The sequence below is a fragment of the Pimephales promelas genome, chromosome 7 (genome assembly GCF_988280905.1).
Source record: "Pimephales promelas chromosome 7, fPimPro1.hap1.1, whole genome shotgun sequence".
NCBI classification, from domain to species: Eukaryota; Metazoa; Chordata; class Actinopteri; order Cypriniformes; family Leuciscidae; genus Pimephales; species Pimephales promelas.
This window is the reverse complement of record NC_142775.1, coordinates 23,221,031-23,293,119: the sequence shown is the minus strand read 5'-3', so window position 1 is coordinate 23,293,119 and position 72,089 is coordinate 23,221,031. Positions and strand designations below refer to the sequence as shown.

Sequence of the window (72,089 nt, the reverse complement as noted above, 5' to 3'; positions counted from 1 at the left end):
ATAAATGGGTGTTCTCAGTGAAAGTAATTTGTAATTTCACAATGTTACTGTTTTACTGTAGCCTATTTTAGGTCCAATAAATGCAGCCTTGGTCAGAATTACACTTTTTTTCCATTACAAAAAATCGTTTACAATCTTACAGACGCTTTTTCTGTCGAACTAATAATTCTGTCCATATTACATTTCCTTTAATCGCTTATTAATTAAACTGAAATCATATTAAGCCTTCAATTACACATTGTGTTATATATACTTGGACACAGAGATGAAGATTGTCGCTGTGTTGTCATGTCATGCATTTCCATGCAGATTTGCAGGTTTTGTTCAATTTTATGTGTGTGTCATTGTCTGTTCTGACTTCACTGTCAGTTCTCAGGTCCCTCCTTTTGTATAACTTCCTTTAAACCACAAAGGCCAGGCTATTTTAGCACACACCGACCTTCCTGAATCACATATAACACTGCTTGACCCTCCCAACACAGGCTGAGAAAAACACATTTGGGGATTCTGTCCAGTTTTCACTATCATAACACTTTCAAAACGCAATACACAGCACATACACACATTAGACCAACTATATCATAATTCAGAAATACAGAAATCTGCATAAATGAACTAATGTGAGACCTAGGCCATGCAGAAAACAAATGCTGCTATAAAATATATGCAAAACGTGAACTTCAGTTAGAGCTGACTGTGATATCCATCGGCTCTGTCTTTGTGGTTATCCAATGCACTTGCAGCCCATAGCTTTGGGATAAACTGTCTTTTGAAGACAGGACAGTGCCTCTGGAGTGATGGTTGGTGTTGTAATGGGTGGGGAGGATATACCGTGTGTGTGCTGGATGGACAGTGCATTTGTATTCTTTTTCCCACAGTGTTCTAAATCTGTGACTATTGTTCTGCGTGTGTTTGTGTGTAAGAGAGAGAGTTGCCATCGCATGTGATGTAATTGTGTGTTCGCTTGTGTCTGATACTTGTTTCTTGTGCATGCTGTTATCATCACATCACATCACACCTCTGTCTTTTTCCTAAACTGTGTTTCTCCATTTGTCTTGCTGGCTTGCGTCCAGTAATTAAATAAGCACATGGACCGTATTATGGTTACACAAAATGACAGAAGTCCCTTTCCCTTCCTGTATTTTTTTCCCCACTCTCAATTCTATGTACAAGAGATTCCCACCATGAGACACAAAGCAGCTGTAAACAATAGCAAAAAGAAAACAATAGATGACACTGTGTGTGTGTGTGTGCACGTGTGAATTTAGAGATCATAAATGTGTTTTGTTAATATGAAAGGTTCACATTTAGGTGTGTAGCGGTCATAAATGATCTTCGTATTGATTGCTGGAGGAACCTTTGAAGGTGTAGAATCTATTTTATGAAGTTTTAAGTAGAAGCATAACATTTCAATTATAAGTCACCCAGGTGTCTATTTGGTGTGTATGTTTTCATCTGAATAAAGTAACTGGTATGTAATGAAACAAAAAAACAACCTTTTTAAGATGTTCATCAGACCTTTATAATAACTACCTAAGGTATAAAAATCTTCCTGCAAAGAAATAAAAATTAAAGTGTGTTATACAATTGTATCTCAGTATTTAAAAATGTTTATTAATGAAAATAAACAAATCTATAGAAATAAAAGAAACATGTGAATTGCATTGAAATATTTTTTTTGTAATAAATAAAAATATAAATGAGAAGTGTCAGAGGAAAACTACTGATCTTCTATTACATCATACACTAGGCTAAATTAAACACGTGAATATACACATGGTCATTATGTATGTATTTTTCACAAATGTGTGCATTTTTATCTGTGTGTGTTAGCCACCTTTGTGCAGGGGCTTTCCTTGTGACGTTCAAGCAGAAAGCCCGGAATTGCCACAACGTTAAACACACACAACTGGCTCAGTCAGTGCTTACGAGAACCCATTATACGTATAGTACTGACACATCCATTTTACACTGGACAGTTTCCTCAGGTCAGTAAAGTTCAGCAAGACTGCAGCTTAACAGTCACATATCTTCTAACACAAATCAAATAAAAAAGATAAATAAGATCTCAAAAAATACATTGCTTGAGGTTCCTCAAATATTCAATTTTTAATAGTTTTTGTCAACATTTTCTGCAGTTAATTTAACTTGAACTGCCTGAATGTAATGTTGCAATTCAAAAACGCGTTATGTTTAAAAGACCCCTTAACGTTCAAAATGTAACTGGCAATGAAGTCAGTATGATATTTGCATGCCGAATTGCAGAAATAAATTCTTTCAATTATTTGTTATTGCATGTTTATTGCATGTTATAGCCAGGGGCACATTAAAGCATGGGCTTCCATGGGCTGAAGTCCAGGGACCTACACTGGAAAGGGGCTTACTGTCTGCACGAAAATTATATTTTTAAAATAATAATTTGCAAATATGGGAGTTTGCAGCATTGACAACAGCATTCTATAAATTAACTCATGCCCATGCAAATTTAAAATGCCCAACAGCATTTTCAGAAACCCCTTGCTGTGTGAAGGAAACCGGACTAGACAACATAGTTTTCTGTTATGTCATTCAAGAGTCCGGGATGAGTATGATTTAATTAGCACTGCATGTTTCAAAATAAAGACGCAGTGCTGTTGTGCATTCTACATGCTTTCCACATGAGTTTATAGAGCAGTTTGCAATCACCAAATTGCCCACATTTATGCCATGTGATTGTTTTGATCTACTGCTGATAGATAATAAATATTTTGTATAATTTATGGTATTTATATCATGAAGCAGTACCAGTGCGCGCATTTTGGCCAGGAAAGTTGTGATGGCATTTTCTTTACATTACTTCAATATAATGCCTATAATGTAGTTTTTTTTATATAACAAAACAAACAAAAAAAAAAAACGTTAATGCTTTGTTTGCATAACCGCTATTATTCTGCTGTTGGACATGCGCCACGTACAGGCAAAGAGTGAATTAGAATATTTTTGTCTTATTTTTTTTTTTTTTTTTTAAGCAGCGTGCATACAGCGTTGTAAATGTTAAATGTTATCGAAGATAAATTTTGCCAGGGAAGCTTTTTTATTTTATTATTTTTATCTGGGGTAGGGTGTCTACTGTAATGCTGTAGCCCAGGGTCCTTTAGATCTTGGTGCCCCTGGTTATAGCTGCCTCTATATAGTGCAAAATGTTGTGTTTAATTTTTTTTAATGGTTTTTGGGCTAAGCCAACAGCAATCAACTACACTGTAAAAAAAAAAAAAAAAATTGGTTTAAAAGTGAGTTAATACAATGAAGGAGATCAATTTAATCACCAGAAACTCAAAATATTATATTATCTGAACTACATAAATTATTAAATTAAGTTGATTTGACAAAAGAAAAAAATGTTGTGATTACTAATCATGAAAATATTTTTTTTACAGTGTAGACTATATTATTTTGAGTTATTTGAATAAACTAACATGCCACAATATAGATATTGTACAACTTAATAGCATACTACCCTTTCAGTTTGTTCTCAAAGACCATATGTTGAATATATGCATGTGTGAATGAGTGTCAGTGTGTTGCCATTTCTGTACTTTGCATATCTTAGCAACTTTGACTGGTGGCAACAGATGGCAGAGATCACCTGTGATTAGAGTATGAGAGTGTGTGACAGGCAGATGGGGAATGTGAGCAACTGATTGAGCTACACACAACACAGGAATGTCATCTATTGATGATAATCATAATTTTTATTAATTATTTTTTTAAGAAAATGCAGGGTTTGAGGATGTTAAGTTACTGAGGGCAACAACTCATCTGTAATTTGTGTTTGAATTTGTTAAATCTCTATTGTTGTTGTTATTGTCAAAGGGATCTAATTTTAGCATGGCACATTAGATTGAACAGGAGTAGATGTAGTGTGTGTTTGTTGCACTGGAAGAGATACAACTTATCTGCTGCAGATACGTGGGAACGAGAGGTGGGAGCATCCTACACAAATGAGCCCAGTTTAGGGAGGAGAGAGTGACTGAGGGTCACATTCGGGTCAACATCATGTCACTATTACCACCCACTTCTAGTTTAGATGGATGTGTTTGTCCATCCATGTGTGTGTATATATGTGGTAGGGTTGGAATGCTTAAGTTGTATATGTAGGTTCGCAAGAAAGAAATAAACACACACACCGGCGGCAGCTGTCTCACCCCATGAATTACCACCTACATACTGAAGGTCTGGAAGGTCAGAGGTGCTCACACACTCAAACTACCCAAAAATATCGGCCAAAGTATCTCACTTCTTATACACCAAACTCGAACCCCTAAACACAAGCTGTCTTCACCAAATGCCTCTGTTGCTTTCTATTTTGACCTGCTGCACTTGGCTAATAAGCACATCAAAATAAAGTTTCTGTGGCTGAATTCTTGAAGTGTGAGATAGTAAAGACTGTTTTTGCATTTTAAATTGTGTACTTTCAGAGTATGTACAAGGAAAAAAGTACTTATTGACTGATGAACTATGTTCTTAAGGTATGTAGTAAATTCATTGCTTCACTTTATTTGTTAAATCATGGTTATATACTAATTTATTCCATCATTTGAATTTAGTTCAATTGTAGCCAATTTAACTAAAATGAGGTCCTTAATTTGAGGTCAATATATCTTGTTTTTCCCCGTATGTCATGTGCAGGGCTTCGTAATGCATTATAGTAGGACAAATAAATTCCCAGACATTCTACATCCATCAAGTTGGCACTGTCCTTTGACCTGTATGTTCTTTAAGCTATGATGTATGATCGAAATCTGTGAAAATAATTCATTCGGTCGCTGTTAAATAAGTACACTTGAAAGAGACCCTCAGCTCACAGTTTTACACCATTTTTTTTTTTTTTCAAATCTGTCAGCTCTTCAGTTCATGTGGTCTTACGGGATAGGAATGTGTCTGCACTCTTCAAAATGATTGCTGTATTAAATAATGAATCTTTTAATAGATTTATTACTTAAAGGGATAGTTCACTTTTTTAATTAAAATTATTTTTTTAACTTTTTTAGAAATTAATTTTTGTTATGTTTTAGGTTACCTCGAGGGCATCCAAGATGTAGGTGTCTTTGTTTCCACAGTAGTTTCAATTTTTATAATTTTTAGGTCAAACCGTTCTCGTCTGTCACTGCCAGTCGTATAATGCATGTCTATGGACACCACCTCAAAGAGCATGCACAGAGAATTTCAAATTAAACAAATATTTAAATGACTCGAAACAAGCAGTTTGTGTGAGAAAACGAACAGTATTTATATCGTTTTACCTCTTGATACCACAGCCACTTCCAAGCGGTCCGAGGGCACAGGCGCTTCGGTCTGCGCAAGCGGCGGAAGTGATCACTCGCGCGGTTGCGAAAAAATTCAATGTTGTCTGTTTATATATATTGAAATCTCCTTCCATTGCGATTTCCTGTATATCTAAATAGGTTTAGATCTTCACAGTGAAGGGTAAAACTTCCAAAATCTCTGTTTAAACAATGAGTGACGTACACGCGCGAGAGATCACTTCCGTCGCTTGCACAGACCGAAGCGCCCGCGCCCTCAGATCACTTGGACGTGGCTGTGGTTACAAGAGGTAAAACGATATAAATACTGTTCGTTTTCTCACACAAACTGCTCTTTTCATGTCTTAGGCCATCAATGTTGTACATTTACGAGTCATTAAATAGTGTTTAATTTGGACTTCTCTGTGCATGCTCTTTGAGGTGGACCCCCATACCTGCATTATATGACTGACAGACAACAACGGTTTGACTGAAAAATATCAAAATTGACACTACTGCGGAAACAAAGAAACCTACATCTTGGATGCCCTCGAGGTACAGTAAGCTAAAACATACAAAAAAATCATTTTTAAAGTGCACTATCCCTTTTAAGGCTGCTCTGCTCTTTGTGAGTGTGTATAATACCGAGTTGGTGTCAGAGCAGTGGGTAAAAGGGTATTCTTTAAAGTGATCAAACGAGTGTCTCAGAGAGTGTCAGTGCTAAGCAGATCTGTGTCACTGTGAGGTGATAGAAGGTGAAACTTCTCACTCCTCCATTTAGAATGAAAGTGTCACATTGACTCTCAGCCTTAATAGAGCTGTCAATCACACCTGGCCCAAGCGGTCAATAACAAGACCACAGCATGAGCGGCTCACTCAGGGACCAGTTGAGTTTGCGTATATAAACACAAAGCCGAGTTAAGTTTTGACAATTATTTTATTTATTTATTTATTTTTTAGATCATGTAAAATATTAGAAAGCATCATTTGTTCCCCATCACACTCCCACCCCACCCCACAAACACATTTACTTTGCTAAATGGGTACATTCCAAAGACTTAATTTGGATTTTATATACTAGTTATATTCACACCCTAACCCTAACAGAAAACTTTCCTCATTTTTGCAATTAGTTAATCATTTATTTTATACAATTTTTACAAATGATGACATCCCCAAAAAGAGGATTTGTGAGGGTTGGTCAGATTTAGCTCTCCCAAAATATGGTATAGGCATTTAAACACACACGATTTTAAAGTCCCCGTGAAATCAAAATTGAACCTATTTACTTTGTTAGCGCATATTTCTAATCTTGTGGTGAACAATTAATCCGTGCAAGTGAATATACTGTATATTAAAAAAATGTTTTACCTTAGTAATCTTTAATCAAAATCTGAAAAGTTACTTCCGGTCTGGAACGGTTTCTTTTTCTGATGACGTAGGTTTCACAGTTTGGGTGGGGAAACGCTTAACCACTCCCCTCAAACCGTTTGTTTGCTATGAGCGAGAGATGGAGAGGAGGAGCGCTAGAGTAAAACCCTGCCCTCTGTTCAATATTCCGTTTCACTTGGAAATACGTCACAGCACTGGAGAAAAATCGTTTGCAACTTCCGGTTCACGGGGACTTTAACCTCTGTGGGTTTTAGTCACTAAGATATGTAAAACTACATTCTAGAACTTTTCAGTTTTTAAAGGCCATGTTGCAGGTTAACCACCACTGTTGATTAACGGGTACATAAATCACTCAAGATATGTATATCATTTTTAAAATGGCTCAAAAATGGTCTTAAAAGACCAGTTTTACACGTTTCTGGTATTAACGTTTTTTTTTTTTTGTTTTTTTTTACGCAATTCGCTGATGGCGTCATGTTGGGGAGAAGTGGAGGAAATGGCGCCTCAGCCTAGTATTAGAACTATGGCAACTGACTGGGATGAGGAAGAGTTGGCAAGAAGAGCCAACATGCATGATGGCCCGCAGCCGTATAATTTTGAACCTGCTAGACGTGAGAGGGCAAATGAAGAATTGCCAAGAACTGATGGCCGTCAAAGCCAATTAAATGCATGGCCCGAGGAGAATGAGTGGAGAGTTGGTGAAGTGTCCTGGTGAGTTGCTATCATTTAGCAATGCACCAATGAGCATTGGAGCTAGTCTATGAACTATGGCAAGCCGTTTTAACTTAGCCTCAAAAATAAAGCCAAAACGTCCAGATCGCCCCGCCTGTGACCGGTCCCAGTATAGGCCATAAACCCCGCCTCCCCATGTTATTCAACAGGACGTGAGACCAACTAAACAATTAAATTACACTTCACATATCGTTTATCCAAAGAAAGTTTCTATTGTAGTTTCTATCATGTTGATGTAATTTCAAGAATTTTTAAAATCAGTTTGTTTTAGTTATTTATGTGATGCTATAAAAACGGTGCTCTGACATTATGACTGACAGCTGTGATTGACAGGTTCTCTGTGCGAAGTAGTCACTGAAGTACCAACAGACTTTTTTCATAATGTTGACTATGTGGTTAGTAGTTGTATTTACCTTATTTTAACGAGGTACTGCAATCAGCAGACATCAATGGAGAAGAACGCCACAGAGGCCACTTAAGTGCGGGGCGTGTGCTTGCGTTTGATTCAGCAAGAATGAGGGCCTTGATTTCGCGGCTTTACTTCCTGCTCATGACTGCGCATTTCTGGTCCCGAAAACGCAAGTGCGCAGACTCGCGGCTTCAGTTCTCTCTGATGGAAAAAAGCGAAGAGGCGTCATCCATCTTTTTTTACAGTCTATGGTTTTTACACCCAGCACAAATACAGTAGATCACCATTGTCAATCTACAATCTACTATATATTTCTATGTAGCTGATAACGTTAGCTATATCTGCTAACGTTATGCTGTCTGCCTATCTCTCTCTACTTGTCTATCTATATATCTAGTCTGTCTATATATAGTCTATATATCTATCTATCTATCTCTCTACATCTACGTATTTATCTATTTATCTATAATCTGCGCTTTCTGAATACTCTCGTCTACTACTCGTCGCTCTCAACAAGGCGGGCTTTTGAAACTCTCTCCCCAAGTTGACTTAATGCAATGCATTGTGGGGGAAAAGAAAATTGTTGCAAACTGCTGTAAGATAGTAGCTACTTTTTCATATTATATTCCGTTTTGTGATACCCAACAATATAAAATACAATGGAAAACAGTTTAAATGTTTATTACCAACAAGCAAATTGCACAAATTTGTTGAAAAATTAACCCTGCAACACGGCCTTTAAGTTATTTTATTGATAAATCACAGAACAGTGTTGACAATGCATTTCTGTGCTACTGAATGTTTTTGTGTGCAAGCGATCTGCATGAGCTGTCTGCAGATGGTTTAATCAAACATATCTTTTTGAGCGGTATGGTCTAGGTATGCATTTATTCGTCATTTTAACTGTTGGAAACAGAGCATAAAAGTGGACTTCAATGATTTCTTATCCAGTTGCGCCATCTATAAGCCATGATCAACTAGTCAACGTCAAGCTTAGAGCGTCAATGCCAGAGCATTAAACTCGACTAGTCTGTGCAACCCCTAACACACACACACATAATTTTCCCTGAGAAGATCAAATATGCACATAGAGCCCAAAGGTAGCGTATTTTCATTGAGAGAATGATTCAAATAAATGTACATGTTTCAAGCGATCCAATAAAACCCAAATCTTTTACCATTTTCTTATCAGAATTATAGTTTAATCCTCCCTGAGCAAAACGTTCAAGCTTTGCAGAAGAAAAAAAATGACAATAAAAAGTTTCTGACACTACCTCAAGACAACAGCACACATACACCCACAGATAGACAGCTCCAAACTGCTACCCAGATCATAACGATGTGAGTGTTTGACATGAGCAGACATGCATGTGCAAATGCAAACCCCGGCCCACTTTAAAACCCTGATTCATTGAGCGTCAGCGAGATGGACGAGGTGAGAAACAAAAGGGTGTTTTAGTGACAGTCACACGCACACGCCGCATGAAAAAGGGAGTGGAGACTGAGAAGGCAATGGCAAACTGTGCACCAGACAGCCGAGGTGATGGATATAATGTATCAATCACATCTAACTGTGATGCAGGACATCAGTCAAACATGAGGAACTTTCATTGTGCGTATGTGTTTGTTGTACAAAGAGTGTGGCAGGGTCCTAGGGGGGTCTTTAAGGATGCAGGGAATGAGGCTAACAGGCATTTAAAAAGAGTTTGATATTGTGTCACAGTATTCATTGTCCAAACCCAGTTTTCCAGTGTTTCCGAGTCCTTTACAAACTATGTTGGCAATGGCTATCTTGTAGAAGTACATACATTCGAATCGTTTTATTGTGGAACACGACTAACGAAGAGTAAAAAGACTATTTCCGTTTGAAATGCTGCAACCAATGAACATATATGATCTTTGCACGCATTTGCCCTGACACTTCTATAATGCTTATATGAATATGTTTGCAAATGCAAGACAAACTTCTGTGGTCATTTGTTACCGTTATCTGGTTTATGTCTACTTTTCCCCAAGGGAACGCAAAAGTTTTCCCATGGATGTAAACATGTTTTTTGTGCACACTTCCCACACTTACTTCTCGCACTACTTCATTCCTAAAGATTTAGGAAAAGATGGGGTCTGTCTACGGTATCTCATCACCAATTCATACGAATTCGACGAATGATTAAAAAGTGTCTAATTCGTACGACCTTACTCGTACGAATTCGTACGATTTGTCTAAACCCCCGTGATGGGTAGGTTTAGGGGCGGGGTAAGGGGTAGGTCATTCGTACGAATTCATACGAATTGGTCAATTCGTAAAATATGTAAGATTTAGGAAAATTTTACTAAATCGTACGATTGAGGTCGTATGAATTGTTACAAATTAGCCACTTTTTAATCATTCATCGAATTCGTATGATTTGGTTGTGAGATCGGGTTGGGTCTGTACATTTGTGATAAATGGACAATGACTTTTAGAAACTGGCACTCAACAAAATCATTAAAAGAAATGTGTGAATCAGTTCAATTGATTCGTTTAAACAACTTTTCACACACAAACCAGGCACTTCACAAATTTACTCTATATAAAATCTAGCTGAAGAAATATGGTAGAGCAGATAATAACTAAACAAATGTGTTCACTAATGAAACTTCAACTACTTTTTTATTACTTTTCCAGGAGTGTAAAACACAATTTGAAAAGCCTTTCATGGACATGGAAAGTTTAGGTTATATCTAAAACACTCTACGAATGATTGTGTGGTCTGTCGTGAGGATGTTTGTACAGTTCTGTTAATAAATTATTCTGACCATATGCAAGTAATACGTGGAAGCACATGTGTCCGAGCTCACAAATACACAAAGGTGACGTCAGCTTTAGAGCCTCTTGTGTCTTTCCTTGCAGAACAGTCTCTCACGCTTGCTCTCTCTCTCTCTTATGATTATTCATTCTGTCATTCCAGCTTCCAGTCTCAAAACTCAGTAGCAGGAAATGGCCATTGTTTCTAGATCAGGTAAAGAGAGAATGGGACAGAGAGTGAGATGAGGAGAGGAGGTCTGGAGCCGTGATGGATGTGGCTCTTTTCCTGCAGGGACTTTCTCAGGCTCTTTTTCCTGTGTTGCCAAAAGTCTCACTGCCTCCCGTTTTCTTTTCTCAAGGATCTTTTCGTTGAGATTAAACGATTAAAGAAAAGGGAAAGGGAAAGGGAAAGAGAGAAGGGTTAAATATTTTTTTTTTTTTAATAAACAGATGAATCTATTCCTCATTCTCACCAAGAGAAACAAGAGAAGGAATAGAGATAGACCTGTACATTTCATCTGTGTCTGATCACCTTTAAGGTCAATCCAATACTGCAGAAATGACCTTTCACCTCTTTGCTTGGCCTGTCACAGCCTTCCATCCATATAGCCATTTATTTTGAAAGAGGGTCTTAGAGCTCAATGCTCTTTGAAAGAGAGCTCTCTAACTCTCTTCTTTCTACAATGACAGAGGCTTTGGGTCTACGTCTAATGGATTTATAATGGATTGGATCCACATTTAAACTTTTAACAATTATGTGCATCACTGTGAATCATTATGTGAAGTGTATCACTAGCTGCACCAAACAGAATTGCAGTCAGTTTGTTTGAAACATAACAACATTGGCTAAACCACTGACAGGGGTTGACGGGTTGACAGGACACTCTGTTTGGCCGAACAATAGAGGATGTGGGGATAATAATTGGGGATAGTAATTGGGGAAAAATGCGACATTTTTTATTAAAGTTTGTCGCCCTTGTACATGCAAAACCCATTGCCACAACTCTATGATTTTGTGGGAGGTTATTATGTGGATGCTAAAATGTTCTGAGTGGCTTTGCTGTGTTTCTACGTGGGTCTAAAAGGGCCCATCCACAAAAAGTCAAAACGCGAGACATAGGCGGTGAAATGGGGAAAAAAAGTCTCGAGACCTTTTTAAAAGTTTTTTTTTTTTTTTTTTTTTTTTTAAGTTGGAACGATTTTAACTTGAGCCCTGGGTTTTTAGAACGCACTGTCAATTACAAGACACTGTAATAGACGCAAGACGTGAGCGCAACAGTCATACACGTCCTTCTAGCACGTGTTTACATGAAAAAACAATGGAAAATAGCACATTTGGAATTGCTCTATATTTTTTTTTGTGGAAAACTACACTAGTTCAAATATAAGTTCATATAAAGTTCAAAAGAACAATATGTATATGAAGAGTTCAGATGCAAAAGCCTCTAAATGCCATTTGAAATTTTCTTCTTTAATGATGATTTTTATCAAACTTGTATATTTAAGTTCAGTAATTTCACTTAAATAACAATTAATAGGTAATTATCATTGCCATTTAAGTGAAATTACTGAACTTAAATATACAAGTTTGATAAAAATCATCATTAAAGAAGAAAATTTCTAATATCATTTAGAGGCTTTTGCATCTGAACTCTTCATATATATATATATATATATATATATATATATATATATATATATATATATTTGTACTGTACACAGTAAGCTGTTTATACACTCTAAAAAATGCTGGGTTGTTTTAACCCAATTTTGGGTCAAATATGGACAAACCCGAAATGTTGGGTTAAAAATGTAATGTAAAAATTTAACCCAACGGCTGGGTTAGTCCATATTTGACCCAAAGTTGGGTTAAAACAACCCAGCATTTTTTAGAGTGTACCTTTATATACAAGCAAAATAAAATACATTAAAAATGTAATTTGCTCAAATGAATCAGCACCTAATCAAAGAAAATCAAATTAGAATTGCCTCTCAAAAAAGATTTTTCAAATTAGAATTAAATCAGTAAATTGATATCTAGCCCTACCCGTAGCCACCATTCAATCTAAATTGTCAAATGGGACACAATAAGGTCAGATTCCACATTCAACAACTTCTGCAAGACCTCAAACATAAATCAGATCACACCATTTGGGACAGGTCCTAAAACAGGCAAACATAACAGCACACTGTGTATGGATGTGACAGATTTGAATTCTTAGGGTGAGAAGGTTTTTTTTCTTCTTTTTTTTTCAAATCACCACGTATGAGAAATAAAAAAAAAAAAGTTATGTACATTTTTATCCAATGTAGGTCAGGTATACAGTTTTAATGGTGCCTAAAGGAACGATACATCTAGAGTTAACAAACAACTGAAGCATGTCGGCCTGAAAAGCTTCTTGAATTTCCATGAAACCACACACACAGACTCACAGTAAGGTGACTCTTTGCAGAACCAACCCCAGGAGACTTTAAGAAGTCGGTGACCAAGATCAGTCCAGTGACCAACAACACTGGAGCTATAGCCGGTATATGACCCTCCCCCGCTCAACACACACACACACGCTGCATGACGGGTTAAAGAAATTCCTCCTGAGAGCCTTGTTCTCCCTCTCTCTCTCTGTCTCAGCTCTTTCTCTCCTTTCCTCTCCTCAATGGCCCTTTGTGTTGGGGCCCTTGGGACATCAACATGACAATGTGCCCCAGCGGTGGGATCCTGTGTTTGTTAAGTGCCCTCACCCTCAAGAGACAGAGGCTACAGCCAACTGAGAGGAGAGGTTAGCCAGAGAGGAGAGGCCATCTTTGATCAAACGAATAAAAAAGGGGGAAGAAAGAGCGCAGCGACTTTTCATTAACTCGAGTAGCATGAAGGCCATTCATGTTAGGAGAGCGGGAAAAAGCAGTGGTATTATACTGCTCAACTAATCATTTAAAGATGAGGTTAATATGTTTGAGAATTGTAAAATGGCTTGATTGAAAGAGAGTGGTCTGGCCTAAGGTAGCAGTGAAATCTGTCTTTTGTGTGACGTTATTCCACTGGAAGGAAATGCAGTGATTCTTAGAGTAGCAGCTGGGAAGTAAGTAATTTAGTTTGATGCTTATTGATCATGTCTGACACATATAATACTGATTGACTTCCTCTGGCAAACAACAGAGATCAGTTTGCTTGTGTTCATGAATTTAGAACAAAAGTTGGCTTCTTCCTCAAGTAAAACCAAATCCCTAACATCTATCACTATAACTATGTTGCATTTCAGGAAGTGAAAATACTCTCCTTCTATTTTTTTTTTCTGAACTACATGCCAAAACTTTCAATTCAACTCAACAACTTCCCAAAATCTGTAGTTGCATCTCAAATTCAGCCTAAACTGATAGCATTCTCACACTTTTCCTGGATTATTCATCTAAGCAACTTTGTGCCTTATTCTTTATGTCACACAATGATAACCATGAACACCGAACTCATGAAAACTTTGTCTCGTTCTCATTATTCTTCAACTACAACACACCTCACTGGTTTGTTCAATATAGCTGATACTATTGCCTTACTGATGGTATTTGGCAATATGTTACATGCACAAATGCTACAGTGCCCTCGACTAATATTGGCACCCTTGGTATATGAGCAAAGGAGGCTGTTAGGTATATAAAGAAGTATCTTATTCTCATTCATATTTACATTTTTTAACACACCAGGGAGGACAAGAAGCATGAAATTGTCTGGCTAATATGACTTCCTGTTCCATAGGAGTATAAATATGAGAAAACACAAAGGCCAAATTTCCTTAAAGGGGTCGTCGGATGCCCATTTTCCACAAGTTGGTATGATTTTTTAGGGTTTTGTAAAGTCTGTAACATACTTTGGTTAAAATTCCTCAATGGTTGTGTAAAACAACACCCTTTTTACCTCCTTAAAAAAAAGCTCTGTTCACAGCTCCCTCTCTCTATGTTCTCTCTCACGCCTATCTTGACTGGATCTTCAAACAGTCACCATGACTTTGTTCATGTGTGTTTTAAAATAGCCCTGGTTAAATATTTTTAGCTTGTAGTTTTTCAGAATAAGCAACTGCCTGTCACAGTGCTCCCCTGGAGTTCGAATGGGTTTGAACCTAATCTTAGAATGACCGTTCTGTCGGCAAATGGGCCTGACAAAATAAAGTTATGAATTGGTCTTCATGTAGAGCTAGGATAAGCGTATATCTCAAGGAAACCAACAAAAAAGTACAAGCAGAATGGAACAACAAAGATTTAGTCCAAAACAACTGGCCAAGAAAATGATTATTCTTTTTTGTAACGTATGGTAGACCTAACCAGGTTGTTACAACTAAGCTGTTGTTCTCATGTGTACAGATCATCAATCAAATCACCCATTAGAAAGCCCAAACAGAATCTGCTCCCAATGAACTCTACAAAAAGCTCTGCATTCTTGTCATTCACAAAGTTGCACACCTTGCACCAATTGCATGCTTGTCTTTTATTCTGGCAAATTATATTATGAATTCAGCTACCCATACAAGCGTCAAACTCTCAGCTCCATTTGACACATTTTATGTTTATAACCACTCAGCCTCCCCAAAAATCAGCGCAGTCTGTACAAACAATGCATAAAAGGCCTGTAGATTTCGTTCAGACCTGCCCATTAGAGAATAACTTTCTAACCAAACAAGAACGTTATAGGAACGTTCCATGTTGGTCATTTTTAGGTTACATTTTTAGAACGCAAGGAGAATGTTCCGGGAACGCTCCCTTAACCTTAAGGGAAAGTTCTAGGGACGTTCTGGGAACAAAAAACTAACTTAATTTGTTTGCTGGGAACCCAGAAGATAGCATTACCCAAGTTTCATCTGCAAAAACACAAACCAATGTTTATGAATTTATGAAGTTTAAATTCAATCACCAATAGTAAAAAGCATTGAGTAGTTCGTTTAAAAACACACAATTATTAACACAATGAGGGACTAAACCCAGAATAGTGAGTAGATAAGTGTTTTTAACCACATAATGTTTATTTTAGATTTCAGATATTTAAATACATATACCTGTTTGGCTTGATGATGTTTAATGTCCCCGACAACCTCTATAGTCCTATTGGCCACTTGTTGGCAACTACTTAAAAAAAAAAAAAAAAAAAAAAAAATCAGTAAAAGCTTAAATGACATGGGGTTTACTGATTTGTTTTTTTTTTTTTGTTTTATGCCATAGAATAAAATGTGAAGATACTTTGCCACAGACCATATTTCAGGCATTAAAACCAAAAATCCATTAAATAACTCTCTAGGTGTGATCAAATTTGTAGGCTAGCCTATATTGTATAAAAACTTAAGTCGTTTCACAAAGAAAATTACAAATATACGAAAAAGTGACCTTTAATTACCAAGACGATGCACTAAATCAACCGTCAAAATCAAGTGGAATGTTGGACACTCACTTCATGCACTCAACGGAGACATCATTCGAATGAAAAAAAAAAAAAAAAAAAAAAAAAAACTTTATACACTACACGGTTAAGAACATGGTGCACAGTGTAAATTGATTAGATTACACAGACTGTAAAAGGGGGAACGAATATTATCGCATATAATGTGCGTATAATAATTGCAGTATAAAATTGTGGAATACCATTTTTTTCTGTATTCGTACGTATATTCATTCACAACCTGTATGACCTTTGGATTTACTAAGATATGTAGACAACCTCAACTGTATTGTAGAATGTAATGTGTGCAGTGTTTAAAATTGCTACTTTGCAGTCGAGAGCGTTTAGTCTGATACCATGGAAGATACCTCAGAGTACCTTCCAATGCGCTTTTGGTGCTTCCGCAGAGGCCAGAGTCCTCATGTTCCTCCTCTTTCGGCCTCAGCGCGGAGATATCCGAAAAGACCCGAAGTAAGCTGATGCATTCTGGGAAAAGAAAGACTGGAGGCGGTCGCCATATTGTTTTTATTCCGCAGATTCACTGGAGTAGAAAGCAACGAACATCCTTATTAAATCAGCTTATAATAAACAATTATACAGGTAACCGTAATATAATATTAGAAGAGGTCGTTGTAGATCTCACTGCATTCATAAGACCATATTTAGTCGTGTCAGTCGGATTTATTCGTGCAGAACATGGGGCGCTCCCGGAGCCGCAGCTCGTCCCGGTCCAAACACTCTAAACACAGCCGCAGACGGAGCCGCTCCAAATCCAAATCCAATAAGAAAAGGAGCAGATCGAAGGAGTTGAAGAGAAGCAGACGGTCCCGCTCGAGATCTGGCAGCAGGAGGGACAGGGGTGGCTCACCACCCGACAGAACCGACATGTTCGGCCGGACACTGAGCAAGAGAAGCAACGACGAGAAACAGAGGAGAGAAGAGGACGAGAGAAGAGCAGAGATAGAAAGACAGAGGAAGATGTAAGACGACTATTAATGTTGTGTGTGTGTATATATATATATAGGGTAAATATATATATGGCATAGGCTATGTTTGTGTGTCTACTGTCTATGTGCCAGACGTGGCCTTACTCACTTAAGCATGCATGAAGTGCCACTTGGTTGGCCAACACTATCACTTCAGTTCAGGTGTTTCAAGTTGCAACTCTTTGTTGTTTAATATTTATAAGAACCTAATATACTTATCTAGTGTGCAAAAAAGTGACGTTTCATGTTACCTATCTGTATTCACTGGACTTTCATCACTCCATGGACTCTCATAGACAGCTGTCACACATCAGGTCATCTCATCACTGAAATCTGCTGCCTGTGTAAGCTGATATGCTTTTGTAACTATCACAGATTGTTGACATCTCTCTTTTGTGATTGGAGGCCACCAGTATAATGCTAAGAGGTTTGTGGAAGGGAAGGAAGGGGGAATGTAGTGAAAGAACGGGAAGAGAAGTGCTGCAGCCCCAGGCCTGATCTTCACCCGAAGTGCATTGTAACCACATTCAGGGTGTTTTAAAACTCAAAGAGAGGCCCTGGATCGAGTTTCATGACTGCAATCAAATCAAAAGGTGGCTGCTGTTGTTTAATTTTTATTTTGGCTTTGGGCAATGTAATGGTCACTTGGTTCACTATTGTGTCTGTGTTTTTGTGTTCCTTCTTAAGGCCAGGTGTGACAGCTTGCTCTTCTCTAATGGTTTAGTCATGCTTAAAGTGTAAATAAAGGTAAAACATGCTATTGTAATCATGGAGGCCTCCCTTTTGAGAGGCATACTTTCCTTTATGGGTTTATGATGTCAGCGTGCACATCATGCTTAATTTCAGAATTATGCAGATGACAAGTCAATAATATCATTTGCCTCTTCTGGGCTCAGCAATGCATTTTGTGAAATGCATTTCTTTGACATTTGGTTGTGAAATGTGGTTATCTTTTTAAACTTGTCTGCTAGCTAAAGGTTATTAAAGCGGCTAACATAAATTAAGTTTTTGTGAAATTGCAGTAATTATTTATAGTCATGGCAGCATCAGTAAGGTTTGATCGAAAATTAATTTGTTTTACTGTGTATAATTTTGCATGTTAAAAGTGATTGTTTTTATGACTGTCTTGGAGTTTATAATTCTATAATTGCTAATTTTCTTTAAAAAGAAATAATTTGTGAAAAAAATGTATGTGAGATATGTGTGTGAAACAAATATATATATATATATTTATTTAACAAAAAGCTAAATGCAATTGCATTTTGCAAAATTAAATGTTTTTTTCACATTAAAGGGACACTCCACCCATTTGCATTAAGCTTTCCATTGTTAGAAACCCAGTCATACTATTGAATGGTCGTGCAACACTCTCTCATTTTCCCCTGAGACGAGAGAAATCTGCTATTTACCCTTTTCACTTCATCCTACAATGACGCAAAAATCGTAATTTTACGTCATTGTAGGAGAAAGTGTGATTTCTGTAAAGACTACAAGCACTAGATCCCACCCTTTCAAATCTGCCCATAGGGGGTTGGACCTAATGCGCTAACAGACCTATCACAGATCAGTGCCAGTGCGTTTGATTTCACCTGCAGAAACTTTTTGAGAATAAGGACGGAGGTACTGAAGACGCAGACGGCTGCATTTTGGAGGATTGGGATTATACATAGTGTCTGCCATTTTTTTTTTTTTTTGGAAGCTAAGCTAGCAGGCTCTTGTTCTGTGGAGAAAGCAGAGTAGTAACTTTAGGGGTTACTGTCCTCTTTTTCCCGGACATGTCTGGCTGTCGATGTCCGGGATTCAGATTTTGCTTTCTGAAGTCGCCATGCATTGTTTATATGTACAGCTTGTTTAAATCTAACTGAAATTGGTGAATCTAAATGTAGTGTTTACATGAATGCTAAAAATGTGATCGGTTGATGTTGATCCCAGACATTTTGGGCGATCTCGAAACACATTTTCGAAGAGACTCATCACGGAGACTCAATAGCCTACACTGTTGTTTACCTACTGTGCTCTGTTAACGGTAGGCGTGGCCTCCTAGGGTAGCGAAGCAAGTGCATTCTGGTAGTTGTTGTCTTTCATCCACATTAGCCAAAAATACATTTTCTCCAAATTCATTTCACATTTCTTCTACATAAATTACCAATTTTAAATACACATCTTTCCAGAGTTGAAGTGATCCTTTAAAGGCCCTTGCACTCTGAGTCCGAAATTTTCGTATGCGTTTTTTTCGTAGTTATGTTTCGGTGGCTATGAATTGTCAAAACACCATTCAAACTGCTTGCTACAGATGCGAAAAAACAGAAAAGAGAACCTGATCCGATTTTTTTTTTTATTTTTTTTTTATGACGGACAAAGTTTCGGAGGCAGTGTGCAAGCATGATTGACATAATGTGAGGTTGTATTTATTTTTTAACCGGACCTTAACCCTTTTCTGCAAAAAATAATTACACACAAATATTACATTTAAAGTAAATATTAAGGAAAAAAATAATGTATTGAATATAAATATATAAATAATTTCTATTTTGCATTAAAGAAAAAAATAAATGGGGGGGCAGTCAAATGTTGTTAGGACAAGGGACTACGCGCCCGACTGCTAACAAATAAATTCTGACCTTTTCTTGTATGAGTTGCTCTTCACTCTAGATTTATCATTGTGTATAAATTAAAGGGATGCCATGATTGATCCTCTCTTTCTTGTTTCCTTCACAGCCGTCACCAGGAGATCGAGGAGCGCCTGATTGAGGAGGAGACGGCGAGACGTGTGGAGGAGCTTGTGGCGCGGCGTGTGGAGGAGGAGCTTGAGAAGCGACGTGACGAGATCGAGCATGAGGTCCTGCGGAGGGTGGAGGAGGCCAAACGCATCATGGAGGCACAGCTTTTGCAGGAGCTAGAGAAGCAGAGGCAGGCAGAACTGAACGCCCAGAAAACCAGAGAGGTAACGCTCGGTCGTTCGGAACACAGCGGAGAGCAGCCGCAAACCGCACACCCTCAGCCGTGGCACAACCTGACATTCGTTTTCCCCAGAGACAGAGCAGGAGATGCAGGGTAGCTGATGGAAGTATGCTCCATTGATTGGGTGGGGAATGATACACATTACAAGTAACATTTTCAAGTTGGAGAAGTTCAGTCGAGTTGCTAGTGAACGCTAATAGTTAAGGAGTCATTTACTCGGTTGATAGACAAGCTCTGTGCTTTTTCTGATTTTATTGAGTCTTGCACACCTCTAGTGCACTCTCAGGGGTTTCAAGTGAACGTTTTGCCACGGCTGTAAGGGACCAGTATCATGTTTCCCATGTTTTCTCTCCCCTTTTATTTTACTCTCTTTACTCCATATCTTATCTTATAATTTTACTGTCCCCAATGTATGAAACTGTACGTCTTCAATAAAACTATTTTCTTAAAAAGGTCATTCAGCATTCAAACCTGGCCTTTTTGTTTTTTTCCACCACTTTGATAGCTTTCCTTAATACACTTTACACCAAAGGGATGTTGCAAACACACAAGACCTTTTGCGGCCACTAGACCTCACTTAAACTAATTAAATTGCTAAATCTGTAGTTTGTAATTTCACCCATACTATAAAGGAGGGTTACTGTGCTCTAATTGTAAAGATGCAACGAGTTATGAACAAGAAACTAATTCCATTCCACAAGCACACACAAAATTCAGCGGCTCAGCACTAATAGGGTTAGATATGTGCCCTCCTTCTGTACGTTTTAGATTTGTCCCCATCATTTGTAGCCCTGGTACTGAACCATTAAATGAATCTGTATTGTCCTACATTTAGCGTTTGCACATGATTTAGTCTTCATTTGCACCATCAATCACAAAACGCTCAAAATCCACCCCTCTCTTTATTGCTCATTCATTTCTGTCGTCTGTGTTTTAAATGTATTAATTGCTTAATTTTTTTTATTTCTTTAATAACTTTATTTTTCATTTGACTCTTCCGTTTTGACGTCATTTAAAGTGCAGTGTTTTATATGTACTTCTGTGTCCTCACAATTTGCTTTTCCTTAGGAGTTCTGGCGTGCGGGTACACACACACAGACACACACACACTTCTACATCCACACTCCACTACAGCCATTGAGCTTAGACGCAAACACATCACTGTTTTTGTTTTCAAACAAACACATCTAACGAATGATCCCACCTTTGTGTTTTTGCAGTCTTTAACATCCTTTAACGTTAATAGCCTGACGTCCCCACACGGTAATGTTGTATGATTACCATAATTCATTTTCTTGGACTGTGCTATATACTGCATGTGGTGTTGCTGTGTAAGAGCACTAGCTCGTGCTAGTAGCTCAGAAATTTTTAAAGGGGAGGTGCTGCGCTGTCCAGGACGGGACACACGGGACCTGGCAGTAAATACTCACCCCTTTAATCAGCAGTTGTGTAGGTACAGTACACAGTCAAAGGAGAAAGGCGTAGGTATACGAGCATTGGTGAGCCACTACTATTCACTCTCTCCTTTATTTAAGTTAATCTTTCTTTGTCTCTCTCATTTTATTTTGAAACTTCTTGCTTATGGATGCTGATAAATAAAAAAAAAAATAGAGAGAGAACCAACTGATGTTTTTTTTTTTCATTCTGCAAACGAATGAGATTCTTCGTTAGTTGTCGATGTGTTATTTTTTACATACCTGTTCTGTATGGATCCTAATGAATGCGTAAATGGATGTTTGGATGTGTACGTATATTTAAACGTGGCGGGGATTAAAGGTGTGCCTGAATACATTCGTGGGTGGGTTTTTTTTTTTTTTTTTTTTGCTTATTGTTGCATACATAGAGGTTAGCTTCAGACATTTGATGCTGCAGTTCGGAATGTGAAATGTGGAGAGCGTGTGTAAGTACATGAAAGATTGTGCGAGTGGTGCTGGCTGGTACCTGTTTGTGCGAGTGTAGACATGTTTGAGTGTGCAACTGGGTTTATGGGGACCTATTTCAGTGGATTTGTCTGCCCGCCCTAATATGTCACCGTATCACCCCTTTAGGAGGAAGAGAAATCCAAACGAGCGGAGCTGGAGAGAATTTTGGAAGAAAACAACCGAAAGATTGCTGATGCTCAAGCTAAGCTGGTACTTATTTTTTTGCTTTATTTTGACAACAAAACATGAATTATTCTAGAAAATGAGAAACAAAAGCCAAACACAACAAAACAAAAATGAATGTAATCCTATCCTAAACATAAAAGAAAATATGTACATGAAACAAAAATATTTAAATGTAATATTTAATTAGTATAATTCTACTTGCCCTCTAAGAATTGGTTGTCGGCACAAAAAAGTATTTTCGTTATTTATGTAAGATAATTATTGAATTTTCTGTGTAAAATATTATTGAATTTTCTATGGATTTTTTAAATTTTTGTAAATTGTTGTTCCTTCAGTTTTATGAATAACGTTAAGATGCAATACCGCCACCTACTATGTTGAAGTGTCAAACAGTTTAAATATTTTCAATGTTATTTAATGTGATATTCATGATTTTAATTTTAATATCGAGATTACCGCCAATACCAGTGTGTGTGTATTTTATATATATATATATATATATATATATATATATATATATATATATATATATATATACCCACACACACGCACACACACTCTGAGTATATATTTCCTTAAATATCAGGAAATGTTGATATGCCGGCCTGAAAATCAAATATTTCTTGGAATAATAATATTCTCTTAAATATTCAATTGCTTTAAATAGATCTTTGTGAGCGCAGTTTCTATGAAATTGTTCAAAATCCTTAGCCAGTTATTGCTTTAATCTGGTATGGTTATGGAAATTTTTGGATCAAAATTGGTTCCACAAGTCATTGGATTCATATTGAAGATTATGTCTATTGATAATGAAAAGCACTCATAGTGGTACCTGCCCTCTCTGAAATGTTTCAAAATGGATGCCTGTCAGTGCCAACCATGCCCCTGTTTTTATGGTTGGATCAAATACAATGAACATTTTTTTTTTCATAATTGCTCATTAATTAAGGTACATTTTCATGTATTAGTGTATCAAATGAACTATAATGAGCCTATTTCTCCCTTGGCTGATTGAAAAAGTCATTTTTGCCCATGTGTTTGTTTCAGGCTGAGGATCAGCTACGTATAGTAGAAGAACAAAGAAAGATCCATGAGGAACGCATGAAGCTACAGCAGGAGAGGCAGAAACAACAGAAAGAGGAACAGAGGATGATATTGGGGAAGGGCAAGTCCCGACCTCGCCTCTCCTTCACTCTCAAAGCTACAGAGTGACTCTTGTCTTGTCTTCTCTTTTCTTCTGATGAGTGCTTCATGTTGAAGTGAATCGGAGTCTCAAAGAGAGGTCTGCTCTGTGCGCTCTGCCCACATAAATTGGTCTTCATAAACCCAGGAAAGAAAGAAAAAATCCCCCCAAAAATTGAATCCTCTCTTCATAACTGGACTTCCAGGCCCCACCACAGACTTACAGATCCTGCCATCTTTTGCTTCTTCTTTTTTTCAGTGTGTTGTATTGATATTTGACATTATTAGGCTGGAGTCACCTTTAGAAACATTGTTTTCCTTTTCAGTGGCAAACAAATAAGAATGAATAAGTGTAAATATTTGTGTATATGAGTGTGTGTGTTGTTGGATCGGTCGGTTGGTCATTATATGTCAGTGGTTTGGGAGCTTGAATGGTACAACCCCAGTTTACGACGGTACTTTTCAAAGCATCAGCATAGACAAAATTATTATTATTTTTTTTTTAAATGTAAATTGGCAGACTTTTCATTTTATGCTTATTAGTGAACGTATGTCTGGGTGTGTGAGAGCATTTTGTATTTTTTAGACTGCACACCGAACACCTCAAAGCATATATAGTTCCTAAAATGCTGCTTAATACATAATCCCATAATCACCTAATATGAGCCACGTTTATAGCATTGTAACCTAGATCATATTTGTCCTTTTTGATACACTTTACTCAAATCGCTCATTTTGAAATGTAGAACATATGTGTGACCAGAACTTTAGCTTTCACAATACAAACATTTCAGTGAAAAAAAAAAAAAAAGGTTACAGTGTTACAAAGTCTCGTAATATCTAGTGCTCTGTTGTTACCTTAAGGAAATCGGGAATCACAGGTAAGACTAGTTAGGGTGTGTATGCGAGCGAGTTTGTGTGTGTGTGTGTGTGTGTGTGTGTGTGTGTGTGTGAGAGTGTGTGCTAGAGGGTGTTCTTGTATTGTGGTAAATTACTCTTTTCCTTGTGAACTGGGACATTTAGTGTGTTGACCAATAAATCCCGTGAACACAACATTGCCTGAATCATGTCTTGTGCTCTCCGCAAACCACAAAGTAGTTTGGTTAGACCCTTAATTTTCTTTTCTGGGAATTTGTTGCACTCTTCTTTAATTTTTACCCATTATTTTAATTCTGTATATATTGTGCAACACACCAGACATTTTATTGAATGGACAATTGCAGTAAAATATAAACTGGGGGAAAAAAAACTTCTGCCATTTTGGATATTTAGTTACTATAAAATTCAAGGTTATGCAGATTGTCGAGATTCCATTTAAAAGTTAAATAATCCTATAAAACATTTGCAGCACCTCTTAACTTAAGATGACTTAATAACTTAATGTACGTGCCCTTATAACTTAATTAAGATGAAAAACTTAACATTCTTTCAGGTTGTGAATTGTTCAAGGACAAGTAAGTAAAATATTATTTATTTTAATTTAAATTTCAAAGTTAGTAATGAACAGTTTTAATTGTATGTTACAATGCTTTTGTGCAGTATGCCAATGATTACTGAAAATGTAGAGAAATATTGGCATGTATATCTTTATAACAAACACTTTGTAGTGTCTTGATCTTTTTTTAAGCCAGATACATCCCAACAATAATAATAATAAAAAGAAAATTAATTTCATGCTAGTTTTAGCACAATGCTATTTAATAACCCTTTTTTGTAGCAGAACGTGAAATCTCAAGGAGCTTTTCCAGGCTTTTATCCTGTAATGTTGTGAACTTTCCTTCGAGTTGAAGACAGAAGTGAGTACCAACGTCAATCTGCATTTCAGTTTATTTCTGATTCCTCTTATCATAGATTGACCTCGAGGTTAGTTCTGGTCGCTGCCGGTTCTCAGATGGCCTGTGTGAGACTAATGGAAATGTTGGCAAACTCTTCTGTCACAGATGTCTGATTTTTTGACGAGCCCGCATGATACAGTCTCGCATGTATTAGTCACTGTCAGCTTTAACAATGCAGCGCTGATGAACTACTGATGTAACGCCGAAACTGTGCTCGTATATCCTGCTCGGCCCTGTGCGCGCTAAACTCCACAATTCCCTTGTTGACATGAATAATGTGAACCGCAAAGCAAAAGTTATAACCGCTGTTATGATCTGCTCAGAAGCGATGCGTAAAGTTTGACCAAAAATGGAGCAATGCGCATACTTGACTGTTGATTGTGTGTATTACGAGGCCAGCAGGTGTGTTTTCTCGTCAGTGAAGCTGCTTTGTTTGATCACACACACCGAGGTCGGACCCACGGACCGTGAGATTATTCGCGTGCAACTGAATAAACATGGATCTGACCCTGTGATTTCAAAAAGCTGAGAAGTTGCTCAGGGTTTATCTTTAAGGTGTGAAGCGTTGTTTGTTTTTAATTTACGGAGTGTCATGACACTTTGGGGACGTTTAGGTTGAGATGTTTGAATTCATAGCCTAATGAATGAGTTTAAATATTTAAATGTAAGGAAAAACTGTTTCAAGTTATAAAACAAAACAAGTTAGTTACACAAATTGTATTTATTAGAAATGGTATATGTTTCCATCGAATTGTTATATTTATTATAGCTATGCACGTGAAATAAGATTAATATAGCCCACATTTAATTCTAAAATGTGTTCAAATTAACTAACGGTGTTTGTTCTGGTAGATAATTCAAGAAAAGAACATCTGCTTGAAAGTGCACGTTTACCCAACCTATTTACCAATACTTAACAGCTCTGCGTTGGTTATTTTTAAGATACATCTCAGGAAATCGTCGTTTCCGTGTTTTCCCGTCGGGAAACTGGAATTGTCTTAGCTCGTCTTATTGTTTGCTTTTGTTTGGTAGTGTGTGGGAGCGTTGAGCCTTCTCAGAAACAGACAATTGCACAAAGTAAATAATTTATTACCTTTGGAGGCTTGCGCTCTTTATAAGTGGTGCTTGAAACGCAGTTTTAAGATTGTCTATAATTTTGAACTTTCAAGTTAGTGCTCCTGCTCATATTGACAAAATATGTCTATGTAGCAAAATAAGTGGCTATCTGGCATGCACTGGATGCCTTGACAAATAGATGTCATAAACAGGCAATCTGCGTTGCTTTGATGTAGGCTAACACGTTAATTCAGCGCTTTATCGATACAGCAATCATTTAGTCGTTTAGCCAATTCAGCACATGTGTTACTAATTGTCGCTTCGATGTGGAATCTGCTCGCTTGAAGGTATCTTAAACTAGGGAAGAAATAAACACTGATAACAGTAAATGCTGATTCAATTACAGTCTTTGGTAAGTGTAAATGCTTTTCACACCGGCTTTCTTTACACTTGCGTCCTAATTAACTTTAGGCCTGCTTTCTAAATACATGGCTAGTTTATTAACCAGCTAACTGTCTGAATAATATAATATAATATAGGCCTAATATAATGATTAACGTAATATAATATATGGCAAGTTTATAATTCAGTTTGGAGGTTTATTACTTTATAACTAAAGTACTGTAATAGCCTACTTATCTTAAAATTACTTTTTAAACTTAGGCCTATAATATTTTATTATTTTTATTTAACTTATTTTCTTTAAATTGTTCCGTTTGCAAAAAAAAAAAAAAAAAAAAAAAAAAAACAAACAGTACAGCATTTGACAACTGCATCGGAAGTAAATCTAGCTAATTTGACTATTTAAGAGTAATGTAGGCTGTGCTATCAGGCTACCCTAAATTAAAATATAATGATTTGATATTTTGTCAGTTTAAAATACAAAAATATTGCGAAATTGTCGTAATGAACCTGTCATTGAATTGATACATAAACAAATGTAAGAAGACTAGTCAAATGTACTTACCTGAACGCTGAGTTAGTTGTTCATGACCGCTAGTGGGCGCTGTTGACCGCTGAATAATTTCCTCACGCATTCAGCAGGCAGCTTTCTCTCGACCTCAACCTAAATAAATGCCTTTACTTTAAAATGATTGGCCATGCGGGAGTGGGATTGCCGTGGAACACATAATAAAATCAAATATTTAATAGAAATATAATACCATTATGAAGTATAATAACGATAAATAATAGTGGTTAAACGTTATCCAAATACCAATTAGTAATCACGAATATAGTATATTATGAAGTTAGTTGCCTACTTGCCAGCTTTTTTTTTTTTTTTTTTTTTTTTTTGTAACAGTTGTGATTATACACATTCTATCACGAGTTCTCTTTAAAATGCAGACATGTCATTAATCCCTGAACTGAAATCTGGGTTGGCGACCTGAAGTCCGATATATTCTCTCATTGCTCGACCAGTCGCCGGGCGACCGCTTGATTGACAGGCTTCTCTCCTTGACCAATGGCAGAATAGGTGGGAGGAGTCAGCGAAAAACTCGCTCTGACAAATATTCCGTGTTGTAGACGCTAGCTGCTACTTGCAGTACAGAATCGCGCAGAGAACGGAGCAGTCCAGCAATTCACGCGCCCAGCATTTCAATCCGGACCTGCAGGGTTCGAGCCGCAGCTGTTCTCTGCTCCTGTGCGGGTTCCACGGCGACCCATGAGAACTTTCATTTGACTTCATCCTTTCATTTTATTTTATTTTTATTTTCAACCATTAGTCATTCTGCTTATTATTATTATTATTATTATTATTTGCTTCATCAAACAGGCTACAGTTATTCCATTCTTGCCTTAATCATTTTGGGAAGTCCGGTGTTTTTTTTTCTCCTCGTTTGCCTGAACGGAATACCTCGTATTTGGGATTGGTAGGGTACCTGCTTGGCTTGTTATCCACACTCCGGGGGGATTAACTTCCATGTCTCCAGGGACATCCAGCACTACGGCGGCGACGACACGGGTCGCCTTCCTGTGAGGAATGTACGTGCTCCCCACGGCCGGTTGATCGGAGAGTGCTCCACTCAGTCGTATTTTTCACCGAATGAGAAACTGTCCACTGTCCACGGTGCTGCTCTATCTCATCTGGGGCAGGACAAATAGAGGAGTAACGTTAGCACTTCCCAACGGGATGGTTCACTTCTAACTGGACTCAAATTCAGCATTTTTTTTTTTTTACTTTTCTCCTGGAGCGGGGATATTGAGTTTGGATTGTCTCAAGCAGCACTCCACAAGACGCTTTCTTTTTTTCGAATTAGAAATTCCCGCGGAAACGGAATTTGACCGTAACGGTCGTTTAACGGACCATGGGCGACTCTCTGTGGAGATATTACTTTGGAGTTTTATTCATCGCGTGCAAGGTGAACCTGTCCCGCGCGCTCATCCTGGACTCCATATACTGGAACACCACGAATACCAAGTAAGTGCGCGAGGCGGCAGAGCTCCGTCAGTCACATCTAAGTTAACCCTCTTCCACTGCCTTTTAGAGCAACACTCTGAAAGTGGGTGATGTCGGTAAAAGAAAAGAAATACACTTAATGAGGATACATGGCAGCGTACGGTGTTAATGCTTTCATCCATTAACGTTACTGTAAAATGAAAATTAATAGCAGGTGATGTGGATCATCGAGCAGAAGGGAGTGACGCGTTGTTTCCACTCACAGGGGTTTTGCACATTAATATGAGAAAAATGGTCTTGTTTCACAGTAATGAATAGTTCCTGGTGCTAACTTGTAAATTTGAGGGAGCAAGGAAGAAAAAAAGTATATATTTTTGAATGGCCCCACAGGACCTCAGGTCATCACTCTTTTTACCAACAGTGATGTGAGTTATTTCATGAATCATGACACGAAATAATTTCGACAAAAACAATTAAAGGAAATCGTAGGAGTAGTATTTCATGTTTATAAGGACAAATATGAAACGTCCATTGTACAAATGAACATTTTTAATTGTTGGTTACATTTCCAACTGAGACATATATATATTTTTTTGTACGGCGTAACGTCAGGCCTAAACCAACGTTAACGTTAACGTTACCTCGGAAAATATTGTGTCATTCTCCCCATCACAATCCTATGATAGAAAATCAGGCCTCCAAGCATTTTTTATTTATTTATTTATTTATTTATTTATTTAGCTAATGTTCTTTTTATCATTGTTTTAATGAAATGGAAATTAAATGATTATCTTAGTCCTGGGTTAGGCTAAGTAAGTTACTTAAAAATGCCTTATTTGTTCTGGTTTTTAGGCGTGATGAATAAGCCAAAGTAATTGTGTGTACAATTTTCTAAAAACCTCTGATTCATCTCTGAATTACCTATTTTTTCCCGAAATGTAAGAGTAGCCGCATTCAAAAGAGGCATGTTTTTCCCCTCATTGACTGTTAAGTCAGTCGTGGAAATGTCAAGACCATCACACGCATAGCACATCGGCGCTGAATCATGCATTGATTAAAACATCGAAACATCAAGTGACGCCGAAGGGGTCTCGAGCGCCGCGCGGGAGTCTCGAGCGCTTCTTGGAGAAACTCCACGCTCTTTCAATAATTCAACTTTCGCTCTCGGCCCATTTTTTAAATAGAAAAGGACTCCTCTCTTTTTACCCCTGCATGTAATGTTATATGGGACACGGGGCAGGGAGGATAAACCGCATAAACAGGTGCCCAGTGTTGATAATCACGGTCGTAATTACACGGTCGTTATTACACGGTCGTTATTAAACAGTAATAGAGCGGCTGTCTTTAGTCATCTGGCGGTGTCGCAAGTATCCTTAAGTAGCCTACGTTAATTAATAAGATTGTAATTGATCTAAAAGGCTTTGCTCTGCACAATGAGAGGATCTTCTTACAGATCTATCTATCTATCTATCTATCTATCTATCTATCTATCTATCTATCTATCTATCTATCTATCTATCTATCTATCTATCTATCTATCATAAAATAGCCAGTTCCAAATATTGTTTGGTTTAAATCATCTTGAGAGAGAAACACGTCGGTAAGGATGCATGATGAAGGAATAGGCGACTGTTTGTTGCTGTATTTGTAGGAAAATCTGCCGTGAGGGGATGAAGATGACGTGTTGTATTGAGATTCAATTTTGCTGAATGTGCTCATCATGATTGGCCCACTTTTACATTACTTTTATATACGATCTTCTTTTAGACTTTTTTATAAAATATTTTATATGGAACTTTAACAGTTAAATTACTAATGGATTACTGTGGATAAGTGATGTTTACAAATGTCGTAAACATTTCTATTGTGGATATATACATTTGGATAACTTACAGTGTTTTAATTCAAAGAAGAGTACAATATATATATATATATATATATATATATATATATATATATATATTTGGGATGAGAATGCGTTGTATATACACATTTATGACCGTCCATTTATGAACGGTCATGGCAATTCTGTGGTAAAAAGTGTACGAGTAGCTATTTTAGATTCCTGTTAGACAGAGCTAAGTAAGCTTGTTCGTTACATTTTACATTAGTGTTCAAACGTTTATGGGTGATGATTACATATCATAAGTACTAAGTAATCATTCTTAGTTGTATTATGGAATAGTTTGTAATTGCAATTACAACATTATTTCAATTAATTATATTTGTATATTAACTTGACACTGAATGTGAAGTGTCTGTTGTTATCTATTGTGACATCTTCATTGATGTAGGGTGACCATGAATTGACTACGGCAGGGGTTCTCAAACATTTAGGTGCCAGGGACCCCTTTCAGGGGAAAAAAATTTCCAAGGACCCCCATCATATTTATAACCGTTATTGAGCACAAAGTTAATGTGTGAGCGGCTAATGAAATATTTTTGCACAAAATTAATGGTCTCCACCCAGGGTACTATGCAGGAATTTCTAAATAGCCTACTGAGGTTCCAAAAGTCATCTTGCTAGGAATCACTTAGGATCTCTCACTTAGGAAATTTTGATGTTCTTGATCTACACATGTGCATTTTAAGGTGTTATAAGGCCCCACAATTGGATAACTATAGATTTAGAAGCATGTCAGTGGGCAGTGGCATACTTTTTTTTTTTTGTCAAGATGTCACGAAACATAATCACATATTCCAAACAGGAATGGCCTTAAAAGAGAATGTTTCAATAATTAGGCCTATTCTGCACACATAAAGCCCATAAGCCTATAAATACAATGATAATGGCATTATGTTTAATAGGTGCGTGCGTTGTTAATTTGAGCTTCTGTAATTAGCTAAAAAAAAACATACAAGCCTATATGTTAAATATATAAATCCATAATATTAATCTCATGGGCACAGTATGTTTCTCTTGACCTGCTTTTTCCTTTGTTAAAGTTGAGCTTGATTAATACTTTGCAAACTGATTGTTTCAGTCGTTTTTTAAAACTTTTATCTAAAACAGCTGTTTAGTTTATGTTAATTTAGGCCTACATCTTATCTCGCACTTTATGACCGTTGACTGAAACGTCGTGCGGGGATTCGCGTCGTGCGGGGAACTTTGAGTTCATTCAAACATTTTGACATTGAGCTGTCGTTGTTAGTCTGCTGAAGCACTTCAGACGAGAAGGTCCGTTATCATCGCGATGTGCATCCTTGCAACCTCAATTGTGGGTACGGCCCTGTCACTATGCACTTTTATTTTGATAATAATCAGACTTCTAATGTCAAATCTACAGTAGCAGTGCTAGAACTGACTATTGTGCGCGCACGCGAGACGCCGGCGCGCGATTACGTGGGAATTTTTTTCTCAGCAGTGGAAACAGAGTGAAACAAGGAAACAAGAGTGCATCATCCGAAACGGTAAAGTGTCCATTTTTTATTTGTGTATAGGCTACATTATAAATGACTACAAAATGTCATGCCTTTTAAAAATACAGAAAACAACCGGATGCGGGTTCATGCCGTCTCTCTGTCTCCTTTCTGGCGCACGTCCCGCAAAATCAACAGCAGCGAATAGTCTACTTGACGCACAGATATAGATTATCTATCTATAGAAAACTTTAAGTGTCTACTTTGTATTGTTTTGTGTTGTTAAATGCATTATATAAGTTACTTAGGGATAAATAGCATGTTTTCAGATGATAAAGAAAACATGACTCATAGCACGGAAAAAACGTTAGGTTGTTATAAATTATTTCGCGGACCCCCTGGCATTAGCTCACGGACCACCAGGGGTCCGCGGACCCCACTTTGAGAACCACTGGACTACGGCATGTCTCTCTATTGTATTTCACTGTAAACATGCAGGCCTCATTCTGCCGTTCCATGGAATTGCTCACTGCCCACATTCCTGACGTTCTGTTGGGATAGTTCAATGTATAGTTCTTCATAGCGCATGACTAAACTAAAGGGGGATGACACTAATAGCTTTGTTAGCGTTGGCGGCTGTGTTTTTACCACCAGACAAGATAAACAGCAAAACGGTTGGGCATGGCTGGAATCTTGTTACACTTTATTTCTTTCTTTCTTGCTATCTTTTGGCAATAAAGTATTTCATGATATGAATTCATTTTTAATAATAGATGAACTAAGAACCTGACTCCCGTCTGCTATCGACTCCGACTTCATTTTAGAAACACAATTGCTCAATAAACACTAAGTAAAACTTACTGTCTGATGATTAGTGAAATCCCATTGGTAGTTTGTGAGTACCGAACAATGCTATGGGACATGCCTTCATCTAAAGTATTAATGATGTATAATGGAAGAAGTGTGCTTAAAATCTGCTGTTTACCCATCCACTACTTTACCTTGGATTTATCAGGCATGTAAAGGACCCCCCCCCCCCCCCCACACACACACACACACACCACCCCCCTCCTCCTTGTTCCTTCTGGTAATCCATTTTGTCGGAGGTGAAGAAACAAAAGCAGTCTGCTCTACACGTTTTCAGTCAAAGGAGGTTCCCCCTTCTCTTCATTAGGAGATTACATCGCTTAGCAGGGTTCTGACGGGGGCACATCCATGGCTTCATACAGATGCAGATACAGCATGGATGAACGAGGGGCGAGTGGGCAATGGATAATAACTACCCCTCCCCCCTCTGCGTTTAGTGATACAAGAACTTAATGCTAGACTGCTGGCGAAAGACTGTTATGATTTAGATGCTGAGTTAAAGGAGAACTCCGGGCAATTTTTAAGTTAATCTTGATCGTTAGACCTTTGTGAGTAGTGACTATAGAAAAAAAACGAACCGGATCGGTGCTTGCTACGCGGAGCTGCGACCGCGAATGCCCTGAGCTCTCACCCAGCTCTCACGCCAGCTATGGGGGCATGGACATAAAGAGCGTTTTTGAGCCTCTTAACAGACACAAAATGCAATTAAAATGTCTGTCCAACATGAACAGGGACCCTACATGTGAACAAGATGCGTTTAGCAACTTAGCCATTGTTTCAACTCACCTAAATAGTCTTTTAGACGGCAAGCCGTAGTCTCGTGCTGCAGTACCGTGCTGTAGCCGGAAGGTAAACAATGTCCAGGTGGGAGGAGCGTTGATCATGACGTGTGTGCGACGACGCGACAAGTTATGATCAAAGTTGATTACAAGTGAAGAGAAAAGTAGTAGTAACGTAAATATGGAGAATTTAGAAGATTTTGAACAGATGGAAGAGGAGTTTGAGTTTGATGGTCGTCCTTATTTATTCGAACCAGAGTATACTGACGAAGAGCTAGCCTCACAAGAGTCGGAAAGAAGGAGACAGACCGCGGAGCAACCTGCAGATGAAGCAAATGCTTCAACGACACGAATTTCGTGCAACTGGTGGTGTTTGTGTGGGTGTTGTGACCCAATGCCTACCGAGGAAGAAAGCCTGTGCTGTAAAGAGTGGGATCTCTTACAGCCAGGTAACGAGAAATGTGTCACCTGTACCGAGGAATTTCCTGCTCTTATCCAAAAGACAGTGCTGGACACTTTCTTCTTCGTTCCTAAAATAAACTGGAAGAAACGTCCACAACCAGAGGGACCAAACGGGCAGCTATCCATAGAGTGAGTTTAATATGTGATTGATTACATATACATATTACATAGACATTTTATTTTTTATTGAATAATAATAATAATAATAATTCAGCATTTTCGCTAGTGAACTAACCATACGTTTGCACTCTTTGCCCCCAACCCCATTCCCTATAGCCAATACAGACTGGTGGCCTACCGCGTTGTGCTAGAATGGGCACTAAAAGGAGAGCGCCTTGGACGTGGCATTAGAAGACCATTACCTAGCTGTGTTGTATCAATGATCAGAAGAAAGTATCCCTCCCCCACTGGTACTTACATTGGATTTCAGGAGACAGAGGAGATATTCTAAATGCTTAGTCTGAATTTTACATTGTGCTTCTTTAAAAAGATTGTCATCATGATGTCATTCCTTATAATAAAGTAAGTAAATCAAAGTTCTTGTGCTCCTATGTTTTTACTAAAACAATAATAATGCAGTATTACTTACAGTTACAAACAAAACTTTATTTTACAACAATAAATGAAAGAACAGTGGATGCTTCATATTAAAAAAATGTCAAACATGGTCGTGTAACAATGGTTTTGCAAAGATCAAAAGCGTGATGTTTTATGAGCGACCAGATCACTCTTGTCCGGCCTTGGAATTGGAGCGATGTTCTGGAGCAATTTCCTTTGCCCTGGTTTACGAGGGGGTAAAGTGTCAGAGAAGATAACAGTATTGTCCTCTCTCCTCCTCAGCACACGCTCAACAAGATCATGGCGAAAGGCCTGTGTGGTATTTTCAAACATGGGTTTTGCAACCCATTGCTGACTCTGTCTTGAATATACCGCTTTGTACCGAGGTTGTCCTAAAATACATGAAATTACAAATTAAATACAGCTTATCCTTGGAAAACCTAAAGAGACTTGGTAATATACAATGAATGTGATGTCATGTAAAACATATTTATTTAAATGAGCATTTATTATATGATACCTTCTATTGTCTTCGCCTGTGGTCTCCCAACGTTGGTATTATGGTCAAGTACTGCAAGTTGGGTACGAGCCCTCATGCTGTCGTAACTGTAGTGAAGTCGCTTCTCAGCATATTTCAGCATGACCTGATGGTACACCTCCAAAGATCCTGTATAAATGTAATATCACACACTCAATGACCCTAATGTAACCGGTATTATTGCGTTGTAATATTTGAATCAATGTAAACAGATACCAGTATGCTTGAAGAGTGACATCTGCCTCAAGTCTCTAAGGAGATTTTTGTCCAACATCACTCCCTTCAGTGCCACAAAAGCTGCTGAATCTGGTCTCAGCCACTTTTTGCGCCTCTGTTCATCCCCTGTCAGAGTTGGGTGATTGCAGGTGTACTGAGCACCATCCTCCTCCCACCGGTGAATGCCACATATGTGGTGCAGAAGCGACTTCCATCTTCGTACACATTCCTTTAAAAATAAGATTGAAGTCATATTTTGAGAAATACTTTCCTGGTTCAAATATTATGTTATGTGCAAGGTAAATACTATTATAAATATTATCTATCACTGTTGTTACACTGACAAGAACATGTGTTGTTATCATTGATATAACAGTAACTATTATATACCAAAAATATTGTATCGATGTTATGTATTATTTAATAATCTTACCTCTTTGTCACCTTTGCTTGTGCTGCATGACCAGTACAGATGGTTAGTGATTGACTTTATCCATGGCTGCAAGTCTTTGTTGTTCTTCTTATTGGATACAAGTACAAGTTTCTTCTTCACACCTGTACAAAACAGTCAAAAATTACATATAAAAAGTTAGTGAAAAAAATGAAAGAGAAAAACAACTTTTCTTGAGAGATACAATCCGTTGATTGTCAATTTAATTTACTCACTTTTGCTCACATGCCAGGGATCAAATTCATGTTGGATGCTAGGGTAGTTGTCCTTCATAAGTTTGCGGACAGATGGCGATCTGTCAGTGGTCACAACATCAACAACCACTCCCCTGTCAAGCAAGTAATCCAGACCCCTCTGAAATCCTAACACCTCCATAGCAACAGAGCTGGTTGTTTCTGTAACCTAGAGAATAATATTGACCGATCAGACAAAGCATGTCTACATTTGTTTTTGAAAACAATTACATAATTTGGTTTTACAAATCATAATAGATAACTTACTTGAACCAATTCAAAATGAATGATCTCTTTTGTGGCATCATCTTGAAATGAATATGTACAGTATTTGCTACTGAAACCTGTTGTGAGAAAAAAGCAGAGATGAATTTGTAACTATGATGTAGGGTCATACAGTATAATCAGTTTGTGTCATACAGTATAATCAGAATCATATCTATTCTAACTCGTGGAGTTATGATTTACAATTCCAGCAAAATGCTTACCTGGACTGTCACTTCTAGCATCCCCACAGAGCTCAACTTTCTGTCCTGAGGCACAAAGTTGCACAAGACGTTCAATTAATTTCTCGTGTCTATCTATGTACGCTTGTTGGATGACTGGTATTAGGTAGACAGATTGCATTGAATAATATTGAGTTTTCTTCGGAATTGGGGTATGAAGAAGCTCAGCCCAGTCAGAAATGGTGGTATGGGTGGTTCCTGTGAAGAAAGTGCATGCGCTGATGAGCAGGTTATTTTCTGCCATCCCTCTAATGTCTGGACATGAAGACCAACTTCCAGGGTGATCATTCAAGCATGTCCAAAGAACTCTGATTTGGCTTCCATGGGTTATAATCCTTTTGTTCTCCACTGCTGAGCCACAGGTCTGGCATGTGTTGAACAGTTCTAATAGTCTGGATTCATTCACAATCCACTTTCTGTCTTGTTCCGGTTCTTTTCCAGAGCCAGAGCCAGAGCCTGAACCAGAGGTTGATGTTGGAGTGTCGCTAGAAGGCGAAAAGCTTACGTCGGATAAAAGCATTTCCCCAAAGCTTCTGCTCATATCCAACGTTGTTGAATGTTCTTTATCGTCCTGTTTTTGAAATGTAAAATATATTTGTTGTTTAAATAAATATATTTACATGTATTTTTTAAAAATGAATTGGGATTATCACATAAAAAATAACAGTAGTACAGCCTCAAAAGAACAGCCATTCAACTCACTTGTGCCAAATCTCCACTGGCTGTGTTGGGGACAGACAGATATGATGACATTGCATCCTGGCCCTTGATATTAGAAATGTATAATATTACACTCTAGCGATGGCAAATGTGTTAAAAAAAATTTGAAAAGCTTTGATCATTGAGAGGCTTACCATTGATTGTTCCCATGAAAGAGGTCGGGCGATATATGTCCCAGTTAGTGAAGGCTTTGTGCGAGGCCTTACAGTTGATGTCTCTGGACTAGAGAGAAGTAGGGTCAGGCAGGAGGACGGACCAGACTGACTTGATCTGGATTCACTTCCTCTTTGGAGAGCTTTCTTTGGAGTTGACTGTGGCACTCCAGCTAATTGTGATTCATTCAGATGCACACCAGCAGCATCAGTCTCCTGAATAAGTAGTAATTAATAATAAAGAAAATAATAGATTTATCCAACTGCACAACACAATAACATTTTCTACTTGTATGTATATCGAACATGTAAGATGTAAACAACACTGGTCCAGAAGCACTTCCTGTTTCAGTTTTCTAACACTACATAAAAGCTGGGATAAAATACAACCAACAGAACATTTAAAACTAAATCAAAAAGTTAAACAAACATCTTTAAGATGTTTCCTTTACATGTGAAATAAAGAAAACAGTTACAAACTGAAACAGTAAGTGCTTCTGGACCAGTGTTGTTTACATCTTGTGAAATGGTCTATATATGAAGAGTTCAGATGCAAAAGCCTCTAAATGCATTTTGAAATTTTCTTCTTTAATGATGATTTTTATCAAACTTGTATATTTAAGTTCAGTAATTTCACTTAAATAACAATTAATAGGTAATTATCATTGCCATTTAAGTGAAATCACTGAACTTAAATATACAAGCTTGATAAAAATGATCATTCTAGAAGAAAATTTCAAATGGCATTTAGAGGCTTTTGCATCTGAACTCTTCAAATAGTATTTCCCTAGTATATCATCACATATCTCCCCCTTCACCATACTGCACACACAATTTATTATCTCTAGCAAGTGCAATTTATTCTTATAGAAATTCGCAAAACACAAATATAATTCAAGTCAAAGAAGCTAGTGAAATAATTACAGCTTTGTAAATAAGATTACAAAAACATTCATGCACATCTCTACTCATGCCGCGTGTACCCAAATGGAAGAATATAGATGTTTCATTACCTGCACAGTGGTTACACCCGTCTTCGGAATGGCATTTTTCTTCAAACGGCCCCGCTGTGTTGAGAGTGTGTAGTCATCCTTGTCAAAATGTTCGCTGCAAATGCGGTAATCTTTAGCGCGTAGGACTTCTACGGGAGTTTGCACATCAAGTTTTAGTACAACTAGCCACAACTGCAGAATCTCCGGGTCATGAAAAGGAAGACGATGAAAACTTAAGCTCTTATATTTTCTCATTCTGTTGCCACAATTCGGAAATGCACAAACACGAACCATTTTTTCTTCACATGTAATCAACTCTGATCATAACTCGTCGCGTCGTCGCACACACGTCATGATCAACGCTCCTCCCACCTGGACATTGTTTACCTTCCGGCTACAGCACGGTACTGCAGCACGAGACTACGGCTTGCCGTCTAAAAGACTATTTAGGTGAGTTGAAACAATGGCTAAGTTGCTAAACGCATCTTGTTCACATGTAGGGTCCCTGTTCATGTTGGACAGACATTTTAATTGCATTTTGTGTCTGTTAAGAGGCTCAAAAACGCTCTTTATGTCCATGCCCCCATAGCTGGCGTGAGAGCTGGGTGAGAGCTCAGGGCATTCGCGGTCGCAGCTCCGCGTAGCAAGCACCGATCCGGTTCGTTTTTTTTCTATAGTCACTACTCACAAAGGTCTAACGATCAAGATTAACTTAAAAATTGCCCGGAGTTCTCCTTTAATCATTTTCCAAATTTGTCATCGTCATATTAGCGGATGGGTGGGATTGTTTCACTGCTGGGAGAGAGAGAAGAGAAAAGGGAATGAGGGAAAAGTGCGACGTCTAGTAATGCAACAAAGAGAATAAAAGTTGATTATTAAAATGCCATTCATGTTGCTCTGAAATGTGAGAGGAGAGCGGACTGGGTCTTTCTGGATTACGGATTGAATGGATGAGACCAGGAAAGAATGAAGGGATAGGGTGACAAAGGAATAAGGCGCCTGTCTGGTTGCTTTGCCTTCTCACCCGACCCAGGTCTCTGTTGCAAAGCATGATGGAGCGATTAAACCGCGAGATGTCTGTCCATTTCTTTTGTCCCCCGCTTTCCATCCACGTCTTTCTATGCCCAATGAACCTCAATATTGGTCCGATGATTGAAAGTCAAACAGCTTATGTTCCCTCCGCCCATATGCGTCCGTCGCCCTGTGTTGTTTCAGATCTTTGGGTTAAAGCGCTGTGTTCCTATTGGGGCAGGATTAGGCTACTGCTGTCACTGTGTCACGGCTCGGCCCACACAGCTAGAGATTAGCATTGGAAAAGAAGGAAAGAGAAAAGCTGATGGACAAAGATCCATATGTAAAAGCAGTATTTAAAGAAAGTAAGATTTATGAAAACATTGGTTTAAAAAATATTGAACATGTTTATCAGGAACATGTGTTGGTTTTTGCAAATCTGTATTTTGACCCCTAAGAAGTTCTTCAAAAAAAGGAAATAAAAAAAAACAGATGTCTTATCCTTTACTCTTTAACGCCTTTCAGCCGTCCATTCAGCCCACCTGTTTCTTAGCTTCAGTTTTATATTGTGTGTAAGTTGCCAGAAAGAGTCCTGAAAGTCTTATACTCATTAGCCGCAGTTAGTAAGTTATTTTCTTTTCCTTTAATGTCTATGGCCAACTTTATTTTAATGGCTTCATTTTGTAGTGCTTTTAGAAAATCTGCCAAAAATGAATATTTCAATCAGAGCTTGAGTAAATGAGTCAGTGGGAAGAAGAAAAAGAGAAAAGATAAAACAGATGCAAAAAAACAACAACAAAAAAAACAAAAACAAAACAGAGATATACAGGTGAAACTTGTGCAAAAGTTCATTTATTTCAGTAATTCAACTTAAAAGGTGAAACTAATATATTATATAAACTCATTACATGCAAAGTGAGCTATTTCAAGTCTGTATTTGTTATAATTGTGATGATATGGCTTACAGCTTATGAAAACCCCAATTTCAAAATTTGAATATTGTGAAAAGGTTTTCATATCTGTAAGCTATAATCATCAAAATGATAACAAATACAGGCTTGAAATATCTCACTTTGCATGTAATCAGTTTATATAATATATTAGTTTCATCTTTTAAGTTGAATTACTGAAATAAATGAACTTTTACACAATATTCTCATTTTTCAAGTGTATGAGGGACAAAATGTGGATCACAAATTAAATTACGTAGAAACATCCTCGAATGGCACGGCCATGTCTTCTTAGATGTAGTGCACATGTCTCGACCGTTCTCTCTTATACACACTCGCGCCTTTTCCGACTTAATGGCTTCTCTGTGTGCAGCTGTAGTCTTGTTAACAGAATGAGCGGTCTGTGTTAAACGTGTGCAAACCCTTATTCTGTCATCCTTTTCTTTTTCACATTCACATGTCCCAGAATATTTATGACCACTGGGAGAATCACCAAGGCTAATATTGGGGGGTTGAAGTGTGTCTTTTAGACAAGCATTAAAGCCATTTACAAACATGAGTGTGACCTCTGGCTTTATTTGTTCAACTACCCTCCACTTTTACAACCTGCTCCCCCCAAAAACCAAAACTAGAATGTTTTAGCAGCAGCTCCTGTAAAATACAGACAAGTAACCCTTTTTTAATAGCAGAATGTGTGTGTATGGGCTGCGGGGTGACCTTGTATACCCTGTGGTTTAGGATAATGAGTGTGGGTTGCAAAATGTCTGTCGCATCTAGCATGCTGCATTTGGCCTATACCTCTCCCTATTCACAGCTCAATGCTTGTTTGCCCATTAAATTAATAGAATTTACACTGTTTAAATGTTCTTTATTGACATTGATTTGTTCTGTGAAAGAACCATTAACATCCATTGACTGTTTCTTCAGATTATTAAAATGTTCTTCATACTAAAAAAAAAAAACTGTTCACTGAATGAACCCAGAATGGTTCTCCTATGGCATTCACTGTAAAAAGAGTGGAAAAAGATACTGTCGAAAACGTTTCTAGAAATTTCCTTTTGGGAAAACAGTGCAGATTTGTGTTTTTATAGGTGTGTGTGTGTAAACTTTTGAGGTGTGAACATGTTTTACTTGGGGAATTTATGAGTCTCGCCCTATTCTTTTGAACGATCCCAAGGCAAATATTCAAACAAACCACGAACATATGCGAGCAAACTGTTCTTGGCATTTTAAATAAGCTAGCGTAGAGATAAGACATGAGCGAGGTAGCAATCCAGTGTTCGGCTCGAGAGGATTTGCGTGGCTAGATCTGTCGTAGAGATAGTCCTGACAGCCACCCCGTTGCACGTCAAACATACACACACACACTCACAGTTTTCCCATCTACTCCTGCTTTTGTCCCTTGAGGCGGATGGCTGGGAGCGTCGCCTGATGCGAGCTGCTGCACTTTTTCCTCTTTATTTCTCATGACATCATTTTCTTTTCACCACACTGCTGTTTGAGCACTTGGCATCAGAGAGACTATTTACCTTTATTCTTAAGTATGAGCCATGAGTCAACACCTTTGTCTCTTTTTCTAGCTGCTCCATTTTCTTTTCCGGTTTCTCATAAAGGAACTTAAAAACACTCCAGCATGCAGTTTAAGATCGTCTCAGTCTCGTACGTTTTTATGATCAGGATTTGTTTTATCCTTTATAGTCACTGCTAAATAATTGATCACCCTTCTTTTAATTATTGATCAACACCATGCTTCATGATCCAGCGTATTTTTGATCCTGAGAACAGTGCGAATATGATTTATCATCTGTGGTGTGTCTCACTCTCTCTCTCTCACACTCTCTCTCTCTCTCTCTCTCTCTCTGTCTCTCTTTTTCTCAAAGGTTCACGCCAGGACAGGGTCTGGTGCTGTATCCACAGATTGGGGATAAGATGGACATAGTTTGCCCACGCGTGGAGGGTGGTTCAATGGAAGGAGTGGAGTATTATAAACTCTATATGGTTCCTCTGGAACAGCTAAAGTCCTGTCAGGTCACAAAGGCGGACACGCCTCTACTCAACTGCGTCAAACCGGACCAGGACGTCAAATTCACCCTCAAATTCCAAGAGTTCAGTCCAAACCTTTGGGGCCTGGAGTTCTTCAGGGGGAAAGACTACTACATTATCTGTGAGTATGATGGCGGTTTCATTTGTATTCTGTACGCTGCCGTTGCCGCACCGCTCTGGCCAATTAAATTTGCTTGGATTTGTTTATGTGGTTTTGAGTATCGGAAAATGTTGACATTGCGGCGGGAACTACATTTGTTATGTTTTAGTGAGTCGTGGTGCAAATAATGACACGCTTTTATCACATTTGCTAGTTTTTTTTTTTTTTTTTTTTTTTTTTTTTTACATCAGTTGGAATGATTGTTAGTTCCAGAGCTACAGAGGTGCCAAGTTTCTGTTTGTGAGTGGCATTTTTACCATGAATTTGTACATCCACAAATACAAATGACTTCTCCTATTTGCCTTGTATCGTTTTGCATGTGGGTTGAATTTTCACATTTGCGAGAACAATAACTGCTCACCTGGCCACAACACAAAAACTTCAGGCTCAAAGCAAGCTGTATAAACAAACAGCGGGTGAGGTGGAAGAGGAGCACAGGGATCTAGCAAATGGAATAAGGCACACACACACACACACACACACAAACAGAGACCGCTGTGATACACAGCGCGTCAAACACATTGCCCAGACCTGAGTGGCTCTCTTGCGCTCTTTCTCACAATGAGAGTTCACTTCCAGCATAAGGAGAAAATCCAATTTTGCAGTTGTGGGAAAATTTGCTCCTCCTTTATTTTGTTTTCACTCAGTTTCTCTTAAGCGACTCTAATTTGTGGAGAGAAAAGTGAGAAGGAGAAAAAGAAGGTGGAGAAAGAGAAATGAGTTCATTTTGCTGCATTGTAGATGATAATTGGCCTGGTGTACAGCTGGTGTGTGTGTGTAGTTGTGAAGCGCAGAGACGTATGGCTGCTGTGTGTGGTTGGGGGGTTTATTCGATAAGTCATTAATTAAAAAGTTTAATCCTAATAGCTCAGTTTAATCACTCTGTCTTTATCAATTGGATCTGCTCAGAAACCAATCAGATGATTTCAGCCCCTTATAAATGTGTTCAGCAAGCCAAACATCTCTCTCTCTCTCTCTCTGTATGTGTCACAGGTCTCAACAATGAGGATTTTTTTTTTTTTTTAAGTTTACAACAACATACTTTATTGTGTTAAGATGTTAAAGTTGTTAATCAAATACGGTATATTCATGTAAAAAGTTTGGGGTCAGTAGGTTTTAAAGATATATACATGTATTCAGAAAAAAACACATTAGATTGATAAAATGCCAGTAAATACTTTTACATTGGTATCAAAATATGAATCATTCATATTTAAAAATATATATTAAAAAAAATGTTGTAACAGTTTACAATAAGGTTTAATTTAACTATAAGGAACTAAGAATGACCAATACTTCTACAGCATTTATTGATCTTAGTTAATGTTGATTTAAACTAAAATCAAATTTGTATTTGTTAAAATTAGTTAGTTAGTTAGTTAACCCAAAAATGAAAAATATGTCATTAATGACTCGCCCTCATGTTGTTCCAATCTTCGCATCAGAGTTTAAGATATTTTAGATTTAGTCCGAGAGATTTATGTCCCTCCATTGGAAATGTGTGTACGGGATACAGTCCTTGTCCAGAAAGGAAATAAAGACATCATCAAAGTTGTCCAGTGGGTTACTTTGAATGTTTTGAAGCATTGAAAATACTGCGAATGAAGCATACGAAAAACTATGACTTTATTCAGAATTGTATTCTCTTCCGGTTCTGTTGTCAATCTGCGTTCAGTGATGCTGGTGACGTAAGACGCCGCTGACGTATTATCAGTGTGCCCGAGCTTCGTTTACAGTCTTGAGGGAGACGCACGCTGTAAATAAAATAAACTGTAACCTAACTAACTAACATTAACAAATATTAATAAATACCGTCACAAATGTATTGCTCATTGTTAGTTAATAAATGAACTAATGTTTATAAATGGGACCTGATTGTAAAGTGTAACAAACATTCTTCTACATCATGACTGACTAACAGTATATAAACACACATTTTCTGGTTCAAAATATGTACACGCTAAAAAACGTGCAGTCTGTCAGCTGGCACAAAACTCACTCGCATTGACCCCAGGTCATCTGTATTGCTTTATTGTTGAGCCCTGGTGTGTGTTGGTGTGTGCTGACCAAACTTTAAAATGGCTCTTCTATTGTTCATATGCAGCCTGATGCTGATGACTCTGATATGATTGTGTGTGAGTGTGTGAACATGAGCTTGATGTGATCTGACCTGACAGATTGCCCTCAAGCTGGGAGCAAAAAGAGAGATACATGATCTAAATATGGCGAGAGAGAGAGAGAGAGAGAGAGAGAGAGAGAGAGAGAGAGAGAGAGAGAGAGAGAGAGAGAGAGAGAGAGCAGGAATGTTTCATAAAAAAAGATCTGTAGAAAGATGTGATAACTGAATGCAGAGACAAACAACGCATTCTCACCCCAAGGCGTCACCTTTGACCATGCTTCAATATTTGACGTTTTAGGCGCCCTTTAGCATCACTTACATGACGCGATCCTACGGCGTCATCTAACTGACGCTAAAGGAAAGCGTCAGTTAGAGGACGCGGTTAGGTTTAGGTGTGGGGTGGGGGTAGGGTACACGCGATCCTAGGGCGTCATCTAACTGACGCTAAAGGGTGCCTAAAGCGTCAGATATTGAAGCATGTCCAAATGCTTCCCAAGGCGTCAGTTGGGTGATGCCTTGGGAGTGAGAATGGGCTGAGACAAACTACATCTATGTAAATCATAAAGGTGCACTCAGTAATTTTCTCCCTAAATAATAGAATAATAGTTCATTAGTAGTAACCAAAAATCTAGTTCATTAAAATTCTGATTTTATCCGTTTCAGTTATAGGACAGAGTCTGTGAGTGGTTGTTCTTGAAATCCATCTATTGTGCCAATCTAATACAACAGTAAAGGTTTAATGTGTCCTGCGATTGGCAGAAACACTCGGCACGGCAGGTATTTGAGTTGCAGATTAAGGAGAAAGAATCCAACCTTCTCTGAATGTGTTTTCAGTCTCTCTTCCCCATACTGAACGATGCCCCTTAGCAGCTAGTGATGTAACATTGCCTGAGGGAGAGCATGTCAGCAGACACCACCCACGATGAGCATTTATTACTGATGAGTGTTAAGTGATTTATAACATATTAAATAACTATTTTTAACCTACATTTTCCCCTTTTTGTTTCATGTTTTATACTTTTGTACTTCAGCGTTGTCATCTCTGTACTTTATACGCTTTGGCAATATTATAAACATTAACAATCATACCAATAAAGCAATGTTGACTTTGAGAGAGTGAGACACGAAGCGGGAGACATGTTGTTTGGCTCGGTTCAAAGGCAGTGGGGGCTTTTCGAGGTGCCGTGCCATATCTTATTAGAGTAGATGTGCGATGTTTGTGTGTGTGTATTGTTGTCTGTCAGCTCTCATTATTGGCCTGAGTGCTGTTCACCATTCTGTGACCCTGACGCCATGTTGATCAGGTCAAACTCCGTAACAACAGCTTCAGCTCGTCACAACTCACAATCAGATTTGCTAAAGCATTACACAAAATAAAATTAAAAATAATTGGATGTTTACAATAATCATATGTTTAATACTACTCAATTAGGCATTAAATGCCTATCGCACAGTGTCGGTTTCTGGTCCTGTCCCACTGGTTGCCCTTTTGTCATGGCAGGACTTTACATACCTCACAGCCTGTTTGAGCTTGATAAGGTTTCACCAAGCAGGTTTGAGTGTCAGTATCGGGTTTTTTGTGTATACCTTCAGCACTCAGACACATTTATCTAGTTGGAGTCGGAGACATAGCCTTGTCTCCACTAGTCGTTTTGATCGCACTTTAGTTTAGGGTCCAATTCCCAATATGAATTAATTATGAACTACGACTTTTGCCTTGATAAACTTCAAATTAACTGCTTATTAATAGTTAGTAAGGTAGTTCTTAATAGGGTAGGAGGATTAAGGGATGTAGAATATGGTCTTGCAGAATAAGGCAATAATAGACTTACAAACAGCCAATTTCCTAGTAATATGCATGAAATAAGCATCTAGTTAGTAGAGAGAATTGGACCTTAAAAAGTTTTACTGTTGTTTTTATACAAGACTACTGCAGACAAACCCAAACCCATATTCTACTGCTAAAATAAAACCATTTCAGCTTTAGAATACAGTTAACATATTTTATTTATTAATCTTTTTTTTTTTTTTCAAATGAGGATGGCCTCAAAGGGTTTTTTTGTCATCGAACACTTTTTTTTTTTTTGACCTCTGTTGTTTTTAGACTGCTCTAAGAATTTTTTTCAGTCTTTTTTTTTTTTAAATTAAATTATTAAGCTATTTATTAAACCTGTTTTCCTAGGTTAAGTTAAACTGATATTAAGTATGCTTTTACAAAAGCTTAATAGGACAATATGCGCCTGTGTGAGTGGCCTCTTTTGGTTACAACTCACCTATGAATAATTGCTTCAGGAGTATCTTAAGGAGTATCCTAATCAACTTTCAAACAGTCACTGAAAATGAATTAGACGTGACGGTGAATATACTGTTGACCTGGAATGCGATCATCATGTGATTTTTGTTTAGTGATGTGTTTGCGTGTGTGTGTGGGCTCATTTGCCAGATTTATGAAATGAACTCATTGAAAGGAACGCAAGCTTTTAAGGAGCTTTACATGTAATGAGCTTGTGTTCTTCTCAACACTAAAAAGCCAGAGGTCAAAGAACTAACAGAGAGAGAGAGAGATGGTGTCATTCTGCAGTCCTTACAAAAAAGTAGAAAAATCAGAGAACAGAAAGATCTGTCACATGGCGCACACATAAATTCACTTGCACTCCATATGCTTCATCAAAGTGGCAGCATTGGGGGTAAAAAGTGATGATGGGGGGACAGGCGCCTCATAGACTCCAACATCACCGCCCTCCCGTCTCACTCTTTCTCTCTCTGAATGCAGGCCACATTGTTCTGGACGCTGACCAGACATTAAGCCCTTGGCAGCTCGTTAGCTCTGTGTTACTGACCCAATAGACCGCAAGCCTGCTGGGCGCGGACACACACATAACACACACACACGCACATGGCATAGCTGCATTGTTCGGTTAAAAGCCCACGTGGGACCAGTGGCCAGAATACTGCTGTTAGTTTGTATAGTGGGAGATGATGACGTCAAACATGGCTTAATTCAGTTCAAATTTAAAATCAAATTGCATATAGAAAACTAGTTTTCATCACTTTGTTTTTTAAGGCCAGTCCAACATCTGCTTAAAAAATGGCGGACTGTTTTTTTATTATTATTATTTAATCTATTTTGTTCTCGCTCACTTGTTTCTTGACAAACATCTGCTGTGGCTGAAGCGTTACGCGCTCTTAAACACGCTCCAAACCTCACATTCATTAATAGCACTTTCCCTCCGTGCCTTATTCGCTAAATTATTAACAATCGCTCCTGGTGCTAGAGGCCTTTGCTTTGCTGGTGAACAAAATCAGCTTTTATTATTCCTTTAATCCTTCTTATTTCCTATTGAATTGTTAAAGAGCCATGCCACATTTTCAGTGGGGGCTCTGACCATTTCATCTTTCACCATCAAAACAAACACAATTTTGCCCTGTACTTAAACATCGAATTCAAAAATGGCACAGTTAGGGCTGCTAAAAGTTTAGATTCATGATTCATGAAGGAGTCTTGACTGTTTTATAAAGCTGCATGAATATTCATTAGTTATGTTAATGTTGCAGTTACATCATGTAGATAGCTTGTATCTTTGGATCTTTGATCAATCTCATTGTATTTGCAATTTTGCATATATAATAGCAACGCATGTTGATATTATGTTGCCAAAGCTCTTGTTTTTGTCGTCATCTTTCAGCTACATCTAATGGAACGATGGAAGGGCTGGATAATCAGGAAGGAGGGGTGTGTAAAACCAAGTCTATGAAAATCATCATGAAGGTTGGACAAAGTGAGTAATCTTTCCATTGCTGTGTGTCTATGTGGTAGTCTAATAACTGTTTTACTGTGGAACGAGGATGTAGAACAATAGCAAAGCCCTTCGAACCTGCTGCAGACCTTGCACTGTAATTAATGACAGCGTTAATGAATTCATAAATAACCTCACCAGTGACATCCGTATTAATTACAATAGGCCACACCCAACAACACAAGCAACTGAATTTCTCGCCTTCTCACGAACATACAGACACATGCTGAAGGTCACTAGATTAATCTTGGCTGCTTGTTTTTTAATGACACACACACACACACACACTCACTCTCAGGGCCGCTATCAGTCACACTTTTATATAGCTCTCCCCATGAAAATGCATACATATATTAGAGTGATGAATGTGTTTCTTATCTATGTTTTGCAGACCCCTCCGATCCCATTTCCCCCAAAGAATACCCCACCAGTTACCCTCCCAAACACCCCGACACAGGGGGCAAGGACACCAAATCGAATGAAGTACTTGACAAGCAAGGTACGTCACACACTTTATCATCTCACACACCTGTAAGGGGATGCACACCGATTCATCATTCTCTCTGCGTTTTCATCGCTTTTTTGCTGAGCAAGTGCCAGCCCTCTGTCACAACGGCATGCGCACTGATTCGTTCTCATAAAATCCTTCTGACAAGCAAATCGTTAATGTGACAGAGCAAGATGGACGTTCTGGAACACATTCATTTGTAGAGTTTTCCCCCCACTTAGAAGCATATGGACATCAAAGTAATTTGAGTGGAGTGTCTTAGGTACAATAATCCACTTGTAAAACAGCCTTAGTGTGAGTGTTAGCAGCTCATCTGTTCAGCCAGCCTCAGGCCGCCCCAGATAAAGTCACTGGAGACCAAAGCCGTGCGAGGTCACTCTGTCCACTGCTTTCCATGAACAACGAATGTTTCTGAAATGTTATATCTTGTATTTAATATGCATTTTAGAGAGTTCAAAAGCCATTTAAAGGCACTTCTTAATAAAAATAATATTTCTTTTCTATACGCTTCTACTGAAGCTTTGTACTCTAGTTTCTTCTTAAAATTTTTTTTCATGGCACCGCTAATACCGTCGGCTCTTTTATGATCAATCGCTTGTGTTTTCTCTCTTTTGGAAGTTGCTTTGGATTAAAGCATCTAAAAAATAAATACATGTTAATTTATTTCATTATACATATAAGACATTTTATTTTGTGTCAAGGCATCTTTTTAATTGGTTAGGAGTGTGCCACTTTCTCTCATCTAGTCCCATTCACACCAAGAACAATAATTTCTTCAAATAACTATAAAGATAACTATATTTTCATCCACACGAACCGACATAACGTTCTGTTTATTATACGTGTGTGCTGCAGTTATGTCGCCTGCCACTTTAAAGCTCAAGCTTTTTAAAGTCAGGTGGATTCTGAATGGCTGGAAAAAAATCGTTTCTTCTTTGATGTTATCGCTATAGGACTTCCCTTTTCTCAGAATTAGAATGATTATTAAGAACTTTATAGTTATAGTTATCATCCTAAGTGTAAACGACCCTTACTACTAGTTGCATTGCTTTTTTGCTAAGTTCACATTTTTATTTTCCCTCTTAGATGCATCTCATCATGAAGACAAAGGAGATGGAAATAAATCGTCATCAGTCATCGGCTCAGAGGTTGCCCTGTTCGCCTGCATTGCTTCAGCCAGCGTCATAGTCATCATCATAATTATCATGCTGGTTTTCCTCCTGCTGAAGTATCGACGACGCCATCGCAAACACTCACCTCAGCATGCCACCACGCTGTCACTCAGTACGCTAGCCACGCCCAAGAGGGCCGGTGGCGGCGGCAACAACAACGGCTCTGAGCCGAGCGACATCATCATCCCACTGCGGACTGCTGACAGCGTCTTCTGCCCACATTACGAGAAAGTCAGCGGCGATTACGGACACCCAGTTTACATCGTACAGGAAATGCCGCCGCAGAGCCCAGCGAACATCTATTATAAAGTGTGAACACGGACACGCTTCTTTTGGACGCTTTAACCCCTCACATACCCCTCGATGAACCCCCTGTAGGCAGCATCGATGTCCAAGCCCACCCTCGTCCTGCCCCCTCTTATTTTTGGTGTTTCTTGTTTATTTTACAATAATCCTGATTATTACTGTCAGTATAGATGTTGCTGATGGTGGAGTGACGCTCCTGATTTGCTGCTCTTGCACCTGCAAAAATGAAACAGACAAATTGGAAAATGGACACCCTTTTGGGGCATTGACGTGCACTATTTTGGATACTATAGTGTGTGTACGAGGGAGCGTGTGTGAATCAGACGAGCTGGGAGAGAGGGGTTGAGGGGGTGGGCGTGAAAAGAGAGGTCTGGGAAATGATTCTTCTCTTTCCTGCTATATCATCTCCCTTAAAGACACAACACATGGAGATTGAGCAGAGAAGTGACATGTCAGTATCACACAGCAAGAAATACGAACTTGAGCTGTTTACTAAGCTTGGCCGATCGGCTGATCCGTCGCAAACAGGAAGTGAATGCAGCCCATTGGTCACAGCTACAGAAAGTGGATTTAACAAGGAAGCAGGAAGCTCTCCGGAGCGTACTTTTGGACATTTGAATGGACACCATCTGTTTTTGCACGTTCACTCGTACTGTTTTCATTTACGTTAGCTCTCCTCATTTACTCACCTCTACAAAATGACTCACAATGTTTACTTGAAGTCTTTTGTATGGTCATGCATCGTACTTGCGTTTCTTTCTGTCATTCCCAGTGAAGTCCACTTACAGACTCATTTGGTAGAAGACTAATAGGTATCGTCATAGAGATCCTTTTGTGCTGGTTTATGTGCCGTTTAGTAGCGTGGAAGACATACACATTTCATTTTGTATACGTCCGCTGCCTGTGCTGGAAGACCGAGAGAGATAGAATGGGAAGGAATGAGCGAACGTCAATATTTGGTACAGTTGCTGACTGTCCTGTTGCCTGCTGGGAAGGTGGAGGACCCACATGAACACTTTAGCAGCACTTTGAAAGCTTCTTCACCTTGCCCACATGCAGTACAAACACATTAAAACAGAGATCGCAGGGAGCGAATCACTCAAGGCTTATTGGCAAAATCCGTCATTTTTTACACAAAATGGCTGCCTTCCCCAGGCATGTGGGTGCAAAAGTTCCTGTTTTTCTAGTATTTCTGCCATCACAAACACTCTCACTCACCAGTGGCCAGTGCAGGTCGTGGAAAAGTGGAACTGCTGCTCTACTTTTTTGCTCAAAAGCACAGGGACATCAAATTGCATCATCATTATTTCGTTTTAAACAAAACAAAAGATTTAATTAGCCTTTCTTTAAGTATTTGTTTAGTTGTAGATGAGAACGGTTGGAGAAAGTTCACATGGAACTTATTTCTGATAGCATACAGACAGGTTGGCGTGAAACAGCAAGAAAATGAATAATTTATGGCGAATCTGCACATTATGCAAGCTTCGAGTTATCCGTTTTACGTTATACAGATATTGTGTCGTTTTCCATCGATCCATACACGAATAGCTGCCTTTTCACCACAAACGCACACATACCCGCACAAAAAGCACACACGCTCATGGCCAGGGTAGGGGCGGCTTTGGAAAGAGCCCTCAGGGAAAACAGCATGTTGGGTTTTAAAATAGCCGAAAGGAATGAGAGGGAAGGGCCAGAAACGGACCAAAGGAAGGGCATGTCTGACAGAGTCCTGACTAAACCAACTTCTCCGGCCTGCCTGTCTCAGTTGATGAAGCTCAGATGTGCTCTGGCTTGAAATTAGGCCCCTTAATCTGGAAGGAAAGCAGTAGACGTGGGTTAGCTAGCATACCAGATGAGAACGAGCACAGGCTAAATGTAGTAAATTGCATGAAATGGGAGCTTTCAGGCTCAAATTGTGGGAGGTTTCTGGAGGGGAAAAGACACATTATAATCGATGGAGGTCACAAGTGGATTTAGTGTGCGTTTTAGAGAGGAAGTCACCGAGCAGAGGCCATCGTATCCCATAACCCGCAGCTCCCAGTGGAATTCAGAAGTCATTGCGTGTGTGTGTTGTCATTTGTGCGAACCGCTTCTTGAGCAATGCCAGCCTGCAGACAGTTATCTTCATTTGTTTCTTACATTGAAATTGAAGTAATTCACCAAAGGTGGACTTTGAGATTTGAAAATGTCCAGTCGCACATTAACTGTTCATCCATTTTGTTTTTTTACTTGTTCATGGAGGTTCTTGAATCTCTCCGAGAAGCCAAGCCTTGTGTGATCGGAGCTTTGTGCCTCTGTAAGAGGCCACGAAATCTGCAAATATGCAATTTTTATTTATTTTTATAACAATTGAGAAAAAGATGATATACGTTCACCTATGGAAAGTGTTCTTAACCACTGAAAATTAAATGAAACAATACAGCATCAGAAAACACTACAACCCCGGTGTGTTATTATTATTATTATTACTTTTTTTTTTTACTTTGTGCTGTAGGTTCGAGGTAAACTGTGAAACATGAACACTTACACATACACACACACACACACACACATACATATTGAAGACTGAGCAGTTGTTTTAAACTAAAGAAGACAAACATTCTACAAAAAACTACAAACATGTTGGTGTTCGGTTGCTGTCCCATATGGGCTAAATATGACAATCTCCTTAGTTTCTTTGAATCCGAAGACACTGTCCCGGCAAGCTGGTTGCAAACGTTCCTGTAACATTTTAGGAGTGGTAGGACTTAACTAGTAGCGTAAGATGTTGCACCGATGTCGACGGAAGGTTTGTGAAACGCTAGGAGAAGTGTCTTCGGCCCACTGTAAAATGCCTTGCTTGTATGGTCACCCTGAGTTCACAAGACTCTAGTTTTTGCACCGTACATCTGTAGGTAAGAGGCTGTAAATACGTTATTGTTTGTATTGTATATGGATCCCCGGTTGTTACAATAGCCTTATTCTCACATTTTTAGCAAATAAAAAAAAAGTTCAGAAAAAAAAAAAAAAACATGAATCACTTCAGTTAAAAGAGAGCATACTAATTTTTTTGGTAAATAACTTGTGTAAATATTGACGACGAACCCAATAAATCGTTTTTTTATAAACTCTTAATTAAGATGTTTTTGTATAGAATTGGAATTTTTTGCTATGTATTTTAGCTAGCACTCGTCAGACCCATCCCACTCAACCCTTTTGCACTGTTCCTATGGTGATCTGGTTTAAAAATGAAAATGAGATAGAGAATTGCCAAACTGACTGCTTGCTGCATATTTGTGCCATACGTGTGTACCATAGATATTTATTTAATTAGATTTTTTTTTTTTTTTTTTTTGCTTTTTTTCTGTTGGATTCTTCTACCCAGTTTGTAAACAAGCTCAGTATTATCATTTGACTTTTCCCCCCAACTTCTCAGTTCCCTGTTATCTTTCTCCTGCTGTCGTTTCCCGATGTCCCATCCTTCTCTCGCAGTAGGATCTGGTCAGGACGTGCAACCTTATAAAAGTCATAGAAATGAAATGGCACACATTCCACCAGTCTGTTACAAACTGAAAATGTTTTTCAATAAAATGTTTTTCCTATGGAATTTTCAGTTCTCTTTTATGTTTATTCAATGGGGTTTGATACATTGTGTCAGACTTCACCATCTCTTCGTGTGACGTTCATGAATGAAAACCTGCCCGGACGCATTTGAGGTTTGTTCATGAGCTGTTAACAATATTGTGGTGCAATGTTTGATCATTCTCCTCAACCATGAACATATTAATATACAAGTTCAGAGAGCTACATAATCTTCGCAAGAAATAATATCAGATTAGGACTGAGTATCGACTTGATTTCGATTCATTTGGGCATTATTTGGTTCACACACACACACAAAAAAAAGTTTTAAAGAATTTTTGAATCAGTCCACACCGAATAAGCTGTATACTTTTATTTAATGTGTTTATGAATCGGACTACACTTGTGCAAGGTGTTTTTAAATAAATAAAACTGGTTAATGGGGTTCATGAATGATCAAATCTTGAATCGGACTACATTGGCTCTCACTAAAAACCTGTTCAAAAGAGTCATTTGTTCAGGAATCGGAAGACACGGTTAAGCTGTCTATTTTTTATTCACTGCAAAGGATTCGGCTCACAAGTTGTGTGTTCATGACTCAAATGGGTTTTTACTGATTCACTAAACCAGTTCATAAATCAGACCATGCGAGTCACACAGCCAGTTATTGTGCGCAGTACATGCCATTTTTGTGTAATCACATTCAATTGGGACTTCCAACTTGGGTAAAATATAACTTTTGCCTGAGGAATTTAGATTCAGCATTGCGCCACCATTCAAAACAGTACAGGGAACACTTGCAAATAGTAAAATATCTTCAAATGAATATCATGATTAGTCAATATTTTTTACCAAGCCCTAATTACTGTAGTTTTTAGTGGCAGCTGTCAAATGTCAATGCCTAGAGGAATGGTGTTACGCACATGTCTTTTGTCTTGTCTTTTGTTGCTAATATTTAAGGCAAAGTTCATGTGTACCATCTGCGTGCTTTAGCACTTGAGGGGAAACAAAAGAGGAAGTGAGGAATTATACTGAGTGTGTTCCTTCTCTCTCCTCAAGTTTATCTGAAGATCATCGCTCAGGCTGTACAAACATTCGCTTCTTTGACTACACGCTGAGTTTTGTCATCCTGTGCTCTTTCTTGTTTTTCCATGGTGTGAAGCAGTAGAGTATCTACATGGTGGTCTCCCTAGAGCACTTCCTTCCAGCACTCTGGAGAGCTTCTTCATCTCTCTTCTGTCTCTTTACGCATTCTTCCATATCGTTTTCTCCTTTTGAAGTGAAACATGAATCAAAGAGGTCTTTATAAAGGGTTTTTTTACTTTTGCGAAGAATAAAGGAGCATTTTAAAGAGGTCATGCGTTTCAAGGTTCAGAAATAGTCCCTCAAATCTATGACAAATCTTCTGCAAATCATATTTGTGTGTCACATGATCCAGGGTGAACAACTGTATAGTTCCAACTGTTCCTGTTAAACCACATGTTACACATTTTGTTCATTTAGCATACCTCTGATTATATATGCCGAAATAAGTTTTGAGAGCTTGAGGTCCCTGAAGATCCACTCGAAAACAATCTGTGCCGATTACTTTTGGCGGAGCCTCATGTTGCAGTTGAACTCTTTGTTCCGGTGGGGAAAAATACTGAGCAGACATAAAACTGAGAGAAGGATAATAATGTTATTGTTTCAAAACGTTGATTCTTTCTTTGTATAGGTGTAACAGACCTTCTCTCTGGGATTTGCCATTCAAGGAGTGTCTAATTCTCTTATCACTAGATGTGTTGACAGTTCAGGACTATCAATGAAAGGCCCAGGATGGATGTGAATTTGGAAACAATTATCGTATTGTCATTGACATCACAGTCAGCATTACTGACACCAAAACACATTTTTTTGTAATATCATACGAATATGCTGTATGATTCAAGAAGAATGCCCGTCCATACACATATGGCTCATTACAAAACCATTTGTCAGTGTTTACACTAAACACATTTACACAATGTCAAAATTCCCCACTTGACAAGAGTCATCACTACATGACTAATCTGTTGTTTTTTGACGGCAAAAACTAAACCAAAAACACAGAGAGAGGAATCAATGAGGCAAATCGGGATTAAAAGAGTTTCATGTCCAGAATGTGGACGTCACAGTTGCTCATCTCTAAACATCTCCCCATCTGGGGAACGTGGCTTTCTTTATTTATAGCCATTGGTTGCGTTTCACCTCACTCTGAATCCTGAGCCTGTTTAACCGCTATTTTGCACCTATGACATGACAACACAATACGCCCTCCATAGTGAAGACAAATGTTGAATGTGTTTAAGCGTGCGGCCTTGTGAGAGGTGCATTGGGTGTGTTTGGGTGTGTGTGGATCAGTATTTGCTTTCAGCAAGTGCAGTTTCAGGTTGGTCAATGTGAAAATAATTATCTGTCACTGAAATATGCTGACACATGAATGTAAATATTACTAAATAAATACAAAACCCAAATCAATCCCACAGGATTGGAGGTACTGCCCACTATTTGTCAAATTTGTATCTTTGTGCAATTACACGATGACCTTGCTGGATTAGCACTGGTGAATGCTATTATTAATGGGCATGACAAGCTTGTTGTCTTGAATTGTATGATATGCCCAAGCAGAATTAAAGTGCCCCTATTATGCAGTTTCCTCATTTTGTTTTGGAGGTCTCCTACCACATGTTTACATGCAATCTATATCTCTAAATCCCTCCTTTCCACGAGCTAGCCTACTCTGCTCCGATTGGCCAGAAGAACCCAGTCTGTTAAAATTACGATTGACCGATTTCAGCGCAAGTCGGAAGCTAAACGTCCATTACCATAACTGAAATTCAGCTCTAGATGCTTCCTCAGTACTCGATTGTACACACTGTAAAGACCGTAACGACGACTTCCATTTTACCATATCGATCCAAGCGTGAGTCAGATGATGAAACATTGGAAGAACTAGTTTTTATATTTCTTAAAATGCCATGTATGGTAGGGTTGATCTTTGAGGCAACTGGATGGTCTGGACATCGTGGATGATTCTGCTTTATTAATATGAATGTTATGGTTCTGCACTGTGTCTGTGTTTGCTTGATCATTTTCCAGTGATCTCTTGTGGCTTGTTTCCAATTGATGACTCGGAGCTGCTTCGAGGCTGCGGATAGTCTTTTCAATTGGATCTGGGGGCTCGTCCGGGATTTTCCCAAGAAACACGGGACTAAAAATCATCCTCCATCACAGGTGAGTCGCAGATGATGTCCATCAACGAACCGATGTGTATATTTCTCATTTATTGGGGTGCACATGCAGGAACTGTATCAATAACAGTGCATACGTCAGCTTAGCACTAACATGAATGACTGATGTAAAAGTTTGCAAAACAAATCTTGTTCCATCCTTTATCTTTACTCAAACTATTAAGAACGACAGACAATCTGTATTAATAGACACAGTTTTAGTGGCCCACAGAGTTGCATAAGTAGTTCAGTAAGACAGTTATAATGTGAGTTAACCGGTTATCCGGAAACTTACACAATGTAAAACACAGAACTATTTATTGTATTAACACCTGGTAAAATATATACATCAATAGCAAGCTGGTGCTAGACTGACCCATTGTTCCAGATCAAGTGTGCGAATCCCGCGTTGAACAGTCATCAGTCGTCAGTAAAATTACGTGTTTGTGGGCTGATCAAGTTGCTTGTGCGGACAACGTACAACATAGGTGGGCATTATGAAATGTCTTGAGATGTACAACGTAGTGCTTTATGTATGTCTTTCTTTCTTTCTCTCTTTCTTTCTTCCTTTTGTTATACATGTTAAATAAAAAAAATATATATATTTTTACATATTCTTAACTATTTATTTATTTTTTCACGAAAAATTATAATGTTACAAATGATTTCTGTTAATATAAAAAGTAACAGTCTACACAAAATATTAAGCAGAACATCTGCTTTTTAGCAATAATAAAAATTAATTAATTAAAAAAAAAAAAAAAACATGTCTTGACCACAAATCGAAAATGTCAAGTCACACTAAAGACTGTAGTAATGGCTGATAAAAATCTGCTTTGCAAATGTCACAATCATCGTCTGAACCAGTCTGTCTTTGTCTCTGCACTACACTTCCCAGCATCCCTCATGTTTACACACCTGCTCATCCAGCTAGCTCATCATCATCGTTGTCACCTGTGTCTTGTTAATCATCTTCTGTGTCACCTGTCTTCACCTCGTTATTGTTCATTGTTGTTCATCAGTCTCTGTATTTAGTTTCCTTCCGTTGAGTTTGTCTTGGTCGGTCGTCCAATGTATACTTGTGTTAAATGAAGTCCTGGAGTGTTTCCCTTCAGTAAGATTAGTTCGTTAATACAGCATCTATTTTGAGTTCCTTTGTCCTCGTCTTCTGCATCCTGCACAACGCTTGACAGCAAGGAATAAATTACATTGTAAAATATTTTTAAAACAGTTATATAATAACATTTATATGATTTATAACAGTTAAAAAATATATATTTGAAACAGTGTAAATTTCCCCTGGGGATTAATAAAGTTGATCAAATAATAATAATAATAATAATAAATTATACAATTTTAAATTATAATAATATTTTATGATATTAGGCTACATTTTACTAGCCTGGGAAAACCCAGACAACTTCCATCAAATTTTGATTTGCTCTGAAAGTTAGTCTGGCAAAGAGCTCATTCAAGCCCATTTCCAATCAGCGGGGTAATCCATCGACCGGAAGTTGAAGCCTCACGGGAGCTGCCATCTTGTGGCAGAACTTCATTTGCGTTAGCATTTCCATTGAATCCCATTCATTTTGGCATCACTTTGACAGCGAATAACTTTACATCTGAGGCGTTTGAAGACCCCATTTGTCCTTTATTTATTTCTAAAGAAACACGACAATGTATAAAATGCTCCATTATCTTGTAGCTTATGTTATGGCCCCGTAGAAGCAGTTTTAGTGAAAGTAGGCTAACGATTATGCCATAACCACGCGACTCTCTGTCGCACAGTAGAAAGATTACCGTATGGACAGGATGCGAAGCCTGCAGGCAATCGGGGAATCGTGGAGGCAAAATGACAAAATAATTAATCAGAATACCTAGCAAAAGTTTCTCCTGCTCCTAGCTCATGGACAGCTCCTACTCACACTTTCCACCTCTGCAAGTTTCGGAAGGGAATGATTCATATTTCTCATGCCACAGCCACTAGAAGACAGACGGGTTGCTCACGTCGATCCTGTTCTCGTCCTTTAGCTTCATATGTGACGCTATATGCAAATAACGGGTGCCGTGTGTAGTATAGCACCGTTTTTGCATATGAGAGGATGAGAATGCGTTGTCACATCTACGTCGTCAAGCTATGTTTGAGTAAGTTTGAGTCTATGCGTCAGGAATTGGAAGTGCTAAAAAATTGCTAAAAACGGGCTTCACTTGTCTCAATTACCAATGAGTACCAATGAGATGGCTCTGTCCACTTCTTATACTGTCTATGTTTCCAATCCGTCAAAATCGCTTGGGGCGGGCTTTACACGATGACGACAGCGCTGGGATTTTGAAGCAGATTTTGTAGCCTACATTACAAAGATGGATGCCGCCGTTGAGCATCACTTGTTCAAATCAGCTATTGTGTCTGTTTTAAGTGATTTGAACGTTTCCTTTTTGTTAAAAACCGAACGCAAAGAACAACACTCGGAGATGTTTCTCCGCCGGCCGCCGCTCTGCATACGTCATCTCCTTCATCTTCTTCATCGCTCTGATTTGTTTTAGGTCTACCCGCGACATCTGTTGGTGACGCACCTCTGGAAATGATTCGGCTATGACGCTTTGCCAGACCATAACTCAGTTACAACTGAGAATGGTCTGGTTTTAGTCAGGCTAACATTTGACTGTTTTTTTTTTGTTATCAAAGAATTCTGCCTTGGTGAGCACTACATGTTTGAAAAAAACGACAACATGTATACAAAAATGTACAACATATATTAAAATATGAATACTAGATTATTACATTTAAATCAGTTCTACAGAATTTCACAGATTTCTCCTGAAACTCAACTAACAAAATGTAAATGACTATGCAGACTCTGTCAGGGCTTATTAGTAAACTTAACAACACTATTTACTGTCCTCGTTCCCACAGTGGCTCCTCTTCCACTGTCATGGACTGTCAAACGGCCAAACGTCTAGAGAGCTTCGGATTACTGAAGCCTACCAATCAATGTGATTGACAGCTCTCAGGAGGCGTGTCACAATAGATACCCCACCCTCTGCCACTTCCATCTGTCAGGGAAGAAGCTTTCAGCTGTCCATCAAAACATTGCCATCACACCATTTCAGTTTGATGTGAAAGAACTTTAGCTAATGCTTAAACACTCACACACACTCTCTCACACAACAATAATCATAAAACCTTATTCCAAAGCCCCCGTGAGACTACCCTACTGCTCGAATAGCACACAGGACACACTCTGTCGGTCCCCCTGTACGCGCACATTCAGGCAGAATTATGCATTTATTAAAATCATTTTTATTTCTAGAATTCCCTGATGTGTGACTAAAGCTGAGGTCGGGATTTAAGGCCACACTGGGGTTTGAGTGTAAAAGATCTGAATTAACACACTGATTCTCCGCTCATTTGCATTGTTGGAATAACGGCGGTGGATCTTTGCATACATAAATATAAATTGATGAATTAGCTCCTTGCCTCTGTGATTAGATAGTGTTAAAGCCTTTGATCATGTGAGCTCTATGCTAAAGTGACCTGTTGAATTCTCACACTTCGTTTGTGTATGTATGAACTCTTCACACAGCAGACTATTTATAAGGAAGAGCAATTGATTTTTAGATTTGTATGAGTTTCTTATAGTTTGTGTATTCATTAATAAAACTGTGAATTCATCCAAATACAGCTTCAGTAAACTGTCGTTGAGACATGTTTGACATGATTTTTTTCCTTATTTTTTGTGCTCCCCAGAGAGCTGTCAATCTGGAAGCTGTCATACCATATAATGTGCCTCATTATGTGTTTCTGTTTGTGTTTGATACCTGCGTCACATAGCAAGTCTGAACACGAGACTGTAATGATTTACTAATCAGCGATACAAAAAAGCACAACATGAACACTGTTCAAATGACATGTGACGTTTGAGTATGAACAGAGGACATCTGTGATTCATTTACTGATTCAGATGGGATAGGGTTCTCATTATTTTTTACTAAGATGGGAGTGTCTGTCTGGATGTGAGCGTTATGGAAGTTCAAGTGCATCACGAAACCTACCTAAATAAACACGACTTACTGTATATGTCTGTGATATATTTATATCATTATGCTATGTGTATAATAATGGAAGTGATTCATTAAGGTGAAGATCATGGGCTTTTTTTTAGCAGTTTCAGTGATTAGACTCTCCTTATTGATTTCATTTTCTTTTTATGTCGGATGGGATGCCAGCAGTACTTGAAACACCATCTGTTACTTTACCCTGAAACTTGGCAAAAATATTTAAATCCATAATGAAGGTGCACCAGGCGGCACAACGAGAACATTTAGATTCAACAAGGTCAAAACAAACGACGAGATGTGATAAAAATATATACAATCACAGACATTCCTATCTGGGACCCCATAGTGAGCCAAATATTTCCCAGTGGACCCTAGATTGAGCAGGACAACAGCAGGAAATTTGCTCCATAATTTTTATTGAAGATACAGACAAGTTCAATTCGGACAGGATTGTAAATGCATCTGTCAAACACAATTTTACCTTTGCTCTTCTGGGCCTAGTTACTTATTTTATTAAAAACACCTGCATGATGAAAATAAGAAATTTCAGTTAGTAATTAAAGACAAATCACAACATTTCACATTATGAAATTGAAAAACCTCTCATAAAGTATATGCATATACATTTAAAAAAGTGCAATATTTTATATAATAATGTGTGCTCTCAAATCGATTAATCACAATTAATTGCGTTTAACAAAAAAAATGTGTTCACATAATGTGCATATATATATATATATATATATATATATATATATATATATATATATATGAAGAGTTCAGATGCAAAAGCCTCTAAATGCCATTTGAAATTTTATTCTTTAATGATGATTTTTGTCAAGCTTGTATATTTAAGTTCAGTTATTTCAATTAAATGGCAATGATAATTACCTATTAATTGTTATTTAAGTGAAATTACTGAACTTGAATATACAAGTTTGACAAAAATCATCATTAAAGAAGAAAATTTCAAATGGCATTTAGAGGCTTTTGCATCTGAACTCTTCATATATATTATTATATTATATATACTGTACACACATGTATGTATACATATACTGTATATACTGTATGTGAATTCACAGGCATACACACAAATACAATATACATTATATAATAACTTAAAAGTTTTTGTTGACATTATATGAGTGTGTGTGTGTGTGTATCACAATTAATCGATTTGATAGCACTAAAATATATTGATATATTATCAGCTCATGCTGGTGAATGCACCAAAGTGTCTTTTTGGCTTTAAGCACTTGGAGTTTAAGCCAACGTGTTACATATTTCAGAACTTATTTCATAAAAAGTGACAGTCTGAACAATATCATGTATCATTGATATTAATGATGTTCTGCCATGCAGGTAGAATCAAACTTTTCTTGTCTGCATGACTTTGCATCTTCTGCATCTGGAGTCAACGTGAGAAACTTCTCTGTTGATTCATTTTGTATTTCTTACAGAGAGAATGACGCCTGGTTTGTTCATATATAAAATTGAGTTCTTTTGAAACCTTCTGTCTCTCCCTGCAATGTGTTTCCAGTTATATATTGTTCCTCCTGTTGAGTCATGTTCAAACTCCTTCAAAATGTGGCGTTGGTCATGACATAGCAAAAGTAAGGAGTAAACCGGTCGCTTATTTAAAAATGACACATGTAAATGGTGAATGTAGGAAAGTCAAATAGCTGTTGGTAAAGTTTCGTCTTTCCTTAATTTTGATTAATACTTTTAATGACAATTGTTATTGAAACTCAGTAGACTCTTTCCCTTAATGATTAGCATGATTACAACATTAGCATGCATTAGCATGATTAAGATTTTCACTTCTACACCATTCATTATATTTTAGTTTAAGTTAGTCTACTAACCAACTTTGTAGTCTGAAGCAGATACTTTTCTCACATTCGTGCTGTGACGGACATCACTATCATACTCCTGTCACACTTCTGTCAGTCTGTCATCTCATGGCAGGTCATCTGAAGACAATCAGGTACAGAGAGAGGAATGGAGCGAGGGAACGCAGTGAAAGATGAGTGTGAGAGGAGGAGAGGAGAACAATGCGAGGGCTGTTGGGTAAAGAATCACAGAGCAGGACATTAGCCAGGAAAAGACAGACTGAGAGAGAGAGAGAGAGAGAGAGAGAGAGAGAGAGAGAGAGAGAGAATACTGAAGATGATGGTAGATTACACACTAATGGAATGAAAGGACACCTGTGGAATATCGAATCTGGATGTGGGAATCGAAAGGTGTAGTATTAAAGTAAAATGCAATATTATAATAAATCTAATTGAATTATGCTAGTAGACAGAAAATCAATATTGTAGAAAGGTTTTTATATTTCTAAATGAATTAAGCTTGATTTGTTAAATTACCTCCCTCAGACATCAGTAAATTTAATTCACATTTGCATCAAAATGCTTTTGAACAGAAAAGTAAAGCTTTTATTTTAATTTTATTCAAAATTATAGTATATAACATTGTATAACACATTAAAATATATTGTTTTCATACATTTTGTGATTGTTCTGCAGGTTACATTGCTACACAAGTAGGGGTCTGTCAACCCAATCTTACGACCAAATCGTACGAATTCGACGAATGATTAAAAAGTGGCTAATTCGTAACAATTTGAATGACCTCACTCGTACGAATTAGCTAAATCGTACATATTTTACGAATTGGCCAATTTGTATGAATTCGTACGGATGACCTACCCCTTACCCCGCCCCTAAACCTACCCATGTTTAGACATAATTGGGTTTAGAGTGAGAGTGAGGTCGTACGAATTAGTATGAATTGGACACTTTTTAATCATTCGTTGAATTCGTACGAATTCGTACGAATAGGGTCTGTTCAGAAACAGAATGCCGCTGAATCATTCACTCAAGCGATTCGTTCAACAACTGATTCATACTGAAATGTCGCTGCTTCGTGTTTCTAGGAGATGCGAAGTTGAATCTGAGGTGGAACTATTTTCTGTGGTGTCTAAAATGTATATTCAGTATCGACTTCTTGTTAATTGAACTGTTGTATAAAAGCTATATCGCATTTGCAATAGTAGGCCCACAACAGTACTCTTGCTCATTGCTGAAGTTCTTATAAGTATACTATCGCTCCATTTTTAAAAACGTTACATTTTTATTGTAACTCACTTGGTTCATTGGGAATATGCTAATTTGTTTGTTTGTAATGTGGGCTATAAATGTCAGTCTCACAATGGGCAGCATTGTTTAGACACATACACACACACACGACAAATACTAATATATATGCAAACAGGAGTGAATGGAGACAGATGGAGGAAAAAATTATGAATAACTTACAGTAAAGAGCCGTAATGCCTTCCAGCTTTAGCTTACATTTCAGTGCTTAGATAGCATCTCAAAAGCGCTGAGTTTAATCTATAGGGTCATATACGTTTTCCTTTTTTTTTCCATCTCTCTGCATTATAAATTCGGCTGGAGAAACGCCACTTAATAGCTAAAACGGGTGTTAGCTACATCAAGAGACTTGAGCGGTAAAACCGAAGCAGCTGGTTTTAAATTGGCCTTGATAATGAGATGCTGTTACTGACGCATGGAGCTCTGACACGCAACCATACACAGACACACACACCTTTTCTGCCTGAAGATGTCTCATATTTTCTTGCATGGTCAGTGGGTTTCTTCAAAATTCAAATCCACATATCATATCATGTTCACAGTGCTCTCTTTCATTTTCAGAGTCAGACAAACACAAATGAGACCCTCGGCTATGTTTTATCTGTGGGTCTTACACCTCTCTTGTTGCCATGGGTACCCTTTGGAATCTACCCCAGGAGAGTGTGTGTGTGTGTGTGTGTGTGTGCCCAGAACCCAACAGAGATCAGAAGAGCATCACTCTCAAGTTAAGATCGATATCTTACCCCCCACTCTTCTGAACTTCTACACCTCATCACACACACACACACACACGCGCACACAGATGGGTATTGTGCATGCCGCTCATGAGCACAGTGTCTCAGGATTAGACAGAATACGTGGACAAAAATTGTTGTCATGAGAATGAAATAATAAGGAAAGGGAAGAAGAAATGGGATGGGTGTAATTGCAATTTATTTCCACTTCAGAGCCTGTGGGGAAAAAGAGAGAGACAGAGAGAAAGAGAGTGAGAAATAAAGAGGGGAATCCTTTAATATTCACAGCCTTGAGATGAGATGGGAGAGTACAGCCATACCTTCAGGTCCATGAACATAATGAGCTTTTTATTTCACCCTGTATGTGTGTGTGGGAGAGCTTAGTGGTCAGGAATTAGGATAATCCACGTCAGAATGCTCTGCGGAGTCGTTTATGTGTTCATGGAAGCGTCCGACTCTATCTCTGTTTCTGTGATGAAAAGTCGTGGCTGCTAATTTACAGAATGAAAATGAAAGAGCGGATGTCATGACACCACCAGTCTGAGAAACCTTATTCACCGATGGATTCTTTGAAAAGTCGTTGTCAACAAAACATTTCTGAAGAACGGCTTATTGAAATCGGCAGATTATTTAAGTTACTGAAACCTTGTAGGCCAATAATATATATATATATATATATATATATATATATACTGTTTGCCACAAACATTTGAATGGGAGATAAACGTCATAAGATAAAAATTAAGTAATATAAATACCTAAAGCATAACATATAATCACCTAACAATTTGATGCAACGTGTTATATGCTTTCAACAAAGGTTATGTGTCTTCACACAGAGCATGAAAATCGGCTAATAATATTTTGTGTTTATTGTACAGTTGTGGGTTTTATATCTCAGTAGATTTTGGTCCAATGAGATTTCACAGTGGGCGGGGCTATCCACTTTTACACTGCAGAGATAAAAAAACAAGCGACTGACAAAATGTCTTTTGTTGTGGCTAGAACAAGTTTTTATTGCTTGTCATTTTCAAGTCTGGTTGGGCATGGTGTAAAAGCATTAAAGGCTTAGTTCACCCAAAAATGAAAATGATGTCATTAATGACACCCTCACGTCGTTCCAAGTCCGTAAGATCTCCATTTATCTTCGGAACACACTTTAAGATATTTTAGATTTAGTCAGAGAGTTTTCTGTCCCTCCATTGAAAATGTATGTACAATATACTGTCCTTGTCCAGAAAGAAAATGAAGACATCAACAAAGTAGTCCATGTGATATCAGTGGGTTAGTTAAAATGTTTTGAAGCATCGAAAATACATTTTTTTCTAAAAATAACAAAAACTACGACTTTATTCAGCATTGTATTGTCTTCCGGGAACCGAATGTATTTTCTATGCTTTAAAACATTTTGGCTTGGAACAAAATGAGGGTGAGTCATTAATGACATCATTTTCATTTTGGGGTGAACTACCCTTTTATAAATTCTGTCTGTCTCCCTCTGTCTGTCTGTATTTCACATTCACACATGCTTCAATAGGTGTATGCTGTGGTGTTTGTAAATCAATGGAGCAGCGTGTAATATCTCTGACTGGTAATGATCGATCACTGTGGTCTTGTTATGTTGCATTAGTTTGAGACCAACCGCTGACTGGCACTTTCAAACTAATCTGGTCTACTGGGAGGTCTTCATCCTTTCAACTTTCATCCTATTGATTGAGCCCATTTATGCACATGCGTTCATTAGTGAAAATGTTGGCTACTCAAATTGTGAATATAGCCTACCACTCATTTGCATATAATTGTTTTAAATTAGTTTTTTTTAACCCTCAGAGAATTAATATATGAACAATAAAATAGGTAGACAAAATGTCATTAAGAATTTTGAATTATTTTAAACTATTGAGCTGCTCTGCTTGTCTGTCAATGTTACTCAGATAATCCCACAGCTGAATTTGAGTGTGACATTAGCATGTTGCTAAGCTAACATCAAAACAAGACAGCTAACTTGGTTTTAGAACAAAACCATTATGTAGCATGCCCCCTCTATAATTTTTTTTGCTCTCCATGCTCTTTGTGCAAACCCAGTGAAATCACCACTTGAAGAATGAAAAGCAGAGACAAAAAAAAAAAAATGAAAATGAGGGTCTCTCTCTCCCACTCTTAAGATGCACTCACTCTTATCACACCATATAGCTTGAATCATACCTCCTTCTCACATTACGTAATAATCACATCATTTATTAACTTATTTATTTCAACACATTCTCATCCTAGGGCATCATATAGTGACGTTTTTGACCATGCATAGTCATCCAACGTACATGGCACCCTTTAGCGTCAATAAAACACGCTTCGGTTATGGGTAGATTTAGGTCTGGGGTAGGGTTATGGTTAGACCAGTAGGAGGCGCCTTCTGGCCCAAAAATATCTGCGTCTCATATTGACGCAAAAGGGTGCCATGTGCGTTGGATGTATACGCATTGCCAAAAGCGTCAGTGAAGCGACCCCTTGGGATGAGAAAGGGCTGTTTATTTAGGCCATTTATTATTTAAATATCTATTTTTTTTTATTTATTTACATATGTATTGCGTTATTCATTCATTCAGTGTAATATGCATGATACAGTCAGCTGTATTCTGTGTAAAATAACAAAAAATAAGTTTTGGAAAGTGACGTTATCGTTTATCTGCTTACAGTAATGGTTCTTTCTACACTGCACTTTTTAATATATTGTTCTGTTATGAAATTCTAGATGGCGCAGGCTGATGGGTCCGCAGCTGATGAAATGTACAGCCTTAACTACCTAGCACAAGCAGGTTCATGTTGCGACTGCAGCCAATAAGCTGCTGCTCAACATTTAAATGGCTGGTTGTGGTTCCCATTCACTAGCATTTTGCGGAGCGCTTTTAGAGTTCGATTAAAATCCTCCATCTCCCTAGCTCCACCTGTATAGATCTGCTATGAGTAATTCAGGGGGGGGGGGGGTTTACATTTACATTCATTCACTTAGCAGACGCTTTTATCCAAAGTGACTTACAAATGAGAACAATAGAAGCAGTTGAACTAACAAGAGGACAGCAATATGCAGGTGCTATGACCTTTCCCAGTATAATCTAATAAGGCAGTACATATACTTTTATATTTTTTTTATATATTTAAAAAAAAATAGATATAGAATAGAAGAAAAAGTGTTAGTATTAATGGATCAAGTGTTGCTGAAAAAGATGCACCTTCAGCTGTTTCTTGAAAATGGCCACAGACTCAGTAGCTCTGGTTGAGTTATGCTGATCATTCCACCAACAGGGAACAGACCAGGAAAAGGTCAGAGAAAGAGATTTTGTGCCTCTTTAAGATGGCACCACAAGACAGCGTTCACATGAAGAGCGCAAGTTTCTGGAGGGCACGTAAGTCTGAAGTAATGAGTTTAGGTAAGAGGGAGCAGAGCCTATAGGTTGTTCTGTAGGCAAACGTCAGTGACATTGAATTTGATGTGAGCAGCGACTGGCAACCAGTGCAGTTTTGTAAGGAGAGGAGTGACGTGTGCTTTCTTCGGCTCATTAAAGACCACTCTGACTGCATCATTTTGGATTAGTTGCAGAGGTTTGATTTTCAAGCTGGAAGACCTGACAGGAGAGCATTACAATAGTGCAGTCTGGATAGAACAAGTCATTAGACAAGGAGTTGTTTAGCATGCTCTGATATGGAGGGCCTGATCCTCCTAATGTTGTGCAAGGCAAATCTGCAGGATGGGCAGTTCTGGCAATATGGTCTGTGAAGTTCAATTCATCATCAATCACACCTCCAAGGTTCCTGGCTGACCTTAATGGAGTTATGGATGACAAACTCTAGCTGAATGGGGAAGTTGTGGTGTTGTGTTGGGTTGACCACAAGCAGCTCTGTCTTCGCAAGGTTTAGTTGAAGGTAGTGGCCCTTTTTTCAGCCAGAAATGTCTGTCAGTCAGGCTAAGATACGAGCAGCAACCTTCGGATTATCAGGCTAGAATGAGAGGTAGAGTTGTGTGTCATCAGTGTAGCAGTGATAGGGAAAGCCATGTTTCTGAAACTCAGATCCTAGTTATGTCATGTACAGGGAGAAGAGAAGTTGTCCAAGTAGTGCTGTCAAACGATTAAAATATTTAATCACGGTTAATCGGATTAATGTCATAGTTAACTCGCAAATAACTGCAATTAATCGCACATTTTTAATCTATTCTAAATGTGTCTTGATTTCTTTTTGTCCCATTATTTTTTTGCTCTTATCAACATGGAAAAGTGGATCGGCTTGCTTTGTGCAAATGTTTTTTTTTTTATTATTGAAAACAACATGGACAATTCTGTGTCCAATTTCACACTCACTCAACACTCTACATTCTCACTTGGAGCAAATATTCTCTCACACAATGTAACACGTCCATCAATAAAAGGGTGAAAGAAATCCTGACGAGGTCCTGATATTGATGAGGGGGTGGAAAAAACACATCAGCTGTGTGTGTGCTTGGCCATCAAGTGGTATTTCAGAGTGGATGTGCTGCGATGATGATAGCTCATTTCACAATGACAAAACACCCAGATCCCTTTGGTCTTGTCAATGGAACCATTTGTCAACTTTTTCAAACTTTCCATTCAGAATCATATTGGCATCCATTTCGGCATCTCGCGCTCGTCATCCACTCAAAACGTAAGGTTAACCTACTATTTGGCCGGCTCGCAAGCCCAAACAAATGTGTGCGGCGTGCCTGTTGTTTTGTTTTTGGTCTAATGGGCCTTTCACACAGGACGCGGAATGTGCTGCGCTATGAAACCCATTCAATGGCTTGCGTCACGCTACGACCAAAGCGCAAATGCAGCACGTAAAAGCCAATTTATACTTCTGTGTCGAGGGTACGCCGTAGTGTACGGTGTAGGCTACGCACGTAGGTGATGCCGTCGTGAGCATTTATACTTCTGCGTTCAGGTCTTGGTTGCTCTGCAGTATTGCTCCGAAATGCTAGTTGGCGGCGGAGGGTTTCAATGTTCCACTGTGTTTAGATTCCTCGGGGCTAGGTTACTACAAGCAATGGTGACTCAAAGAGAGCGGATCATGTTGGAGTTGGAGTTTATTGAGGTGGAGAAACAGTTAATAAACTAAAAGGCAGAAACGAGAGAAAACGTCGGAGGAGATGGTACGTGCGGAAATGAGTAGGAGGAAATGCGATGATACCAAGCCGACCAATCACAGATTTTGCGGCCCGCATCGTCGCAACGTATAGTTACATTTTTGAGGAGCTGCACGTCAGGCTACGGCGAAGGGTACGCGGTATGGTACGCGTCTGTGCGTATGATACGCTGTACCTACTGCGTGCACCCTACGCAAAAGTATAAATTAGCCATAAAGCCTTGTGTATACTCCACGCGTCCGCAAGAACGCGAAGGTCGCGCAGCAAAAATGACATCATTGCGGTGTGGGCGGTCGTGCGCGTTGGGTGTGCAAAACCCCATATCGCCTGGTGGTGTGCACAGCACTTTTTATAACATTGTGCGCGGCACTGCATTCAAAGAAGAACGAGGGCTGATCTCATCCTAATATACATTCATCTGTGTGTGTGTGTGTGTGTGTGTGTGTGGTATATTATGGGTTTTGAAAATGTATAAATGCAGAAGTTTTCTATGATCGGTAGGTTTATTGGTGGGATGGGTGATAAAATATACAGTTTGTACAAATCATTATGGCTAAGAAAAGTCCCCATAAAACATGAAAACACAACCTCTCTCTCTCTCTGTGTGTGTGTGTGTGACGAGAGCAATCTCCTCTCATAACAAAGAGAACAAGTCTCCATTGTCTTTTCCGTATGGGCTACAGGCTTTTATATTTGAAATAACAGTGTGTGTGTGTGTGTGTGTGTGTGTGTGTGTGTGTGTGTGTGTGTTCCTCATGGCATGCTTTATTCAAGCAGCACTCAAGCTGATGAACACAATTTTCCTCTATCCTCTCTCACTTCCCCTCCCTCCCTCCCTCACTCACACACACACATGCAGGTATATGATGACAACATGGACAATGCTGAATGTGTGTGTCGAGTTTAACAGCCTGTAGCGGTAAGATAGGACGACATATCTGCTGTCCGACCCAGAACATTCCTGTAATCAAAGAATGACGGTGAACTGGGACACTTCATACATACACACACAGTAAAAACTCTGCATATCCGTATTGTGTGTTTGGGGGGATATTTGGGTGTGTGAGTCTCATCCAGCCTGTGGGAGTGTGTGGGAACCTGTCACAATAATCGGAAAAGTGGTGTAACGTTGCACCTAACTGCTGTGTTGTTAAGTAACGCACACACACACTCTCTCTCACACAAATGCACAGTCACTTAAAACCCCAAACACACACTTTCACCCCAGACCCTTCAGGTAGAGCGCCAGTGTCACATTACAGTGTCTGTGAGAAAACACTCACTAAAGCTGTTTACAGTGCCGAGCTTTGGTTTACTGTGATAAAGAGACTGATAAAGCTCTCTCATCTGATGCCATCACAGAAGGGGTTTCAAACAATTCATTGGATTTTAGGATTTTATAAGTGCTTGAGTGAAGTTTAGAGGGGTTCAAACTCCTTTTTTTAAAGCTAGAACCCACATATATAACATGTGGACATGAAATATGACAGATTTTTTATTTAGTATTTAATATTTTTAAATTATTATTATTATCATTGTTATATTATTATATTCGATTGGCATTTGTATTAGACTTATGCTAAGTTTTAAAAAAAACGAACATAGACATGAGTGTGAGGAACACATTGTAACTTTGCTTTTTGATGATTCTATAGAAATAAAATCTACCTGGCTTGGAAACTTCACACTTCAAGCTTTTAAAACTACTTTTTGGTGAGGCTTTCAA

The 72,089-nt window shown here is 38.3% G+C and overlaps 3 protein-coding genes across 3 annotated transcripts; 2 read left to right on the top strand and 1 right to left on the bottom strand.

Annotated features, from left to right (window-relative positions):
* Positions 1 to 16,513: 16,513 nt before the first annotated feature.
* On the top strand, positions 16,514 to 23,862 carry arglu1a (arginine and glutamate rich 1a). The gene is made up of 4 exons (XM_039682318.2): positions 16,514 to 16,996; positions 19,721 to 19,946; positions 22,012 to 22,095; positions 23,119 to 23,862. The coding sequence occupies exons 1-4, from the start codon at positions 16,713 to 16,715 to the stop codon at positions 23,281 to 23,283; spliced, it is 759 nt and encodes a 252-aa protein (XP_039538252.1). The 5' UTR covers positions 16,514 to 16,712; the 3' UTR covers positions 23,284 to 23,862.
* Positions 23,863 to 27,672: 3,810 nt separating this feature from the next.
* efnb2a (ephrin B2a) lies at positions 27,673 to 53,455 on the top strand. Its single transcript, XM_039682636.2, has 5 exons — positions 27,673 to 28,566; positions 42,221 to 42,504; positions 48,349 to 48,441; positions 48,851 to 48,958; positions 50,054 to 53,455. The coding sequence occupies exons 1-5, from the start codon at positions 28,454 to 28,456 to the stop codon at positions 50,452 to 50,454; spliced, it is 999 nt and encodes a 332-aa protein (XP_039538570.1). The 5' UTR covers positions 27,673 to 28,453; the 3' UTR covers positions 50,455 to 53,455.
* Positions 34,590 to 39,112, bottom strand: LOC148978344 (uncharacterized). Its single transcript, XM_089133224.1, has 10 exons — positions 38,401 to 39,112; positions 37,370 to 37,603; positions 37,218 to 37,280; positions 36,498 to 37,086; positions 36,277 to 36,353; positions 35,992 to 36,178; positions 35,759 to 35,880; positions 35,326 to 35,554; positions 35,092 to 35,238; positions 34,590 to 34,963 (listed from the first exon to the last, which is right to left on the bottom strand). The coding sequence occupies exons 1-10, from the start codon at positions 38,671 to 38,673 to the stop codon at positions 34,707 to 34,709; spliced, it is 2,178 nt and encodes a 725-aa protein (XP_088989350.1). The 5' UTR covers positions 38,674 to 39,112; the 3' UTR covers positions 34,590 to 34,706.
* Positions 53,456 to 72,089: the final 18,634 nt, after the last annotated feature.

Excerpts from the sequence above, each read along its gene's own strand:
- arglu1a (XM_039682318.2), top strand. The coding sequence starts at position 16,713 with ATGGGGCGCTCCCGGAGCCGCAGCTCGTCCCGGTCCAAACACTCTAAA. Across the intron at positions 16,997-19,720 it reads ATAGAAAGACAGAGGAAGAT|CCGTCACCAGGAGATCGAGG; the intron begins GTAAGACGACTA and ends TTTCCTTCACAG. Across the intron at positions 19,947-22,011 it reads ACGCCCAGAAAACCAGAGAG|GAGGAAGAGAAATCCAAACG; the intron begins GTAACGCTCGGT and ends TCACCCCTTTAG.
- efnb2a (XM_039682636.2), top strand. The coding sequence starts at position 28,454 with ATGGGCGACTCTCTGTGGAGATATTACTTTGGAGTTTTATTCATCGCG. Across the intron at positions 48,442-48,850 it reads CATCATGAAGGTTGGACAAA|ACCCCTCCGATCCCATTTCC; the intron begins GTGAGTAATCTT and ends TATGTTTTGCAG. Across the intron at positions 48,959-50,053 it reads TGAAGTACTTGACAAGCAAG|ATGCATCTCATCATGAAGAC; the intron begins GTACGTCACACA and ends TTTCCCTCTTAG.
- LOC148978344 (XM_089133224.1), bottom strand. The coding sequence starts at position 38,673 with ATGGTTCGTGTTTGTGCATTTCCGAATTGTGGCAACAGAATGAGAAAA. Across the intron at positions 37,281-37,369 it reads TTTCATGGGAACAATCAATG|GGCCAGGATGCAATGTCATC; the intron begins GTAAGCCTCTCA and ends TCTAATATCAAG. Across the intron at positions 36,354-36,497 it reads TGCTAGAAGTGACAGTCCAG|GTTTCAGTAGCAAATACTGT; the intron begins GTAAGCATTTTG and ends TTCTCACAACAG.